Source organism: Mirounga angustirostris, unplaced genomic scaffold (genome assembly GCF_029215605.1).
Source record: "Mirounga angustirostris isolate CCGP_5_RB_7025 unplaced genomic scaffold, mMirAng1.0.hap1 SCAF_7, whole genome shotgun sequence".
NCBI classification, from domain to species: Eukaryota; Metazoa; Chordata; class Mammalia; order Carnivora; family Phocidae; genus Mirounga; species Mirounga angustirostris.
In genome coordinates, this window is record NW_026991715.1 from 1,639,222 (window position 1) to 1,711,310 (window position 72,089).

At 49.9% G+C, this 72,089-nt stretch overlaps 1 protein-coding gene across 1 annotated transcript; it reads right to left on the bottom strand.

Annotated features, from left to right (window-relative positions):
- Nucleotides 1–23,233: 23,233 nt before the first annotated feature.
- On the bottom strand, nt 23,234–57,430 carry LOC135365318 (TBC1 domain family member 22A-like). The gene is made up of 4 exons (XM_064595654.1): nt 57,326–57,430; nt 47,085–47,213; nt 43,493–43,555; nt 23,234–24,305 (listed from the first exon to the last, which is right to left on the bottom strand). The coding sequence occupies exons 1-4, from the start codon at nt 57,344–57,346 to the stop codon at nt 24,174–24,176; spliced, it is 345 nt and encodes a 114-aa protein (XP_064451724.1). The 5' UTR covers nt 57,347–57,430; the 3' UTR covers nt 23,234–24,173.
- Nucleotides 57,431–72,089: the final 14,659 nt, after the last annotated feature.

A 72,089-nucleotide genomic window follows, 5' to 3' on the forward strand; every position in this document is an offset into this window, starting at 1 on the left:
CTCCTGCAGGGCTCCCAGAACCACATCCAGAGCCCACATCCTCACGGGGAGAGCTCCTTGTACCATTACCCTTAGCTCCATCACCCGACCCCGATGCCCCGCCAGATTGTTTCATCCCCTCCCCCTATGTTCTTTCTCTCCAGTTCGTATTAACTGTTCTATTCTCTTTCCATGTCCTATATGCTGTTTATTATTTATTTTAAATAAAATTCATTGTTTTCAGTTGAACAAGTCCTGAGCATCAAGTACATTCCCAACGCTGGGCCACCACACCACAGAACATGGCTGTGGAATATCTGCTTCCCAAAAGGAGTCCCCGAACCACAAGGCCTCCCTGGAAACCCCTAAGCTGCTTCCTCTCTCTGTTCCTTTACCTGTTCAGGATGTTTCCTGTACGTGGAATCCCACAGTATGGGCCTCTGTGTCTGCCCCCCTATTTTCAAAGGGGACTCCTTCTTTTCTGTGTTGACTTGACATAGAATTTCCCTTATTGGATGTTGAAATCCCCGATGGATTACAGATGAGATGGAACCAGAGAGCCCCCTTTGGTAAATATGGACACAATCTCGGGGCGGAGACCCCTGTTCCTGCTGGGACACCTCAGCCTGACCCCAGACAGGAAAGGGCTGGTTCCTCCTGTGACCCACAGAGAAACCAGGGAAATGCAGAAAGCTGGAAGACACACCCCAAAGGGCCAAAGCATTGCTCACAACCCAAGGCCACAGAAAGGTTTCTCATGCCTCTGGTCCAAACCATGCTCCAAGTCACTGGTTTCCACAGGGACAGAGACGAAATGCATGCAAGTCCAAGTGGAGGGGGACAGGCATGGGGGGATTCAGAGATGCAGGAGCTCCCGGGGAAGGACTGTGGCAAAGGAAACCCTACGGAGGCAGCCCTGGTCACCCTCAGACTGGCAGGTGTCTAGTCTGGGGACCAGCAGCCCTGGTGAGAATGTGAGGAAACGGAGGTCCCTGGCAGAGAAGGGTGACGGGCACCCCTGTCTGGGAGAACAGTGAGCAGCACCCATCCCAGGCCACAGGTGCACCCATCACCTAGCGTGGGCAGCTCACTCCCTCCGTGTCGAAGGGAACACCGTGTCCATCAACCTCTCTTTGCAACAGAATCCATAAAGTGGAGTTTCTGGGTCAACACGTATACAGTGTGGAAGGTACAAGCCTCAACTTCCAACATCCCAGGTCTGCTTGTCCACCTTGAGCTTTGTTTGGGAAGCAGGGGTGGGGACCCCTGGGGCTGTGACCTGTGGGAGGGGTGGGGAGGGGGAGCTCTGAGTGGAGTGACCAAGGTACCCGGGGTGACCTGCCCAGCAGGGACCCTCCCGCCCCCAGCCCCTCTCCTGACCTCGTGCACGATGCCGAGGGTGTGACGGTGAAGGTGCTGGCCCTTGGCTGGCGAGTTCCTTAGCTGGTGCTGGAGCTGCTCAAGCTCCAAACCGGGCTCTGATCCCAGAGCTGGCGCGAGAGCCGAAGCTGCAGCTGCCCCAGTCTCGGGAGCTGCAGCACGCATCAGTGGAGGACCTGGCTCGAGCTCTGGGGCAGGTGCTGGAGCTGAATCCCCCTCCAGAGATGATCCAGACCCGGTTCCACACTTGGATATGGCTCTCGAACCCACGAACGGCTTTCCTCCCCTGCCCACTTCATGGATGACAAAACTCGGGACGGTGACGGGACCGGCTCCATGGGGGTAATGGCTACGGGGGGGATTCAGACCAAGGATCCTGCATCCCCTTCACCACGCGCCCCACGCGGCTCGGTCCTGAGCTGCCAGACGGGGACAAGGGCCTGACCCGCTGCTCCCGGCAGCTGCCCCCAGCTGAGCAGAGACAATTGCCGGGGACCTGAAGTCCCCGTTGCACCTCTGCTCCAGCCAGCCCCACGCGAGCAGGGACCGTGCTTCCTCACCGCTGGGTCCCCAACCCCCAGAACAGTGCCTGGGAGGTGGTAGCACTTCAAAGTTTAGTGAATCGGTGGGATTCCCCCAGCAGCACCGTGATGCGGCGGATGTTGTTACAGATGAGAGGTCTGGGCCACAGAGTCTTGTGTTCACGCTTTCTTCCACGCGTGCATCACCCACACCTGTGTCTGTTCGCTGGAACGCAGAGGGGACCCCCAGACACCCTCCCTGCCCTCGGAGCTCCCAGCCTAACCGGTGGGTCAGCATCTCACCCACGGTCAGCAAGTGGGCGATACAGAGCTAGAGCACCTCGAGCACGAGACCTTGCATGAGCCGTGGAGCAGCTAAGATCTCGAACCATCTGACGCACCAGAACGTGCCCCGGCACTGACTCGAGGCAGCCGTGGAAGCAGCTCGAGAGCCTGAGCCAGGGCCCCGAACACTAGAGCCCCTCCAGCTCCGACCCGCGGTCCCCCTCCAGAGGCAAAAGCAGCTCCGGGGTGAATTCCAGAGCAGAGCCACCTCCACACCAGTTCTGCCACCTGATCCGGCAGCACTGGGAGAGTGCGAGGTAGCCCGAGAACGAGAGCCAGGTCTCGAGGCAGCTCAGCGCTGCTGGGGGAGGCCGGTTTCCTCTGAGAAGGCACAGGGACGGGCTGTGGGGATCAGCACAGGGTGATCCCCCTGGCAGGGTGGTGATCTTCTCTCCTCCTGCTGCTTCGGCACCATCTCGAGATGGAGAATTGGCCGCTGCCCTGGGGCCGGTCACCGCTGCAGAGTCGACGCGTCTGCGGAAGCAGCTACAGACCCAGCCTGGAGTCCTGACCTCAGAGAGATATGCCTTCAGTACGCGGAGACAGGTGCAGATGCTAACTCTGCCCAGCAGCAGCTGGAGACCTTGATCAGCTGAATCTGCGTGTGCCTCCCTTTGCTGATGTGAAAAACGGGGATAACAGCATCGACTTCAAGGAGCAGTGATACAGTAACAAGGAATGCTCTTTACGAGTTCCTGGCAAGGGTCGCCTGGGTGGCTCAGTCAGTTAAGCGTCCAACTCGATTTCGGCTCAGGTCAAGGTCTCAGGGTCCTGGGATCGAGCCCAGTATCAGGCTCTGTGCTGAGCATGGAGTCTGCTGGAGATTCTCTCTCTCTCTCTCCTCCCACTCGCTCTCTCTAAAGAAATCGTTAAAAAGAAAACAGTTCCCGGCATACAAAGTAAGCACCAAGTAAAGGTGAGCCACCACCACGGCCACCACGGCCACTGCCACAGCCACCACGGCCACCACGGCCACCGCCGTGATCATCATCTGCACCACCTGTTTCTCCAGCTCCTCCCAAGAACTGCTGAACTGAACACCATAAACACCACGCCTCCGTCCTGGAATGTAACCACCTACGAGCAGAGCCCGCGGCCCACAAGTCTCGGTGTTCCAACACCGACTGCCACAAGGGCTTTTACGGAAGTCTATGGAATGGACTGAAACCGCCAGGAGACCAGCACTTTAAAAGCTGAAGTCATGGCCAGCCCACAGACTCTGAGGAGGCTTGGCTGCCAGAAATGTGAAGCTGGACAAGTGGCTTCTCCCCCCCACCCCCAGGCCATCCTGTGGCCTCTCTTAGGCACGAGGTGACAGAGATAATCGCCTCCACACAGACATAAACCTCTGTCCTAAAATCAACCCCTACTTTCAGTTTGAAGGATCTAGAAAATAAATCAAATTTTTGCATCCATCCGAGGATATGTTTTCCTTTTATAAAAAAAAAATAATGATGAAAAAGGAAGTACCTTAACTTTACAAAACCTGGGACCAATTCCTTCAAGTTGTAAGGTTAAAAAGCACTGAATGAAAAGGTTTATTAAACACAAATAAAACATGGAGCATGTAGACTTTAATACTAGCGGAGGAATTCAAATTTTAAAAGATTTTTAAGTGAATCCAATCAGCATCAAATAGCACATGAAAAGGTGCCTGGCAGCACCAGTCATCAGGGAAATACAAACCAAAGCCACAGGCTATGGCTGCGTGCCCACGAGCACGGCGGTAACAGAAAGACAGCGGCTACCACGTGTGGGTGAGGATGAGGGAGACCAGAGCCCTCCCACGCTGCTGGGGGGGAGCATGAGATGCTACAGCCCCTGTGGAAACCAGTCCCGCAGCTCCTCCAACAGGTAAACACTGGGCCTCCACGTGACCCAGCACCTGCGCTCTGAGGTGTACGCCCAAGAGAAACAAACACACGTGTCCACCCACACTCACGGCGGCATCACTCACAACAGCCAAAACGTGAACACAATCCAAATGTCCATCAGCCGATGAATGGACAGACAAAATGTGGTCCAACCATAGAATGAGATCCTCAGCCTTGAAAGCAATGGCATCCGGACACGCACGCTACAACATGGAAGAATCACAAGGACATTATGCTGAGTGGAAGAAGTCCGTCACAAAAGGCCACATACCACACGAATCCAGATATTGTATGAAAGGTCCAGAAGAGGCAAATCCACAGAGACAGAAAGTAGACTAGGAATTGCCAGGGGGTGTGGGGAGGAGGGCTGGGGAGTGAGCACAGATGGGCACAAGGGTTTTTTCTAAGAGGTGGAAATGTGTTGGAACTGGTGGTCATGGTCACACAACTCTGTGAATTCACTAAAAGCCATTGAATTATCTACCTTAAAAGAGAGGCAGGTGCTCAGGTAGGTAAGGAGGGGGGCAGACTGATCAATCAATCGCTTGATCAGACAGACTATCCCAGCAAGGGACAGGGAGAGCTGATTTCCTGTCCCCTTTTCAATCACAGTCCTACCCCGGTCCTGCCATGCAGTGGCCCACTCCACTGTTTCACTCTGCCATCCGTGACACACGACCACTTCAGGCCTCAGCTATAAGACAACTTTGTTCTCTGAGCCGATTTCTGCTCAAGGAGATACACTGCAAAGTTCTGTCATGTAGAGAAAAATCACAAAGCAGCTTCTGCCCACAGCTCACGGCTATGGGGCCGATGGCAGGACGCCCACCATCACCAGCTCCGATGAGCAGGCCACGGGGCTCATCACTCACACAAGGATGGGGGAGGCGGGGAGGCCGGGAGGCCAGCCCTCGCCAGAAGTGAGGCAGGCAGCTCCCCCCAGAGTACATCTCTCTCCTCGTAATTACATTAACTGCAATTAGCTCTGTCCTCCTTCATAATTCCTCTGCTCTGACACCTGATTCCCGAAGTCCTCTGGCTTGTGTTCAACCCCATCTTCCTGCAGGCGTTAGAACTCGTGCTTGCCTACCCCATGCTCCCAGAGGCACAAAGCCTCTCCAGCCCACGGTTCTGGATGAGCATGCCTCTGTGTGCACCCTGTGTCTATTTTCACCAACCAATGGACACCTAGTCTTCGTAGCAAAATGAATTTCTCCTGTGTTCAGCCCTGAAATAAACTTAGCAATGACAGATACTTCATTTCTTCCTCATAATTCAATCGCCCTTAAGGAAAAGTTTCATAAGTAATTAAATTGATTTTCCTTTCTGCTCGGGACACAGATCTATTTAGAACCACAAAGGAAGAGGAAGCATGACTTGTCAGGGCGGACGCCTTTGGGAGTCTGGCGGCCGAGCGCGGGAGGAGCAGCGCCTCCCGGAGACCAGCTCGCAGGAAGCCTCTGCGGACGGGGAGCTGAGCGCGCCCCATCCTTCTTCCTAATTGACATGGGCTATATACATTATACCCAGAAGGGTTTCCCTGGGCGCTTTCTGGATCCAAAAAGGCTCTTAAATATTAATGCGGTTTGAATCCTTCTTGAACACTATTCAATTCTTATTATTGAAGCAAAAACGCAGATGCACATTAGCAGCACAGCTAAGCAGCTGCAAGAGTGTGAGCGAGTGACCACTTCTAATTACCCACGAGAGAGTCCCTGAAACTCCCCGAGGAAACCAATTGTGACGGGGATGCATAGGGCCCTCAGAAGTCCATAAGACGTCTTTATAAAGAATGAGGAGAAAAACACCTCAGAACAAAGTTAAAACAAAACAGAGACGGCTCTATTGCTGGTAGTTAACGCGGACAGCATACAGAGCAGCCTGCCTTCCCCAGTGAAAAAGGAAAGCACAAAAGAACCCTGGCACTACTCACTCTCCCAGGCCTGGAGTCCAACCTGCTGCAAGGCCCCATGACCTTGACCAGGTCTCTCCAGTGAATGAGCCTGGTTCTCCCGGCTGGAATATGGCATCCTTTTCAGACCGAATACACATAGAACATTGGGCACAGTGCCCGACACACCAAGAGTAGGCATTCCTGCCGAAACAATCCCAAGGCCTCGTTTTTCTTGCAGGGAGTGGGGAGAAGAAGGATAAAGGCCGACCATCCAGGTCCAGGTTTTGCAAGTTAACTTACCACAACACCAATTTTTAAATTTGAATTATCAGCTGGCCACCTGCAGAGCACACACAGGCCCCAACCCCACAGAGCAAGGGGCGCATCTGCAAAGCCCGGCTCTGCCCCCCCACGGCCAACAACACCCACCCAGGCGCTCCAAAGCCGCTGGGGTCCCCAGCGCTGCCCCGAGTTCAGAAAGGTGACAGAAGCCCTCTCTGCCATTCACTGAGACACAAGAACCAGGGGTCATCACAGCCTTCCGGAGCCAGGCCACGAGAGAGGCAGTGCAGGCGTGCCCCCCCAGTCCATCTGACACTGACCTGCAGTGACTCCACACCCACATTTCCAGAAGGCTCTCAGACACCCCAGGGGACCACCTGCAGACTACAGACTAGATACTGCAAGAACCCACAGCATATCAGGGAAAATGACCATCATTTGTCATCTGAATCCCATACACACTTTATGTTTATGTATTTTTAAGCCATTTTACAAATAATTTACAGAATTAAGAAAAGAGGGAAGGTAAAAGACAACTTTGTTAGAAATTTTAACATGATTTTAAACATAGTTGACTTTTCCCCCATATTTTCCTAGTTTTGAAGATACAAAAGGCTCGAAATAGACAACAGCCCTTGCAAACAAATCATTGCTCACAGTGTCATGACTGAGGCCGGATCACACCCGTATTGTAAATGCTGGTGACAACTTACGGACTCCTGTAGTGTGTCGCTTGTTAGGACTGTGGTTCTCGCTCTACCAACACTGTCAAAATGCAGTCATGGTTCCAGGTTTCAAAGTCTTCTCTGATGCATCCTCACTTGTCATGACTTCTGGTTCTTGCACTTGCTTTGTTCAAATTCAATCAAATTCCCAGATTTCAAATTCATCTCCAAAAGGTTTCGGGTGATTATTACTTGTAGTTCGCCTTATTGTTTTCAAAATTCAATACTTTTTAAAAAAAATGCATTTATTTATTGGAGAGAGAGAGAGCAGGGGGAGGAATAGAAGGAGAGGGAGAAAGTCCCAAGCAGACTCTGCACCAAGCTCGGAGCCCAACACTGGGCTTGATCCCGTGATGCCAAGATCACGACTTGAGCCAAAACCAAGAGTCAGTCACCCAACCGACTGAGCCACCCAGGCGCTCCCAAAATTCAATACTTTTGAGTCTGTTGTGGGCTACAATTTTGTTGAAGAGAAGATAGTGATCTTCTCTGCTATGGAAACACAAAGAATTTTCACTTTTTGATTTATGGACACCAGTTAGAATGATGAGCCAGTGCTTTTCTCCATTTATACAACTTCCTCTTCACATCTTCCAGTCACCTCTTGAGCACACACCTGCTTTCAGCATTTGTCACCTCTATCCAAGTCTGACCCACAAACGTCAGTCATGGAAAATCAAAGAATACAGATCTTTTTGGCAAGAGAAGACAGTCCTCATAATTGCCACAAAATATTATGTGATGAGGTCCTTCCTGTTGAATGATGAACTGGACGAGAAAGCAGCTTTCCTTCATGTCCTGAGAATTCCACAGTTCACTCACTGATATTTGCACCTGAGATGCTGTCCACTGAACATCGACAGGACGTCTAGACGGCTGCTCTCTACCTCTCTGCACCCAACTTCCAATGCACCCAACAGTGGGCAAGGGTCTTCCTCTGCCATTCTCCTCTTCATCATTATGGGTGGAATATAAAAAATGCCAAATGGGGGCGCCTGGGTGGCTCAGTCGTTAAGCGTCTACCTTCGGCTCAGGTCATGATCCCAGGGTCCTGGGATCGAGCCCCGCATCGGGCTCCCTGCTCCGCGGGAAGCCTGCTTCTCCCTCTCCCACCCCCCCTTGCTTGTGTTCCCTCTCTCACTGTGTCTCTCTCTGTCAAATAAATAAATAAAATATTTTTAAAAAATAAAAATAAAAAAAAATAAAAGCTTAAAAAACAAAAGACTGCAGGGACACCTGCAGTCGGTTAAGCATCTGTCTGCCTTCCACTCAGGTCATGATCCCAGGGTCCTGGGACTGAGCCCCGCATCGGGCTCCCTGCTCCACGGGGAGTCTGCTTCTCCCTCTGCCTGCTGCCCCCTGCTTGTGCGTGCTCTCTCTCTCAAATAAATAAATATAATCTTAAAAAAAAAAAAAAAGACTACAAAAATGCCTCCAGATTTCTTTCACACGTTGTTGAAAGACAATGCAATTGTCTGGGAAACACAATAAGAAACGTGAAGGATCACATAAAAGGGATGGTTTATTTCACTACGACATGATTCTTCTGGATGACTCCATCTCTTATTCTTCCACCCTCTTCCTATTTGAGTCTTAGTTTTACCAGAGTTAAGGATAATCAATGAGTAATGATAACACAATTCCTAGGATGAAAAACCAGCAAAGTATTTTAAGATACAGACAAAAAAATAGATCATTAAGATCTGACACTGGGGTGTCTGGGTGGCTCAGTTGGTTAAGCGACTGCCTTCGGCTCAGGTCATGATCCTGGAGTCCCGGGATCGAGTTCCGCATTGGGCTCCCTGCTCGGCGGGGAGTCTGCTTCTCCCTCTTACCCTCTCCCCTCTCATGTGCTCTCTGTCTCTCTCATTCTCTCTGTCTCAAATAAATAAATAAAATCTTAAAAAAAAAAAAAGATCTGACACTGTATCTTCGATTTATAAAAAGGTCCAATGGACAATATAGTAGCTGCAAGACAAGAATGGATTTTACTCTATTTTTCAAAAGTAAGTAGATTTTCTCCCTGAGCTTTGAAGAACGGAATAAAAGTCATCAAATATCAAATCTTAAAAAAGTTTGAAATGTTCAAACAGTAAACTCAAAAACGAAAGTACTGAATTGGACCCTGAGGGTCTACAGAAGGTTAACAGCCTTCTTCAAAACTAAAGAACATGTCTGTAGCCTCAGGCCCGATCATGGGTCCGCCAGAGAACCCTACATTGCCCCCTCCCCCAAAAAACCCAAGGTTATGTTTGTGAGGTGTAAATATGAATCCTGAGAATAACACTCTTAACAGAATTTGACAAAACTTTATTTTTTTAAGATTTTTTATTTATTCATTTGAGAGAGACAGAGAGCACGAGCAAAGAGAGCACAGCAGGGGAAGCAGCAGGCAGAGGGAGAAGCAGGCTCCCCACTGAGCAGGGAGCCCAATGCGGGGCTCGATCCCAGGACCCTGGGATCATGACCTGAGCTGAAGGCAGACGCTTAACGGACTGAGCCACCCAGGCGCCCCATTGACAAAACTCTGAACAGTCCCTCAGTCGAGCCTAATTACTGAGGAGCAGAGCAGGTTAGACATTCTCGGGTCAGGTCAGTAAGTGCCAGGACTGACTTTCTGCTCCACAGGCCTGGTGTGTCCACACACGCGAGAGCTCTGTGAGCAAGGCCCCTCCTCACATTTTGTTCTTTATTCAGGGATCCATCACAGAGCCTGAGCGGCTACCTGAGAGCCCTTGTCCAAATCTGACAGAAAGATCCATAATTACCTCAAGCCTGTCTCATGCTCTGCTTGTCTCTGCCTGTCCGCAGACCTTGCTTGGTGATGGAGGTCATCAAAGGGGGACCTAAAAGACGCCCCGAGCCCGGGGGTGGGCGGCTGGGGGATAGGGGGCCAAGGCAGGGAGTGCTCGCACTGCTTGCATATCGGAGTTATTTCTGGAGGACTCCTAACTCCTGAGCGCTCCCAGCCAGGGAGGCCGTGCAGGACGCCCAGAGGGGAAGGCACACAGTGCCCAGTGGACCCCACCCAGCAGGACAGGACACACCTGCTGTGCCGTCCTGGGCACGCCATCCCCAGCCTGAGCCTCCCGTGCCCCCTGGCGGGCACGCCCACCTGACATCCAGGAAATAACTCTCCTCCCCTGCACCTCTGTTCGCCGCTCAGAGGGACACCATGACTATAATCATGCCTGACTCTAGTTTCTTTAGAAACTGGTCCTGGAAAGAGCGGCACATGCTAGGCCTGGCGCTGGATGCTAACAGCTCCAAGGCAGGAACAGGTGGTTGGCGGGCCTTCCACAGAACATCAGTCAGGAGGGAGGAAATGCAAGTAACAAAGGACAATGGCAGCTGCCAAGCCACCCATCTCCCAGTGTTCCCTCTCAAAACAACACCGAACACAAAGGGGAAAATAAAATTACAGTAAAACCACGGCCACATAGCTTGGAAAGTGAGACTGCCCGCCCTCAAAGGAATGGTCGTGAGCAGATATGCACCCCATCTCAGCATGCCGTCCCCCTCGCTCCCACCACCCACCCACACACTGAGGGAGAGCGAGCGGAGCCGGCCACTCCTCGCACAAGCTTCCGTGCCATGGACCTCTGAGCCTGAGGGCCAGCACCACTCAGGATCATCGGTGCGGAGAAACGGGCGGTCAGAACACGACGCCACACTGCAGTCTGCACCGGCCCACCTCCCGCTCTGCTCCAACAGGAGCACGCTGCTGGAAAGCACGAGTGCGGGGTGGTGGCCGTGGTGACGCGGGGCACCCGATGGCTGGCCTCGGGCAGCCCCGTCACCGCGCAGAGCCTCCCGGGCCCCGTGGTGACGTGGGTCCTCAGGGATGGCCTGGGTGATGGCTCTGAGCGCGCTGTCGTCCGATGCAGTGAACTCGCTATGGTGCACTTCTCTCCGTGAATCAAGCCTCACTCTGGCTGGCAGAGCACACGCGCCTCCAAGCTCACACACGGTTGTGTATGTGATCAGAAAAGAAACCTCCGAAGACCAGAATAAAGTATTCCTTCACAATTAATCAATCTGTAAGCAGGGATTTTTTCCCCAAGTTGCAGCACAGAATTGGAAATACAGAGAAAACAACAGATCACTGAAGATATCGTAAGGATCTCGTAACTGAATGCCATCAATTAAAAAAAACTCCCAGTGAAATTTCTATGGGTAAAATAAAAACGTAGGACATGCCAGAGCCACAAAGAGGGAAAAGCGCACCTCCAAATCGAGCTGCGTCAGGGCACTGGTGACCATACCCGCCCATGAGCTGGTCTGTCGCACGCACAGAGTGTCCCCTCCACGGCCGGCCCCCCGCGGGCACACCGTGCAGGGCGGTCTCACCAGCACTGTCCGCCATCCGCAGCTGCATGGGACCCAGGCCAGTGCCCCAGCCCGAGAAGCTGTCACACCTCGCCAACGGCTCATGTGACACACAGTACTGGAAGGACCTGTGTGCAAGAACCTGTGTGTGAATGACTTGGGAAACTGGTACAAAACTGGTAATAACTTGGTCTGAAAGTGGCCTTGGGACTTTCATGATCACCTTGGAAACACGTCGGGACACTGGAAGGCAAAGAGGACAGTCATTGATGCGTGTCACCTAAGAACTATTCTGTGAGTCTCCGACTCCAACAGAGCAGAATATAAAAAGGCAAGGAGAGCTACCGTCTATGGGAGGAAGGATGAGGTTCTTCAAATGTAAGTGGCGGAGCCTTCTGTGAGCCTACGCTGCCCTGCAAGGCTTTAATGCTCACGGGGATTCCTGACCCAGGCCCAGGAAACAGGGTCCGTGTGCAGAGTGCGGGGCCGGCTGTCCCTCCGGAGGGAGGACCTGTGGGCACGCGCATGCTTCACGGACCCAGGAGCAAACCTTCTTGAGAAGGAAGTCACCTGGAAGAGGCTGTTGGTCAAACATTGTGCTTCTGCAACATGGGCACATACAAGCTTGAGCACTGCAGTCCCCGGCTTCCCACCCCATTGCTGTTCTACTATACACACCTGCATGCACGCGCACATGCACGCACACACACACCCTGGTCTTTCCTGAGTTCCTAATTAGGCCAGCTGAATAAGATTCTTGCAGGCTGAAAACTCAAATGTCAATACTGCAGAGTGTATTAATTACTCCTGGCTCTCCAATTAATTCACCAAGTCACTTAACATCTTTGAGCTCTAGCCTGTGTCGAACAGGCTCACACGTAAATACTAAAGTATCTACCAACGAATGCAGCGCATGGGTAAGCACACAGACACAGACGCTGGTCCTGTCTCCAGCCAGCATACCAAGGACCCATTCGTAATTAAAGCCAGAGGGAGATGGCAATCTCTTACGTGGCTGGCAGGTGTAGGCCCTCAAGCATCTTCCCGGTAAATACCCCACAAATGTCATCAAGACTTAGAAATACTGACAAGCATGATGCAGAAACACCTCTTCTAAGAATGCGTGACAAGGAAATAATCCAAAATGCGATCAAGAATTTATTTACAGATACTGTAACAGTGAAAAAGCAGAAACCACACAGATGTTCATCAACAGAAAACCGCCAGGCTATGCCATCTCCTGTCACTGGAATGAGGGCCCTCGATGGTCTGAATGTCTCCATCCCCCTAAAATCCACACACTGAATCCTGACCCCCAGAGATGATGGTGTTAGGGGTTGGGGCCTTGGAGAGGTCCTTAGGAAGGAGCCCCCATGAGTGGGGTCAGTGTTTTACAAGGGCCCCACAAAGCTCCCTTGCTCCTTCACCACGGGGGCACACAGCGAGGAGAGAGGATGTCGGCTCACAAGCAGGGGAGAAGCCTCCACCACTCTGAGAGGTAAGTTTCTGTTGGTAGAAGCTACCCACTCTGCTGTTTTGTCGTTGACACACTGCTGGACTAAGATGGCCTCTACTTTCTTTTTAAAGAGCTTTACTGAGAATCAACTCACATGCCACATAACACAACCACTTAAAGTGGTTTATAGTCTATTCGCTAAATTGTGCAACCACCAGCACATCTAAGTTTAGGACGTTTTCCACCATGTGCCCATTAAAAGTCAATGCCCATGACCCCCATTCTGTCCCTAAGACACAAGAGACCACTAATCTACGTTCTGTCTCTACACATTTGCCTGCTGCAGATATTTCGTATCAGTGGAATCTGGCACCGTGTGGACGCTGTCTGGCATGGCTCACGTCGTGTGCGGTCCTCAGGCCCACCCGTGTGATACAGCGCGTCAGCGCCTCACTCTCTTCTCTTGCTCTGTGACGTCACACCGTCTGGGTGTACCACCCTTCACTACGGTGTGCATCAGCTGATGAACACCTGGGTTGGCTTTAATGAACGATGCTCCCACGAATGCTCACACAGTAACTGTGTCCAACTCTCGAGAAATGCCAGATTGTCTGCCGGAGTGGCCACACCAGTCTCACGTTCCCCTCAAAAACACAAGAGACTTCGAATTCCCCCGCACCCTTGCTAACATTTGCTACTGTTCCCCTTTTTGATTCTAGCTACCGTGGTGGGTATGAAATGGTGAACCTCGCTGTAGTTTCTTCATGTGCTTACTGGCCATTTATACACCTTCTCTGGAGAAATTTCTGTCCAAACACTTTGCTCATGTTTTAATTAGCTTGTCTTCTTACTGAGTTAGAAGAGCTCCTTATGTTATTATGGATTTAAGTCTCTTATCAGATACACGATTTGCTAACATTTTCTCCCATTCTGAAGATGTCTTTTCACTTCCTTTGAGACTATTGCTTACAGAACAAAAGTTTTAATTTTGATGTTATCCATCCAAACTACCTACATCCCTCTTTTGTCACCTTCACTTTTGGTGTCATACCTAAGAAGACATGGCCTAGCCCAAGGTCGTAAAGATCTACTCCTATGTCTTCTCATAGCGTTAGCTCTTCCACTGAGGTCTATGATTCATTTTATTTTTGTGTATGGAGAGACCCAGGGACGTTCTTTTTTCTTTCTTTCTTTTTTTTTTTTTTTTGCAAGTTGAGACTTAGTTGTCCCAGCACCATTTGTTCAAAAACACCATTTTCCCAATTTAATTGTCTTGACATCCTTGTCAAAATCAACTGACCATAAACATGAAGATTTATTTCTAGACTCTCAATTCTTTTCCATTAACCTACATGTCTGTCCATATGCCAGGATGATATTTGCTTGATTGTTGTAGTTTTGTAGTAAGTTCTGATATCAGGAAGTTTGAGTCCTACAACTTGGTCCTTGTTCAAGATTGTTTTGACTATTCTGGGTCCCTTAAATTTCCATATGAATTTAAAGATAAACTTGTCATTCTATGCTAAAAAGTCACTATGGCTTTGACAGGGTTGCAGTGAATCTTTACATCAATTTGGGGAGGGCCACCATCTTAACACTATAAAGTGTTCCAATCCACGAACGTGGGATCCATTTACTGAAATCTTTAGTATCTTTCAACAATGTTTTACAGTTTTCAAAATATAAATCTTATACCTTTTCACTAAATTAACACCTAATTTTATTCAATTTGATGTTAATGTAAATGAAATTGTTTTCATATTTTCATTTTTGGATTTCACGTTGCAAGTGTATAGGCATATAACTGATTTTTTAAAGATTTTATTTATTGGGGGGGCATGAGCAGGGGAGAGGAGCACAGGGAGAGGGAGAAGCAGACTCTGCACTGAGCGCAGAGCCCAAAGCGGGCTCACACTCGGGACCCTGAGATCATGACCTGAGCCGAAACCAAGAGTCAGACACTTAACCAACTGAGCCACCCAGGTGCCCCTATAACTGCTTTTTATATCTCGATCTTGTATCCTATACTCTTCCTGAACTCATTTAGCAGCTTTCATAGTTTTTTAGTGGGTTCCTTTGGATTTCCTATATACAAGATCTTTCATCTGCAAAGAGAGACAACTTTTACCTCTTCATTTCCATTCTGGATGCCTCTTGCTTCAATTTCTTGCTTAACTGCACTGACTAGAACCAGTACAATGTTGAAGAGTAGAGAATGTAGATACCCTTGTCCTGCCCCTGATCTTAAGGGGAGAGCTTTCAGTCTTTCCCAATGACTATGGTGTTAATTGTGGGTTTTTCATGGATGATCTTTAGCAGGAAATTCTTCTATTCCTAATTTGGTGAGTGTTTTAATCATGAAAATGTGCAAAATTTTGTCAAATGCTTTTTCTGTCTCAGTTGAGGTCATTATGTGGGTTTTGTCCCTTACTCTGTTAACAGGTGTATTGCACTGATTGATTTTTATATGTTGGACCAACCTTGCATTCCTGGGATAAATCCCATTTGTCATGATGCATAACCCTTTTACTATATTGGTACATTCTGTTTGTCAATGTTTTATTGAGGATTGTTACATCTATCTCTATAAGGGATATTGGTCTGTGGTTTTCTTTCCTTGTGATGTCTTTGTCTCATTCTGATAACAGGAAAATATGAGCCTTATGGGATGAACTGAAAAGTGTTCCTTCTCTTCTATTTTTGGAAGTTTGTGAAAGGGTGGTATTAATTCTTTATTAAATATTTGGTGGAATTCACCACTGAAGTCATCTGGTCTTAGACTTCTCTTTGTAGTTTTTTTAAATTAGTAATTCAGCCTCATATATATTGCTCTTATATACTAATACCAATAAACATGGTCACACACACATTGAGACAGAGAGAGAAACAGACTTATTTTAAGGAATAGGCTCACATAATTACGGGGACTGGCAAGTCTGACATTTGCAGGACAGACCAGTGGGCTAGAAATTCAGACACATTCTGTGCCTTAAGAAGAATTTCTTCTTCTTCAGGAAATTTCAGTCTTTGCTCTTAGCCCTTCGACTGACTGGATTAGCCAACCCACATCAAGCAAGATAATTTGCTTTAGTCAAAGACTACTGATTTAAACGTTAATCACCCCTAAAGTATACCATCACAGCAGTGTCCATGCTGGTGTTTAACCAAACAAGGGGCACCACTGCCTCGTCAAGTTGGTACAAAATTACCGTCATAGTCAGTTTGGGTAATCTGTGTCTTTCTAGGAATATCCCCATTACATCTACATTACCTGATTTAGAGAGCTGTTCATAGTGTTCCCTTAATGCTGTTTATTTCTAAACCCACTCATGATTTTAGTGATGTGAGTCTTCTCTTCTTCCAGGTTAATCTAGGCTACGGTTTGTCTACTTTGCTGATATTTCTGAAGAACCGGCTTTGGTTCTGTTGGTTTTCCCTATTGTTTTTCTATTCTCTATTTCATTTATTTCTATTATAGTCTTTATTTCCCTCCTGCTGTTTGTTTTGGCTTCAGTATACTCTTCCTTTTGTGGTTTCTAAAAACCAAAGAGTTAAGTTAATGATTTGATGTTCTTTCTACACTGTCATTGAAGACCACAGATTCTCTTGGAGTCCGACATAGATGTATCCCCTAAGTTTTGGTATGTTGTGTTTTCTTTTCCATTCATCTCAAAGTTACTTCTTAATCTTCCTTATGATTTCTTCTCTGACTCACTGCTTATCTCTACACATTTGCCAATTTCTTCACATTTCCTGCTATAACTGATACCTAACTAAATGTCCTTGAGGTCAGAGAGCACTCTTTGTATGACTCCCATCCTTTCAAATGTACCGAGGCTCACTTTATGGCCTGGCACGTGGTCTGGAGACTGTTCCACATGCACTTGGGAAGGGTGTGTGTCCCACTGCTGCTGGGTGCAGTGCTCCGGAGACGAGTTAGCTCAGCTGCCGTTCAGTCGCTAGTCTTCTTTCTAGTTGCTTGCTGACCTTCTGTCCAGTTTCTCACCCATCATTGAAAGTCGCATGTCACTACTTATTAAAAAGACATTTCAAAAAATGTTTTAGGACTTCAGAAAATGCTTAGATATTTAAAAAAAGTAATATTAGAATGTGCTTGCATAACATAATTGCTACCATGTAAAAAAAAGTACATTGACACGAAGGCCAGAGGAAATTAACAAAACATGCAAGTGACACAGCTTCTGGGCCGTGGACCCATACTGTCACGGAGTTTTCTAACTTTTAACAAGAAGGCCATTACTTGGATTATCAACATGTTTGTAAATAGAAAATATGACTCCGTATGAGTCACAGGCCCTGCAAGGACGTGGCACCTCACTGTCACTGCTGGGGCTGCAAAACCAGCAGCCCTCCTGGCTCTGGCTCTGACGCCCTGATTCCCAGGGCCCTCTGCCCCCCTCGGTCCCCACAGGAACCAGAACATCCACAGGAAACTCCCTGTTCTCACGCTCTCTGGGAACAACGAAGCCATGACGAACACACACGGAAGCCATGCAGAAGACGCACCCAGCAGCCGCTCTGGTTCACGTGACCCGTGGAGAAAACAAAGCGCAATGAGAAAGACTTCAGTGCAAACAAGGGAAGTGAGGGCGACAATTTCTGAAACGAATTCATCATTGGCAGCAGCTCTTCTTTCCCCACTGTGACCGGAGCCCAATTTATACTCCAAGAGTGGAGACAGGCAAAAGAATGACCAAACCTGCTCACCGTCGGTGAATCGCAAATCCCCCGCATGATTTCCCCCACGCGGCCTGACTGGTTGTGGGGGCTGACCTCCTGCGTCAATCGGGCATTAATTACAGCCCCACAAACCCCAGTCTGTGCCAAGTGCAAATGTGTGCTGACCGTCTTCTCTGGGCAAAAGTAACGTACTGAAAAACAACCTGTACTTTTGAGATTCTGACTTACATACAGGAACATAAAAATACATATTCGTAATTTTCTTAAGTGAGTACATTGTTTATTCCAGTTCCTTTCCATATTTGCTGTCAAAAGTAATTTCCTTTAAGAAAAAATGACACACAGAATCAAGTAGATTGGAGCTTAACACAGGCTGATAATGAGAACCAATGGACAAACACCCCTTGCCATCCCAACCATTCTTCCCACAGGCCCAACCCACACACAGTCAGCCTGAGGTGTCCGTCCAAAGTGCCCCACCAGAACTGTTTCTGAATTTAATAGCACAGATGATAGGGGCTGGGGGATGCTGCTCTGTTTTTCACCCTGCTGAAAATGTTTAAAACTAAAATATAATTCTCTGCTTAAATTGTGCAATGCAAGGTGAGGGAATGGTTCTTAATTCTAAATCAAATTTAACACTGTTAAAAGGAATATGACAGTTGCCACTTGAAAAATACAGTCTTTACTTTAAAATTACAACATGCCTGGAGGGAAAAAGCCTAAAAAAAAAATCCAACAACAGTAGAAGGGTTTCATGAAATATGCTATATTATCTCAATGGAATATTATGTGCAGGAGGTAGAAATCATCTTTACAAAGATTTCTTAATGATACAGGGGAAAGCTTGCTATAAGGTTAAATGGGAAAAGAGCACAAAACAGAATTTTATACACAATATGCCCTTGGCTAAGTAATTACAACGCACAAAGAAAAGACAGAGGAACTATACCCAAACAGCTGGTACCCTGGAGGGCTGACGTGGGCCTGGCCCCATCCTGCACCTGCCTGCCGGGACACACACAGGACAGGAACCAGAGTGATTAGTAATGAGCAACTGACAGGGGCCTGACACAGAGGACAGGTGGAAAAACGCAGCTCAGGCTCAAGGCTAGATGAGCCCTCCCTACCCCCGTGCAGATCTAGATGCTGGGACCCACCTGCGGACCTGAGCCTAGGAAGGAAGAAACCAGGGCCAAGGTGGCTTCCCAGCCAACAGCCCAGAAAAGAGGCCCAGGCACTTGGAGGCCTGGCCGTGGGCAGCAGGAGGCCAGAGGAGGGCTCACCATGGGAAAGCACTGGAACAGGTGACACCGTGACTCCACCCGAGGCACAGAAACGGGGCCCGGGCAGATGCGAGACTCCCCCGAGCCAAGCAGCCACCCCTTGGGTGGGAAGCGTGAGTGCAGGGATGGAGAGAGGGGAGCTCCTTCCCCAGCGTTCCCTGCATGGCTGCAAAGAGACATAAACCCAGGCTCCCCTTGTCAATGGTAGGGCTGTCAAAGTCAAGGACTCTGGCTCCCCGCCACGCTGCCTCAGCTTCCCAGCTTCGCTATACTGAGCAGGCACTTCTACTCACACACTGAAAAGCATGTTTTCTAACTGCACGACACACACAAAAACCCTGCAGGGATCTGGCTCAGTATGGGCCCGTAGGGACGGGGTGAAACCGAGTCACGGGACCCAGAGGTCAGAAGGGACACCTGTAACTTCCACCTCATTTGAAAAATACCAAGCGGTAGCAAGTGTTGGCAAGATGTGGGCCCACGGGAACCCTCCCACGCTGCGGCGGGAACGTCCAACGGCAGCTGCCATGTGACCGCTGGGTCCACAGACGCCCAGAGATGAAAGCACGTGCGTGTCACGCTTCGCACATGGGGTCACTGCTGCAGCATTGATAATAACCAAAAAGTAGACAGAACCCAAACGTCCATCAGGAGATATGTGGATGACTAGAACGTGCTGTATCCATGTAACCAGAGGTCATCTGACCACAAGAAGGACTGAAGTGCCAACACCTGCTACCTGGACGGACCTTGAACGTGCAGAAGACGCACCTAGCAGCCGCTCACACACGGGCTCGAAGCTCTTCACACAGTAACTCCCGCGGGCCTCACGGCAACCAAGGCAATGGTGCCATGCCCTCCGATTCCCACGTCGACAAAGGCCATGCACAGCTGGTAAGGGGCAGAGCCTGGGTCTGAACCCCGGCGGCCAGGCCCCAGCGCTGAACGTTACCACGGGGCCCGATGACTCACCCCCAGCAGCAGCACAGGCCTGGACTGCTGACATCCAGATGCCAACGGAGGAGCGAGCCATAAACCTCCACCGTCAGGTCCCCGTAGACCCCTAACACACTGGTGACCGCAGGACTCTGGATAAGCACATTCAGAGCCACGCCTCTCAGCTGCCACCCCCAGGGCTACAATTCTCATCGCAAACCCCAGTGCAAACCTCTCCCCCAGCTCCAGATCAACATGTCCGAACCCAGAATGGTCATCTCACCTCCTAAACCAGCTGCCTGTCCAGGACAATGGCACCACATCCACCTTGGACCCTAGGAACATGCCAGACTTCTCCTTCTCCTCACCCTCCGCTCCCATCAGCCTCCTTCCCCTCTACGTCAACCCCTTCACCACCTCGCCGGCCAGGCTTTCTCTCCAGTGCCGGGCCCTGCCTTCACCTGCCTCTGGGCCTGCTCCCATCAGCCCACGATGTCTCTCTGTGCACACGGTCCTTGTTTTTGCTGGGACAGCACGGGTCCTCTCTCAACCTTGTTCTAGACCTGCCTTCCTCAGGGGCCTGAACTAAGTCCAAAGTAGCAGCTACATTGCTGCTTCCTCTAACTTCCAAAAGGTAAAATTCAAGCACCTGTCACATACCTGTTTCGAGAGGAAGGTGACATATCTACCAGGTGTGCTGGCTAGGCAGTCCTGCACACTCTGCCTGGCCTCTGGGTCAAGGATGCACTCTGCATGATCAAGCACCAAGGCGTGGCTCGGATCGAGAACGGGCACATTCACACATCGGCAAACCTAGCGTCTATGCACCTAAAGCTTCTTATCCCTAAGGCTTCAGCCCCTTAAATTCCCAAACCTTCCCGGCATCGGGCACTCTTCCACGGCGGAATTTTCTGAGCATGTCATCTATTCCCGTTATAGAACTCCACTCATGGGGACTCCCCAGGCTTCAGTGCGCCCTAAATGACTGTACTTACCAGCCTCCACGCCTGGACGGGCTCTGCACACTGCCACCCCACCTCTGAGATCACAGGAAGTCTCCTGACCTCCTCCCCCACCCCTCCTGAGGATGACAGCCTCCAGAGCCCACCTAAGACTGTGGGCCCATTCAGAGGGCAGTCAAGGATCTGTGCCACGTTTACGTAGGCAAGTGGTGGCTGGCATGTGCTGTGCGTGCACACACGCGTGTGCCTGTGAGCATAGACGTGCGTGTGCTAAACCTGCATCGGGGGACGCTGTGACCTTTGAAAGTGGGACCAAACGGCCTTTCCCCAGCAGTGTGAGGTGCTCCGCGAGGAGACCTGAGCCAGTGGCACACGACTCTGACCCATCCCAGCGCTGTGTTAACAGCCCTGGGAGACCGTCAGGGCCACTGGACCAGCTCCATGCTGCTCCATTTCCAGGCTACTCCTGTTCTCCCCTTGTTCCTGGCTTCCCCGTGTTCTCTGACCATTTCTTCATGCCCTGCAAGTTGCTTCCACCACTCATCATCCTGGCCAGCCTCCCCATGAAGATGAACCAACCCTCTGCAAAGGAAGCAGTGAATCTACTTGATGAGCCAAAGTCCTCCGAATCAGACCCTGTTTGTCAACCCCAGATACATCAGCCACTGTTCACTTCCCATCTCCGTCTTTTTCAAGTCACAAAACATGGCATTAAAAGGCCGCTATGTGGCAGGACCTGCAAAGTCAGGACCCCTGCTGCTCAGAAGTGGCTGCCCCTGCCTGGGACATCACAGTCGTTGGAGCTGATGCCGGATTCCCCTCCTCCCTCATGAACCAGCAGGAGCACGGCAGGCCTGGAGCCGGGGACCCGCAACAAACCCTCCACGGGCAAAGCCCGGCTCCCGATCAGGCCCGGCAGCTCTGCCCACCGCAGCCTGAGGGCGCCTGGAGGGATCTCACACCAGGAGGGGCTTCTTCTCCCCTCAATTAATGGGGACTGTTTCCCAGAGTTCAGCTTAGAAGAAAGGAAAACCAAAACAACACACGCGTGCCCTGAGGACAGAGTCATGGGCATCTTTTGGGAGGGAGGGCACACGCGGGCTGACCCCTGTGCCATTGGGCACCACGAGCGTCTGAACAGTCATGTGGGAACAGAATGCAGACCCCAAAGTCCTGCAGGACACTCAGGGATCCAAACCACACAATCCTATGACCAGGTTTCACCCTCTGAAAGAAAAAACTGTATCTGCAAGATCTTCAATAAGCAAAGCATCTAAGGTTTACCCGCTTAAAAACCCAGCCAACCAGAACACCTTCAGCCTAGTGGCTGGCAGCACGCGTGCCCCGTGCCCGTGAGCTTCTGCACAGCGCCCGGGCTTCCCCGCGCCCAGCAGACTTGTCCCAGAGCTGCCGCGGGGACTCATCCTATGGGCACCGCCCTCCCTCGTCACCAGGCCCAGCATCACAGCAGGTCTTCCAGCCCGTCCACTGCACTCCCACGCTCCCTCCACACGACGCCCCTGCTCATCCCACAAGGCACAGCTGGAGCGCCACAGACTCGTCTGAGCCCTAGGCCTGGGTTTGCTTTCCTGCACCCCATGCACCTCAAGATAACACGAATGTCTGTTTTCATTAAACTTCTTCGTTACTGGTTTAAAACCTGTCTTCCTGCTGTAACCACAAGCTCAACGGGGCAGGAACCATACTCGCTTTGCTCGCCTGTGTCCCTACCACCCTGCCGAGGACCAGGAGATGCCCTCTCGACACAGGCTGACTTGAACTGACGAGGTCTCCACACGCTGGTGCTCTGCCCAAGACCAGCACCCCGGCGCCCGCCCATGAAGGTCTTCGTGAATGACACTACCGCACAGGAGTCTGGCGGGTCGGGCTCCAGGACACTTCAAAAGACCTGAGGCTTTCTAAAGCAAGGAGAGGTGGACCAGGACCGACACACGAACACTCCCAAGTGCGGATGGCAAGAGGTGAAAGAACTCACACCCACCAAGCATACCTGAAAGCCAGGACCAAAAGGTAAAACATGTCCACTTAAAGACACAGCCAACTGCCAGAAATAAATGGTGCGTTTCATACAAATGTCCCCAAACCACCCCGTACATCCACTCGATGCACATGCGCGTCCTGGTGCATGTGCACACGTGTGTGCAGGGGGTGTCACAGGAAGGCAGGACAGAGCACAAATCCTAGCTCCTCTGGTTCTTCTCTCTTCTAGACAATGACCACCACAGTCCATCTCGCTGACGATTCAGGCAAACCCAGTTAAGGATGGCTTGGGTCTTATGGCATGAGTTGGTGGTAAAGTAGTTGAGACAAACTTACTTACCACATTAATTAAATGGTCTATTTAACATGGAATATCAATTCTCTAATCACATCTCAGCTGAACTTCTTCTTTCAATTAACAACCCCGAAGCCTACTGACAGGCCCTACTGTGCTAGGATCATTAAGAACATTTTCATTATCTGTCAAGGCGGGAGGAAGAAGCAGAAAGGCAAGCGCTCTCGGAGCAGGCTTCTCCCCTACATGAGAGCCGATTAGAGACGGAGCCGTGGTGGTCCTCATTAGTTGCTTAGCAATGAAAGCCCTCCTATGAAATCAGCAACGCAAACAAAGTGTGAGAGGTTGCAATAAAACGCACTGAACGAGCATGTTCTCGTCCTCAGAGAGTAATCTGTTCCAGCCAAACCTCCTCCCTCGGATCACAACCATGATGAGAAGCTGAAGCGGCTAAAGACACAATCTCATAAAAACAAACAAATATCAAGTCGGGAAGGCTCACGTGAAGACAAATTAAAATTGGTTTTTAATAAAAATGCACGCAAACGGCAAATCCCTCCTTTGGTTATTTATTTTTTATCCACCGATAAATTAAAAAAGTAGATCCCACATTTATATTTTCAGAATTTTTCTAAAGCTTAACATATGTTCATAACAGGTACAGTTATGTTACAGTTGACTGCTATACCATAAATGGAGAAAAAAATACACAGCACTCAAAGAGAGACCGCACTGCCCAACCTAAATCTCCGTTAAACCAATTACTTTGCATGTAATTAACATTCCCATAAAATGAACCGCTACTAACATCAAAGGTAGAAAGGAGACAACGTGCTGCAGAATGCAATCAAAGCTCAGGTTTTAGCTTGTCAGCAGAACATTCGACTAACGTTCTGTCACCTTGACCCGACCCATTCAAATCCACCCCGTGAAAGCCAGCCATCAGAACAAAACCATGCTCCTCGTGTATGGTTAAAAAGAAGACAGTAAGAGTAAAAACTGCATCTTAATGTCTTCTTCAGTAGTTAAACACGTGGATTTACAGACTTTTTTTAAAGCTGGCGTCAATGAGGAAACTATACTCTCTATTTTCAGTTGTCATTACAACATTTAACTTAATGGCACATCTCAACATTGGTGCAATGATGCATAGTAACTTGGCAAGGCCACCAAAGTTCACGTTTAATGTCTGCAGGGAAAAAAAACATCATGATATGGTCTTACCTATGTGTTCGCACATGAAGACTACAAAGAAAAGATTGACAAGGTCATTAATCCCCTGAACATATCCACTGGCAGGGTGACGTATCGCCCATATAAACAATATCCTTTCAAAAATCTGCAAGAAAATTGAACAGGTGGTGAAGCAAAAGTAAACACATCAGAAACTTTAAAATGTACGCATTCTTTCCCTCAAAATACATATATACAAGCAACATTTTTCACTGTCTCTAACATTAAAAGTAAAAATGTAAACAAAGTATTAATTGCTACTTAATTTTTTATAAAATCCCCATGATCTTAATTTCTTACTGACTTAAAAGCAGTTGCAGTGTCTCACGGAGCCCCGGGCTCAGCCCTGCCACACGAGCTGGCTCCCACAGGAGACACTGTCCGCCCCCGCCCCAAGCCCCGCGGGCAGAGATTGCACACGGCTGCCCAGGACGTGGTCAGGTGGTACAGCAGCACCTGGCGTCTGGGTGAGTGCTCCCTCCGTGTGGAGGGACGGGAGAGCAGAGGACCGGGCAGGCGGGCGGGCAGGTGCACCCAAGGATGGATGGGTGAATGGAGAGAAGGAAGGAAGCATGGTGCGGGGATGGGGGCTGTGGTCAGGGGAGGGGGTACATGGAAAGATGCTCTGAATTTCCCTCATATGGTAAACAGACTGTTTTAAATGAGGCAGAAGTGACATATGACATTATATTAGTTTCAGGTGTACAATATTTGAAGAGTGACTCAACATTGGTATATATTACAAAATGATCTTTTGTAATATATGTAAGTCTAATTAACACCCGTCACCATACAGTTACAAATTTCTTCTCTCGTGATGAGGACTTTGAACATCTCTTAGCAACTGTGAGACATGCAACACAGTATTATTAAACAGTTAGCACACCGTCCATTACATCCCTGACTTACTTTACATTGACACCCCCGCCCATTGCACCCACAACCACCCCCACCTCTCCCAGCCACCAATCTGTTCTCTGTATCCATGCGCTTGGTTTGTTTAATCAGTGCACAGTTATCATCACCCAAGAGCACCTGCTCCAGCATCTTCCCATCACATACATTCCCACCAGCCGTTCCATCACCCAGGCCATGGACACAGGGGTAGCTTAGCCTCCTCTCTCTCCTTGCAAGACCCTCACTGCTGACCCAGGCCTCATGCTAAGAAGGCACACGGGGCAGGCTCAATGAGCAAATGCCCAAACAGCGCGTGAATTGCCTCATTTCCAAAGAAGTCAAGCCTGTAGGGCTAACTGCGCTTGTACCCGAGGAGGTCAACCCCTTTCTGCACTGCCCTCACTCCCAAATATCACCGAGCTTGTGGTCTGCATCCCCAAATCAGCACCAACACAGCTCTACAGCAGGGGCCCTGGGGCCTAGATGGGGAAGTCTCTTAACCCAGGGCCCACGGGCAACAAGGGGCACCACCAGCCCTAGAATCCAGGCCCCCATCCACTGTGCTTGCTCCCAACAAAGAAAGTAGCCAGCACATAAGCCGGGGCACCTGCGCACAGAGCCTGTCCCAACAGGGCAGCTGCTAAGGACCTGCTGCTGAACGAGTCGTGCGTTCATGCACATACGTTCATACCTGTGTCTCATTTTACAACCACTTTCCAGCAAGAACTAGCAAGAATATTCAAACAAGAGCAAAAGACCAAAACCACTCAATACGTGGCATCATTTGCCATTTCTCTTGTGCAAACACGACGTGGCTGACACCGTGCCGCCACACTAGGCGCCCTCACCCTGGTGACACTGGAAGCAGCACTCGACCCGTCACTGCAGTGGCACGGTGGTCAGACGGGCACGCAGGGCCCATGCAGGGGAGGACCCCTCTCGCAGACCCTAGCCACCACCCCCCCGCCTCCGGGCAGCCACGCAGCAGTCACGGCCCTGCCCGGCCACCTGGGCACAAGGAAAGCCCGGGACAGTGTCCCAACCCTGTCCTCGCCGTGGACAGGGTAGGGACAGGCTGAGCAAGCGAGGGCACAGTCAGTGCCGAGACCGCACCAGGGACAGAGAATGGGCAGGATCAGGCTGCACGAGGACAAGCGGGGGCAGTGCCCAGCAGGACAAACTTGTGACAGTTCACCACAGAGCAGTGCAGAGCCGTGAAAGTCAGCTAAGCATCTCCTCATGAATAAGACCCCGAAGTATATGTTCAGCTCACTGGCCGTTTTCTACCCCACACTGGAAAGTTCTAGCAAAGACAACCAGGAAGATGGGGAATTCCCGTGCATGCACGCTCAGTCACGACATGGCCAGGAACAGTGGAGCCTGAATAGCGGAGGTGCATCCCCACCGTCGGGTCAGGCAGGCCCCCAACCGGAGACCCACAGGTAAGACAATGGGGCCAAGCGAGGTGAAAAGTACCCGCTCTGGCCCATGCCTCCCTGGTGGAGTGTGGCTCCTTCAATTCCCAGCACGGCCTTCATCCCCTGCACAAGGCGATGCTCGATGGCCCCAAGAGCACCCAGGATGGGATCAGGCCACTCCTTCGGCCATTCTTCGCATGGCCCTTGTCCCCTCTACAGGGCTACCCTCAAGACATGGCAGCGGGGCACCCAGAGATGGGGTCAGCCTACTCTGAAAGAAGCTCCCGGGCTGGGCACCCGAGCAGGGCACCACAACAGAGAACCACATGGTGCAGGGCACTGTCTGTGGCACCCTCCAGGTGACCCAAGGCAGGGAGCAAGGGCCTCTGTAGTCGCCACACGACAGCCAGGCCTGAGGAGGGCTGGGAACAAAGGACAGCGTCAGCCCCCCAGCACGTGGGTGGAAAGGCTCCACAGTGGTACACACTGCATTCCGGAGGCCACTGAGAGCAAAGGAGAGATGGAGGAGTGCCTTGAGGACAGGAAGGCGTCACTGGGGACAGCCCTGGATGCCACGGTGCAGTACGTGGGCGTCAGTAGGCAACCTAACCCCAGGAATGACAACACTAGTGTGATCACGTAGTTGCTAACATCGATTCAATGCTACTGTCCTGACCACCTTCACTAGCTCATCCTCCTCTACACGTGGAGGCAGGTATGATTACTACCCCTTTCAGACGAGGTGGCGGACAGACCCCGGATGGCTCTGTGCCTCCCCCCACCTCCTGGTGTACACGCTCTTGTGTGGCCCCTTCCCCTTGAGTGTGAACAGCCCTGCACCCTGCTTTGCACAGGGGATGGGATGTGCAAGATTATGTCACAGAGGACGACAACTCCTCCTGGGAGATGCTCTCCCTGCTGACTTCAAGGACACAGGCTCCCACACTGTGAGCTGCATAAGGAAAGGGCCGTGTGCCCAGGACCTGAGGGCAGCTGAGAAGCAGCAAGGAACCCGGGCCACAGCTCCACAGCCTACCAGCAACCGAATCCTGCCAGCAGCCATGTGGTCCTGGAAGCGGCCCTTCCCCAGTCAAGCCTCAGATGCGTCTGCAGCCCAGACCACACCTGATTGCCACTTGGGGAGATCCTAAGACATGCCCAGACTCCTGACCCACTGAAACTGCGGGACAACAAATAGGAGTAAGTGTGTGTTGTTTGAAGTGCTAGGTTTGTGGTGATGTCGTTACACGGGAACAGGTAACTCATACAGATGAGAAAGCTCAGACAGCCACAGGGTAAGCAATTCACCCAGAGCAGCAGAGCCAGGAGTCCACGCTGGTATCTGACTAAACGGGGGTCTTGTGAGGCCTACAAAATGCCACCACCGATCTGCATTAGTACATATGCTTTCATATGCAAATCAAAAACGAGAGACCACCAAAAAATTATAACTATATGGTAAGAAAGAAACAGCAAGTCAATGAGCTCCTGCTGAGCAAACTACATCTAAACTTGGTTTCCACCTGTCTGAGGCCTAGCAGGGACCTGGTCATCAGAGGGGCCTGGTGTGTACACATGCATGTACACAGACACGTGAGATGTGTGCACAGGTGTGAGGTGCGTGTGCACACAGATGTGTGGTACCTGTGTGTGGGCAGGTGTGTGGGGCACGTGCGTGTGCACTGGAGGAAAAGCCAGAGCTCAGGGCACCGAAATCTCCTTTCCTGCTTTGCAATCTCACTATCCTGGGGGAGTGGTCATGTCAGCAATGGACCCCTCCCAACCCTGTCACTAAGCCCCAGACTTTCAGAGCACTTGGCTATCTCGCTCTCTCTCTCTCTCTCTCTCTTTCTCACACACACACACACACACACACACACACACCCTAACCCCACTCACAAGCAGGAATGCAGATTTTCGCTTGGCAACCCTGGCATAGAAGAAAAGCTGTTGCAGATGACTGAGCCGGCTCCGCACGGCAGGGAATGTGGAGGGGACATGAGTGTTCTCAGTACAACCAGGGCCTGGGCAGGCAACTGGAGTGGCCTGCTCGCGATTCCTGGGCCCAGAGACCACAGAAGGTCTAAGAAACCAGCGGGGGAGACCTGCTGGCCATGTCCCAAAGCTTCCCTCGCGGAGAGGCCAGAGCAAGCTGTCCTGAGATGGACTAGGCTCCACAGGACATTACCTGGGGAAACTGAGGAAAGCACTCAGGGGCAAACGCGTCTGGTGAACACGGCTGAGCAAGGAGGCAGGAGGAGGCAGCTGAGCCTTCTCAGTCTCAGACCGCTCACGTGCTTCCAAAGCCTTCTGTAAGGGAGCCAACAACCTAGCAATCGCCTACTGCCCCTTTCACCTGGGCCCCCGTGCAGGGCTTCCAGAAGCAGGGGCTGGCCCTCACGCTCACAGCTTGCAGAGTGCCCTGTATCTGTACTACTTTGGGAAAACTTCCAGAATTCAGATTTCCCATTAATTAAAGAAAAGCTATCAGTCAGGTAGTTCAAATTATTTATAATTAACTCTACTTGATCTCTCTTGATAACCTGAAAATTATACTATTAAGGCTTTAATCCCAGTAACATGTAAATAAAGAGATAAGTAGTTCAAGCAAAAACAAAAATGGTTCTTTTTTTTTAAAAGATTGTATTTATTTATTTGAGAGAGAGAGCATGCACAAGAAGGGGGAGGGGCAGAGGGAGAGGCAGACTCCCCGCTAAGCAGAGAGCCCGATGCAGGGCTCCATCCCAGGACCCCAGGATCATGACCTGAGTGAAGCAGACGCTTAACCGAGCCACCCAGGCACCCCAAAAATGGCTTTTAACAAGACAGGCAGGCTAAAATGCCGAAGAGCACGGCCTGCCGTGGAGGTTTGTGACAACGGACGCAAATCCTGGCCCTGCCACAAAAGAGACACATGTCTGCGGGTCATCACCCCGGAGGTCCAGCCTCGAGGCCACGGACAGCAGGGGCTCCCTCACATCTTCACCCCCGCAGCAGCCTCCAAAACAGCCAGCTCCAACCCCTGCTCTCGACTCCACTGCCACCAGCTGGTGACCGTCATCTCGTGTCTGGTCCCCCTGCTAACACCCCGGACCGCACGCCCCCCAGAGAGGCAGCAGAGCTCCCAGTACACATCAAGTCACACCGTGGTCGCCAGAGGGTAAATGCAAACTCCTGGCCCCGACTCCAAGGTGCCTGGCCTACCACTCCCTTCCCCACCTTGTCACCTCCGCTGGGTCCTCTCTCACCAAACCAGTAACTTCTCTCCCCACCTCAAGGCACCTGCACGTGTTCTTTCCCCCTGCAACGCCCGGGCACCCCTGATCTGCAGCATTAGGTCAGAGTTCCAGAGCCGCCTCCTGAGAGCCAACTTCCTGTACTGCCCGAGCCGGGCCAGCAGCCCCTCTTCCGAGGCCGCAGCTCCAACCACTCCCACGTTGAGCCCCCTGAGGAAGGGTCCTCCTGCATCCCGCTCACTCCGTGCTCTCAGGCCTGGCACGTAACGGGCCCAGAGGAAAACCGTGGAACTCTTTGCTGGATGGAGGTGTGAATGATCCGGGTCCTCCACCCTTCGTTTTGAGGCCCCTCTTGCCTCTGCTCTCCAAGGTCTGTGCCATTGGTGAGCACCTGGACCTCCCCGTTCCGGCGAGACCTCAGACAACACCTGGGAGCCGGACCGGCAGTTCCGTTCTGTTTCTCCATCAAGTGGTGCTCCAGACCCAGCTCTCAGATGCCAGGCAGTGGGGACGTCAGGGCCCCCAACCTGTTGGAGAGGTGAAACGGACTGGAGGGCAGGGGGACTCAGCTGCACTGAGGGGAGGCGGTGGGAGAGCACGTGGCCCAGGGAGACTTGAAGAGGAGGCGACAGGCAAACAGCGCAGTGAAGGCTGACGCGGAGTTCTTCAGGAGGCAGGAGGAGTAGAGCACAGAGGGGGATGCGGCCAGGAGGCAAGGGGACAACGCAGGGCTCGGGATGCCCCTGGGCTGAGTCAGAGCCATCACGCTTCGCAGGATGACCCGGTCCCGTATGCGGGGGGTTCATGTTCATCATCGGAAGACTCTCCTATCTCCAAGCCACAAGCCAAGGCCCGGGCATGGGGAGAGTGTGCCACGTGAGCGCAAGGCAAAGCACCCACGTCCACCCATCAGCTCCGTTCTCCACAGGAGAAGCGTCCGAGCATCCTCCTCGGGGAACGCACGCCCCCCGGCCCGCCCCGACTCCTGACAGCGACACCCAGCCACCCCACAGTTCTGGGGGCGCGCCCACGTCCACGCCAGCTGAACCACTCATGCAGTCACTCTGCGGCTCATAGGCCCTTTCCCCTGACATCTGTTCTGGGTGAGCACTCAGCTCTCCCTGTCATTACAGAGCTGCCCCCAGAGCCCCTCACATCTCCCCGCATATTATTTCCCTCTAACGACAGCCATTAATTTAGAAAATAAGAAATAAAACACCAGGATTTAGGTTTCTTTGGCAGGAAAGGGGGAAGAGAAGGTAAGTAACTGGCCTCTCTTCATCCTGTCAGACTGTCCTGCCACGCCAGCGACACACCAGGAAGCCACGGGGGGCCCCACCCCCAACCAAAGCATCTCCAGGCCCCAGGCCTGCACACCTAGCCCCTGCAGGCACCCTAGTCCTACGCGCCCGATTCGGCCGAGCGGCACGGCCAGACGCCGCACCCAGCACACACGGCAGCAGAGATCTATCTGAGGGGGCAGGCGGAAGCCTACCTTTTACGGGGTGACAGACAGTTCAGCCTTGTCTAGACTCCCTGGAGGAAAAACTTGCCATTAATTGCAATAATGCAGAAAACATTTCCATGTAGGGAGAATGCCTGGTGACACCGGGAGCTCATAAATCCAGCACATGGAGGAGAACAAAGTCCTGAGCTGCCTGCCCACTGAGGAGGGTGTCACGTGCAGGGTAGCCAGGCAAAGGGGCCTGGGGCGGAGGGGGCCAGCAGGAACCGCAGGGCAGCAAGCATCCCAACAGCCCCTCCTGAGGGCCCCAAGGTTCACTCGTGCCGCTGGCCACCCCCTTCCAGCTTCCGTCCCTGCTCCCTTCTAGGGGCTGGAATAGGACAGCTGGCCCAGACCTAAATCTAACCCGCCCACTCGAGGCTGCACCGGGACGACCATGGGCCGGGCTGCGAAGCTGACTGGCAGGACTAGGCCCAGAGCAGAAACTACACATGCCGTTGGCAGGCTGAGGGCTGCTTTCTCTTTGTTTTTTTTTCTCATCACTGACTGATTTATCCTGTATCTTTTGCCTTAAATCACTTCATCTGACTTTGCTTCTGTTTGAAGTCACAACTACCACAGGTCTGAGTCCGAGTCACTCAACACCGTCCAGAACTCCCTGCCCGAACCACCTGAGATGGTCCCGTGGGGCCCCAGGGTCCCCACGGCCTCCCTCTGGCAGCTCCCGTCTCACGGACCCTCAGCCCCATTCCTAACAAGGTCTGTGAAGACCTGAGCGACAGTGCGCCCCACCTTAGATCCCGCCCCCGCCACACGCACGACCGCAAGCACATTAGGATGGGACCTCTGAGGGCCCATTTGACTGCCATCATAATGAGCTCTCCACAGAGGAAACGTCGCTGAGAGCAAGCCATGAGGAAATAGGACCCCGTTCCCAACACGGCGGGACGCGTGCTGCGGGGCTTCTAAGCTGCATCTGACGCCCGCTCTTGTTCACAGCATGCTCGAGCGATGTCCAAGCTTCTGCGCTCAGGCCCGCAAGAGACATCACCAAGAGACACGACCAAGCAGGGCTTTCCTATCACCTTTTCTAAGCAGGTGTTTTCAAAGTCAACAACATGACCCTTTAAGGGGTTCGAGTTCAGCACCAGTTCCCTTGAATTTACACCCAGTGATGGGCCGGGGGGCAGACTGGGAGCAGGCATTCGCTCTTGCTGGCTTCTCCACCCCCAGGGCCCGCTGCTCCCTGACACAGTCTCATCTAAAAACGAAATCCGAGAAGAGTCTTCTGAAGGACATTCACCGAGGTCAGCCCACACTGATGGCACAACCCCAAGGACAGGTGGCTCCTGCACGTGCTCTCGCGCCCTACTGAGGAAGGTGCCGGGAGAACAGCGTGCTCCAGCCACTGCCAGACTTTTCACTGACCAGGCCCAATTCTGCAGAGTTCTCTCGGGGCCGGGCTCAGAAAGTGACAGAGGCCAGAGCCAGCGGGTCACCAAAATCAAGCATCCAAAGCCAGAGGGGCCAAGCCAGGAATCAGGAGGAGAGACCCAGCCAGCGGCCTGGGGGGCGTGGGGCCCTGGGCCTGCACCTGCCCAGCCCTTGCCCCCAGGGCCGGCACTGAAGGCCACAGGACAGCGCCGCTGAGCTGCCCGCCACGTGCCAAAGGCAGCTGAGCTTGGGGCTAGAAGCCACCGTCCAGCATCTGCAGCACTTCCTGCATCAGAGGCACCACCAGGACACCCTAGGCCTGTGCCGCCTGCCTGCGGGGCACAAGGGGGGGCGGGGGGGCGGGGCCGGCCAGCCCGGGAGTCAGGACTTTCTTCCTACAAGGTTGCTGGAGGACCAGGTCAGGAAACAGAGGCTCCCCAGAACTGGGACACGGGGGACATCAGCAATTCAGCGTTACCCTCCACATTCAAGTGTCCCCCCAAAGCACCCTGATCGGGGCTGTGTTCTCCAGCTCTGCGCACGGCCAGAACAAGGCTGGCAACACACACACACACACACACACAGACTTTCTGGACGAAGCGACAGGACCCCCTCCCCTTCCTGCAGGCCTGTCTGTGGCCACCCTTCGGCAGCACTGTGCTGAGGTGTGCTGAGGACAGAGACCACGCCCGGGCCTGGGAGTCCACTCGGACTTCTTCAGGGGCTCGCAGCCCCCAGCACGTCATCTGCCAGAGGTCCAGGGGGTTCAGTGACCGCAGCGGGACAGGTGCAAGCAAGGCTGCTCACACGGGGCGGCTGGAGGGAGAGGCGTGCGGAGCCAGGGGAGAGAGCTGTCACGGCGCGCTAACTCAAGATTAAGTAATGTGCTGTCAGTTTAAGTAGCACTATCATCTGCCAAGGGACAATAAAGACAGGATGCGCCGCGTGTAAGGACAAGTTTAGTGAAGACACAGGATGATGGGAAATGGCTCAAACAATGAATACAAATTGGGTCTTACTAGCCGTTAAAGTTCTGTTAACATTCCTGATGTGCTTGTCTAAAGAGTCGGAATTCATTAAAAGTAGTTCAAACTTGAAACTCTTCCCAAAGTATCTTTTCTACGAACCAGCTTACACTCAGGAACAGTAATAAAAGAGTTGTTACTATCTGTCACCACCGGGGCTGAAAAAATGCAAACGTGGCAGGCATTCCCAGCTCATTCGCTCGCCAGACATCAGACGCCTGAGAACCAAGAAAGGTTTCTCCTAAAAAACCTCAAAGGACATCCCTGCACAGAAGGCTCCCGGGAGGGCTCGAGAGGTCCCCATCTTCACTCTGCAAACATGCCATGCCCTCATGGGTCCCCAAGGCAGGACCCGGCCAGCACCGCGGGGCGCTCCGGTTGCTGAACCACTCTGTGGTCTAAAACACGAAAGACACTAAACCCAAGAAGGCCACTGTGCCCATGAGGACTTACAAAAATCTGATTTCAGAAATCTGAAAACACTCTACCATATGCATGACCCACACACAGCACACAAAGCTCCATGGAGATCATTTCTGTGCAAGGAACAACATCATCCACAGTTCTGCTGGGAGGACTGGGGGGCTCGCATCCCTGGAAACCCAGGAGCAATGTGGCCCAGAAAGAAGTTACCACAGCACAAGCTTTTGCAACTTGATCCAAGGAACACCAGCCCCATATGAATTCTAACACCTGATGAATGACACCAAGTAAGAGCCCGTAACAGATCTAACATGTGCACTAAAAGGCAGCCACCTATCACACAGAATAGCCACCGGACATACCAAGACGGCCCCTGATGATTTGTCACGATGTTAATTAATAACGTAGAGCTCTCTTAAAGCAAGCAATGAGGCCGAGTGTGGTGTGGGAATTACCTGACACTCACCTCCTTCAAACATGACAACTTACGCCCCACGTTCTGCGCTCGAGACAAGTGTTTAATAGGTTAGCAAAGGCACAGATGTCTCACTACACTCAAAACACTTTCAAACAGAACAGCGCAGTGTCACTATTACCAGACCAAAGATTCAACACAACAACCACAGCTACACGTCCAAGCGTTGTGAAGAAACGGGCTGGTCAGAAAAAAGCATTTTTCAAATTCAGGAGCGACCAGACTTCCCTTCTGGCGGTGCGGCTCGCCAGATGGCCGCTGACCTGCTCCCGCCAGGCCCTGGAACAATCCACCCCCAACAACCAGACTTACCTCCAGAAGATACAGTCCCTCAATCCACCACGTTAAGAGAATAAGGGCGCAAAAATATTCTCGTATCAGATGACGGGGGAAGGACTTGTTAGACCTCAACAACCATTTATGACTTCAACACCACGAGCAAGGCAGCACCCCTCACATGACAAACAGCATCTGTAAGGCTTAGAGTAACTACCCTAAGTCAGTGTAATGTGAACAGGCCTCCCGTTACGATCAGGACCGACACCAGGATGCCTGCTTCCCCCACTGTCCTCAGCATTGTGGCAGGAGTTTTCGCCAGCAAAACAAAACAAATAGAAAAGAAAAAGGAACTGCCATTATCCACAAGTAATATGATTACCTTCTCTAAAACCTCAACCACATCCACACACAAAACATGAGAACTGATGAAAGAAGTTAGTAAAATGTGCCAGATAGAAGATTCACTGACAAAAGTCAACAACCTTTCTAGAGAGTATCCAAAGAAGGCAAGAAAGAAAACATTGTTTAAAAATAAAAGATCCAGGGCACCTGGGTGGCTCAGTCATTAAGCGTCTGCCTTTGGCTCAGGTCATGATCCCAGGGTCCCAATGCGGGCATCGAGCTCCCTGCTCCGCGGGAAGCCTGCTTCTCCCTCTCACGCTCTCCCTGCTTGTGTTCCCTCTCTCGCTGTGTCTCTCTCTGTCAAATAAATAAATAAAATCTTTAAAAATAAATAAATAAAAATAAAAGATCCAGAGAACTAAAGAAATGCAAAAACAAAATGTGAATTCTCTCCAACTGATGGGCAGATTCAATGTGATTTCTAGGATTTTCATGAAACTAACGAGCTGATTTTACATTTTCACGAATGGCCCAGAATGAGGCACGGGCAGCCTGGCCTGCAGGACGGCAAAACCACAGAAGCAAGAAGAGGAAGCCAGCAGAGGGACAAACGGACAGATAGACCAGCAGAATGGATGACAACCCACACGGAGCCCACATACGTATGGAATCCTGATTTAAGACCGAGCCGATCCATGGGTGGGGGCACAACTGCTTATCCACGTGGGGAACGTGTTCAGAAATCAGACTGCCACATCAAACTCCACGCACATAAAGTCCATTCCAAACAGATTATGGCTCTAAACCTAAAGGACAGAACTTTAAAACTCTTGGAAGAAAGATTCAGACTTCTTTGAAATCATGAGGTTAAACAGAATGTCTTAAGATGCAAAAAGGCGGGGCACCTGCGTGGCACAGTCGGTTAAGTGTCCGCCTCCCAGTTTAGGCTCAGCTCATGATCTCAGGGTTGTGAGATCAAGCCCTGTGTCAGGACCCATGCTCAGCACAGAGTTAGCTTGAGTTTCTCTCTCCCTCTCCCTCTTCCTCCCCCCAAATGCGCGCATGTACGCTCTCTCTCTCACTCAAATAAATAAATCTTTAAAAAATAAAAACAGATGGGGCACCTGGGTGGCTCAGATGGTTAAGCGTCTGCCTTCAGCTCAGGTCATGATCCCAGAGTCCTGGGATCAAGTCCCGCATCAGGCTCTCTGCTCCTTGGGAGCCTGTTTCTCCCTCTGCCTCTCTCTCTGTCTCTCATAAATAAATAAATAAAATCTTAAAAAAAAAAAGAGGAAAAATTTTAAATAAATAAATAAAAAATAAAAACAGATGCAAAAAGGCATAATCATAAAGGTGAAGACCAGGGAACTGGCTACAGTAAATTGAATGTCTACTCACCATCAGGGTGAAGAACAACCCACTACCGGAAGGGAGATGCATGTATCCATATGCATCCAAAACAGAATTAGCACCCTCAACAGATTGGCAACTCCTTTAAATCAACAGAACAAGCTAACAAACACCACAAGAGAAATATAGAACAAAAGCATTTCACAAGAGAAGAAACACAAATGGCCAAGAAACCTATGAAAAAATACTTGACTTCATGTGCACTTAAGGGAGTGAAAGTCAAAAGCCCAGCAGGCCACCCCTTCATGTCCACAGCCAGGGCAGGGGGCTCGGCCTGACAATTCCAAGTGCAGGTGAGGGACGGCGCTGGGCACTCTCCCCAAGACCTCCACCCAGTGTCAGCTGTGCACACTGTGCCAGCCCCCAGGACCCCTCCCCGTACACACCCCAGAGGCACTCTCTACGCGCACACTGGGCTCACACAGGAACATGCACAGAGACGTCCTGAGAAAACACACAGGAGTGAAAATGGCCAGACTGCCCAAGCGGCGTGAGACCGGAGGGATCAACACACACACCAAGCAGCAGAGAACTATGCGGCACCGAAAAATGAACGCCACCCACAGGCACCAACACATAACCCTGAAAACCAAATGCTGTGACATAAAGAGCAACCACAGATATATTTAGAATGATCCCATTACAAAATAGAAACTAAAAAGGGTAAAAATATATATATGCATATAAACACATGATAAAACCAGACAGCAAAGCAAGAGAATGGTCAACCAAAATTCAAGAGAATGGTCACCTGCTGGGAGACAGGGAGGTGTTTGGGGAGGGCCAGAGAGGGGCCTTCACAGACACTAGCTCTTGCTCTTTCTTCAGCTAACAGTGGGCATCTGTAAGTTAATGCTTACTCGTGTCTTTGAATTTGAACATATATGTTATAGAAATCCTTCTGCTCTGATATGTTTTGCCATAAAAACAGAGACAGAAAAGGAAAGATCTATGGATCAGAGTCCTAATATATATACCAGGAGAGTTTAGCGAACTGATTATATAACAAAAAAGTACTTCAGGGCCTCTCACAAACGCATCCCCACCTCTGTGGAGGGAATGGCTCGATTATGACCCAAAGGAAGAGATGAGGAGGAAGAAGCCGCAGAAAGGGGAGCACTGAACACGCCCAACACCTGCAGGACCCTCCAGCATCACCTCTCCTGTGGGAGGACCTGCAGAATACCCACATGGGAGGAGTGTGTGATTTAATGTGGCATCATTCAGCCACCGTGCCACACGCCAGGCACCACCGCAGGGACCGCAGGAGGAAGGGGTCCCGGGCCCCGTTCTCACAGTCTGACGAGACCGACCAGGAGCTCAGCCACGGCCAGAATCCTGGCAGACAGCTCACAGATTCGCTGAGTTGACCCAACAGACCCCTGCCAGGCAGCCGGGATGGAAGACACCAACGTGCAGGCTGCTGCGCCTCCGAGCGAGGTCGCATGGGTCAGAGACTCTGAATGGGCTGCAGCAGGAAACACGGGCACTGCCGGGCCCACCGTGGCAGGAGCAGGTGGGGCTGACCTGGCCGGCTCAGGCCTGGGTCTAGGGGTCAGCCACGCAGAGCAGGCTGCTGAGGAGTCCTCCATGGGCAAATGCCAGGAACCCACTTGGATGTGGCCCCAGATCGTTGGTGGCCAACCCCAGAGCCTCCAGAAGCGGTCTTCCTCCGGCTACTACCGGCCCGGCCGTGGGCAGGGGGCAGAGCCCACGCGTCTCCATACAAGAGCACAGGAAGTGCATGGCCTCGGGCAGGAGCCCACTCTGAACGTCCCCTGTGCTCCGCTTCTATGTGCCTCCTAGAAAATGTCCATCCTTCAGGGCCATGGAAAACTCATCACCCTCATTCTAAAAACTGCACATAAATAATGTGGCTTAAAAAGCCTGCATGTTTCATTATCCTCTGTGTCTGTTTAAATGTAATGAGACATCACTTCTGCATGGCTAATTGGAAAAAGCATCTCATTTCCCTAATTTGTGAAACTGCTCTAAGAAGCAGATAACCAGAGGGCAGAAAATGTAATAACCATGGAGGCAAAGTCACTCAGTAGATGATGAACTCAGGAGAAAAGGCCCAGCAGCGATATTTGAATATGGTTCTTGTAATAAACTCACTGCACCCACCATAGTAGCCACAGGGCCACTGGTCCGAATTCATATTTTTTTAATGTAACAAATCTAGTTTGTTCAATACTGAGCAAAAGATTTAAAAAAAAAAAAATCAAAAAAACAGGGAGCCAGAAAGTTATGAATTTTACTTTCAGACAACAACATTGGATAAAAACATTATCAATTTCAGCAAAATCTCCTAAATCCCATGAGGTTCCAGGAGATGCTCCAGGAACCCAGGACATAGCCAGGGCCCAGCCCGGCCCTCAGGAGCGGACAAACAGGAAGAGGGAGTCGTGTCATAAACAAAAAGTCTCACACAATCCCACAGGAAGTGCTGCGAGAGGGTCATCAGGGACTGCGCCTCTGACAAGACCACCTTCCAGTAAGATCTGAAGGCCCAGAGGGAACCAGACACTCACTCGTCACAGGTGAGAGAAATAGGCATCTGGTCAGCTGTTCATCGACAACTAGCTGTGAACAGCGGCTCCGGGACACACGCTGCCTCAGGCCCTGGAGCTGAAGGTCTGCTGTCCTCCTGGGACCCATTCAACCTGGGGGAGGGGCGGTAACCTCCTGACAAAGGCCACGGGCTCCCGCTGAGCCTCTGCTTCCCGGCTGGGAGCGCCTGGGCGATGGCCATCCGGCCCTACGCCATCCACTCTGCTCATTTCAAGACCTTCCTATCAGCAGTTAAACAAGTCCCAAGGCCTCCAAATCTAGCTGAGCTTCCATAAAATAGGGATTTCCAGGGTGAGCTAGCCCCAAGCAAAAGGTCTGAAAAGCAATTCAACAGTGAGCAAAAATGGAACAGACACATCATCAAAGATCTACACATGGCAAATCAGCATCTGTAAAAATGCTCAACATCATGAGTCATCAGGGAACTGCAAATTATAACCCCATAGATACATTACACACCCGCTCAAAACTGGCGAGAATTAAAAAGGCTGGCAATACCGAGTACTGACAAGGATACGGAGCAAGACTCTCACGCCCTGCCGGTGCGAGTGCAGACTGGGACAGCCACTGTGGAAACTAGGTTGTCAGTTTCTCATGAAGCAGATGCACATTCACGTCCCATACAAGCACCCTTCTGCCATGTACTCAGCACAGAGGGGACACAGGGGCCTTCGCTAGCACTCTACAAGGTTTACAGCAAATCTGCGATGACCCCACTTGGGAAGAGCCCGAGTACTCATCGAGTACTGGCCAATGGGTAACCACACTGAGGTATACACCCAGACAACAGAGTCCCACTTAGCAGTGACATGTGACAATGCGAACGAGTGTCTGAGCACCAAGAGAGGCCACTCAGGCAAGGCTGCAATTCGTGTGATTCCATTTGTAGGACAATCTTAAAAAGTAAACCTCGAGAGACTGAAAGTGGATGAGTACTTCACAGGGGCATGGGGTGGGGAAGGGAGGCTGACAGCAAAGGGAACTTTTCAGGGTGATGGAAATGTTCTAGATCACGATTCAGGTGGTTGTCATATTGCTACATACAGGTATCAAACCAATCTAATTGCACACTTCAAAGAGGTGAATTTTATTTTATGTCCGCTAGACCTCAGTGAAGCCACAGGAGGAAGAGGACGGGGGGAGGTGGAGAAGGACCACCAAAGCAGAACCAGACCTCGCCTGCTGAGTGAATCAGGGAACGTGGGGACGGATGGGGGGAAATGCCGAAACCCTTCTTCCTGAGCAGTCAGAAGCCCCAGCCTTCGGGGAGGCACACGGACCAGCTACAATCGGAGTGACATTTTCCCGGTTCCATACACCAAGGACAAGCCATGACTCCGTTCTGGCCGCGGGATGTGAGAAGCACTGCGAGCAACTTCTACAAAACAGGTGGAAAGGGAGGGGCACGACCCTCTGTGCGTGTTGTCCTTCATGCTGCTCAAAGACAAACGTGATGCAGAGAGCTAGACAGAGCGGCCAGCGGGGACCATGAGGGGGAGGCCAAGCACAGAGGAGCAGCCACCCCACGGCCAGGAAGCCTGTGCCTGAGACAGGAACACCCTTCTGTGTGGTCAGGCCACCAACTGACTGTTGCAGAAACCCCTGAGCCAAGCCTCCATAACGTCAGAAACTAGAACCGGGTCTGCCTACCGCCGATCACAAGGCCATACTTTTCCTAAAGCCCCTTGCTTATCACCTCACTCCCTGCACACCCAGAGCTGGGCCCAAATGGCCATCTCCTGCATGTGGCAGCCTGCCTGAGCCCCACGTCCTCCCGGGGAGCCCAGCAGCCCCTTGGGTAGCACTGCCCTGCTGAGCGGGGGCCTAGGCAGGGTCTGCAGCTCCAGGGGACGCACACGAGCCCAGAGCAAGAAACTGTTTAACAGAGAGACCGGCTGCCAGGGAAGAGGCGCCTCAAAACAATGGGACCAAGGTCCCAGGACGTCAGAGACAAGTAGACCAATCAACACCAACTGCGGCTGTGAGCTCAGCTCTGCAAGGAAGGTGTCAAGTGTTGGGAAAAATATAAAAATGAAATAAACCAAAGGTCTATGGCTGACTGCACCTTCCATTAAATAAGTAAAAAAGAGATAACAATATCTTATCTCTTGTTTCCCAGATACAGTAAGTACAACTGCTGAAGAAGACAATCAAAAAGAAGTGTCTCAAAATGAATACTTCTGTGGAAGACTAATTTTCTCCTTTTGTGTTCTATAATCTAGAAGTATTTTTGCTTTCGTCATCCAGGATTTTTTTTTTTTAAAGATTTTATTTATTTATTTGAGAGAGAGAATGAGATAGGGCATGAGAGGGGGGAGGGTCAGAGGGAGAAGCAGACTCCCTGCTGAGCAGGGAGCCCGATGCGGGACTCGATCCCGGGACTCCAGGATCACGACCTGAGCCGAAGGCAGTCGCTTAACCAACTGAGCCACCCAGGCGCCCTCGTCATCCAGGATTTTTGTTCAACAAACTTACCAAACATACAAGAGACAGCAAAGTTTAAAAGTGCATTTAGGGGAGCAATCAAGATGCAAAGAAAATACTTCAAACGGTAAAAAAAAAAATCCATTTTAAAGAGATACTGTTTATAATAGCAACAAAAAATATGATAATTAAGAATGAATCTAATAAAACACACACAAGACCTTTTATGGAGCACATTCTAAAACTACACTGAAACGGCCTAGAACATGGAGAATCCACACGTTGGTGACAAGGGAGACTGGGATTCATGAAGATGTCCATCCTCCCAAACTGGTCTCCAGACTCTGTGCAGCTCCCACCACACGACCAGCAGACAGTAAACACCAACGGGGCACAGAGAAGCTGGGGCCATCTGACCGTGAGGCTCAGGTGGGCGTGTGAGGGCCTGAGGCCTCCCAGCGAAGGGGGGGCTGGGGCTCCGCCCGCGGGGCCACTCAGGACACAGCTGGACTCACTCGCCGGTGTGGTGTTGAGGGAAGACACCTTGAATCCTGGGCCAAAACAGAGACCACGGAAACACGTGTACAAGTGTGAGGACGAACACCAGAAGGGAGGCTGCGAACACGGGCAGACGAGGTGGAGGCCACGCACGAGGCCGGGCCTGGCAGGTCCCTTCATGGGCAAGTTCCCTGGAGTCCTACCTCACATCATGCACAGCAGGCACTGACAGATGCACGGAACATCTGAAGAGATGGAGAAGCTCGACCACATGGAAACAAGGAACTTCTGGTCCCCAAAAGCCGCCAAGAAGGACGTGAGAAGCAGCCACGGCATGGAAGAGGACGCGTGTGACCCGCGAAATGACAAAGATTTAGAATCCTTAACATACAAAGACCAGCAGCCGATAAAAAATTAGATCAGCAACCCAAAAGAAAAATGGGCAAAAGACAGAAACAAGCATCTCACAGAGGAGGGAAGACAGGAACCCATAAATCCAGGAAGAGGTGCTCGCTGCCACCTGGAACAAGAGACACGCAGACGAAGGCCACCACAAGAATGCCCGCCAGAGGGATACGAAGTGGGAAGTCCTGGCAGGGATGTGGAGCACGGCACTCACACTCCGCAAGCGAGCTCTCGAGGAGCACAGCCCACCTGGGAGCAGCGGACACCATCCTGCGGGTTCAGGAGGCTCACACCCCAGCACACAACTAGTTCACGTCTACAGCAGTGCCCCAGAGAAACTCCTGCCCATGGGCACCTGCGAGAAAGCGCCTGAAGGTCCCGAGCACAGAACATGAGACCCCACCCAAAAATCCGGCAACGGGAAAAGGGCCGCAGAGAGCGCGCGATATTTAAATGATGGATTGTTACACAACTGGACACAAGATTGGATGAATCTGAGAACATAACACGGAAGAAAACCACAAGCTGCAGATGGACAAGGCTACTGGAGGAAGGATGCGGCCCCCACTGCTTCCTGGAGAGGGACTGACCACAACACCACACGACATGCGCTGAGGTCGTGGGGAATCACAGAGTCAGGAGGTCGGTCATGTCCTGGGGGCCCTTTGAGAGCAGTGTGAGAACTGGGAGCAGCTCCAACACAATGGGTCCAACGTGAGTGGGGTTCCCGGTCCTCAGTGGGGATGGACACGAGGGTACGCTCTATCTGCACACGCCCGTATCCTTTATATGCCTCAATATTACACACAAAATATTTTAAGAACAATCTGCGATTCTTGTCCGGGACTATGTTCACAAGGGCTACCCCCAAACCTGTGGTGGGTAAGCACCCCAACTGCACCAACCATCTCACTAGTTCCGTGGGAACCCGCCACCGCGACGGAGGAAACACCCTCCCCACAGGCATTTCCAGATCCCCGGCTCTTACCTCTGTCACTTTGGGTTGAAGTATTAATGCTTCTGGACTCATTCGAGGGATGTCTATATGGATCTGGAGATGCAGGAGAAAGATGTATTACTTTACAAGATGACAAATGTCATTATAAGCATGTGCTTAAAATAGCAACCCTGAACAACAGCAATGAATTTACTCTGGACTCTAAGCTGCTCCCACTCTGAAAACACGAATTCCTTACGTCACCGAGTTCGGCTCCAGAGGAGTTGGCCAGTTCTACCTGAATGGGGCTCCCTAAGTCCCAGCGTGAAGGCTTGCCTGACACTTCCTGACCAAACAGTTGCTGCTGCGTGATTAGGAAGAGAGCGGCCCTCAGCTCTTCAGCAACATAATCCATAGCAATTAGTAAACATCGATTTCCAGGCTCGGACACGGGGAGCACTTCAGGGGCATCGATAGTGTACAAGTTCTCGGCGGTGACAGCTTCTTCGTGGCACCCAGGCCACATTCTTCACTTCACAGAGTCCGTGGGGATCCAGGGCACTTCTCAAAGGAAGCACTTGAAAACCTCTGCTGGTGTTAGCTGATCCCTACTTGGCCCCCGACTGACCTGAGTCATCACGAAGGCCCCCACTCTGCACAGGAAAACACCTGCCATTCAAGCAGCAACCGAGTAAGAGCGTTCAGGCCTTGAGCCGGCATCACAGGCTGGCTCCCAATATCCCACACGAATATCTCCCACTGGCCAACACGGTCACCATCCCCATCACCCAGGGAAAGGTCTGCTGAAGGAAGACGTGCACATTTTAATGCCAAGAGGGAGTCTACGATTCAGGTCCATCCCCCTGTCTTCGTACGTGACCTCAAGGATCCTACTATCCACAGGACCAGGACAGTGTCCTCACTCTGCCTTATTAGCGCTGCAGCCTTGGCTACAGCACTCAGGCCCTGCGGCTCGGCGTCCTTGTCTAGAAGGTGCCTGCCATACCTCAAAGGGTGACTGGTGAAGAGAGCACAAGGTGGATCGACAGCCTAGGGACCCCCGCCAACCACACCGTTCTGCAGCGTGGGGGCTGCTTCCCCACTGACGGGCTCCTGCCTGGGGCTCTTCCCTCAGGGGAGAACCCGGAAACCAGCAGCCCCTCAGCAGCACCCAGCCAGGGGAGAGAACCGGGAGGGAGTTGGGGGCCAGTGGACTCAGCATTCGGGGAGCACAGTCCATGGGCAGCAATGAAGGACAATGGGAAGGCAAATGAGAGGTAAGGAGCCAGACAAGAGCAACACAGGAAACGATGAGCCCCAAGCCCTCTGAGCAACCCGGGGAAGATTGAGGAAGCGGAGACATGCGTGCGACCCGATGTGCGAAGGAGGCCTGCGGGCAGCGGGGCTGGGAGGGAGGGGTGAACCATCCAGCCTAGGGGGCCCGAGGATTCCAGCCCGACGCACCCCCTGCACCAGGGCATCCTCGAGGGCCACCCTGAGAACACTGCCCTCATGCCATCGTACTCAGGCACACATCTGCCCCCCGTTACACAAGAGCTGCCCATCATGTGCTTTCTGAGTGGCCAGGACAGCAGACACCGTAACTCCGCCCACCGTGGTCTGTGCCAACAGGAGGAGGAGGTCCAACCTGAGAGGGGGCGCTGCACAAGGCTGGGCACAAGGGGCTCTGTGGACCCCTCCAGGCCACCTGCTCCCCACGTACAGGGCTGAGATGTAGGGGAGGCCCAGACGGCTGCAGAACTCCTCCCTCCTAGGGAGGACACACCGGATGAATCTCGAATCTGACCGACTCGGTGTGCTCTGGGCATGACGTCTTCCACCAGACACTAAGCACACGGACAGAGGACACAGAGGGGTGTAAAAGCAGGCCGCGGCCCCGCGCTCCTGCCACCTCCTGGCAGTGCGGGAGGGCGGGGCACCCACCAGGAGCAGGCAGCAGGGAGACAGCAGGTGCCCGAGCCCCAGACCAGCCCAGGCTCTGCCTGGACAGAACAGCGTGTCGGAGACAGGAGCCGCAAAGACAGGACGGGGTCCACCTCCAGCAGGCGGGTCTGCAAAGCCAGCAAGCCAACCAAACTGCCACAGGCTGCGTTGTTCTCAGCTATATTAATGTAGACACATTCTGGGAGTTTGCAATAATATGGAAGCTTTTTATTACCCATCATAGTAACTGAATAAAGATGCATGTAACCCATTTTTTATTAACTTTCCCTTATGAAATTCATAATAGAACACAGCTTGGTAACTCTTATAGATAGATGCTGGTATCATCCTTTGGAAGTCTTTCTCTTGAATGAAAATCATGAGGAACATATTCAAAACAATGCCAAATTGGCCCATTCCCTAAAATTAGTGAAGTGTAAAGAAAAACCTGGTAACCTAATATTTCCCTAACCAAATCTAAATGCAACCTCTCTCAAATCAGTTTCTCGTGCCCTCGGAGCCACTCAGGCGAGGCTGAGTATGAGCCAGAGGCAGAGGGCCCCGAGGCAGAGGGGCCCCGCCCCAGGAGGCAACAGAAGTGAGTTCCTGCCCTCTTCTGGGTCCTCACTCTCAAGCATGACAATCCTCCACGCTCCACTGTACCCCATCCATGAGGAAGATATTCCCCCAGAATCCATTAACCTTGAAGAACCTCCGGTTATCAGTCAGAGGGAAGACCTGTCTTTGGAGCTTTCTAACAGATCTATACCGAAATGACAGAGAGATGTGGACAGCCCACATTTGAGGCAGAAAAATTCGGCAAGGCTCCTTCACCTCGAAGAAGGATTTCCAAAAGGAAATATTCAGTACTGACAAGTCTCAGGAAAGTCAGAAGTTGATTTCAGAAACAGGAGGCAGGGCTACCAGTTAAGAACGACCTTTTTATTTAAATGCAGCACAAAAATAAGAGAATGAATGAATGCAGCACAAACCATTCTGAATTCTCACATATTACAAAGACAGTGAGAACTACAAAGCCCTCAAAAAGCTATTCTAATAGCAAATTCTGAATGTATTGTGAACTGTAAATCAATTTTAAGTACTTTTCCCATTATAGACACCGTCTGTCAATGGACTGTTCAAGAAGCCGTAATGATACCCATTTTGAATTAAAGTGAACAGCACAAACGATCAAGTGGCCACACGTGTTGCTATGGACTGAGCTGTGTGCCCCCAAATCCAGCTGACGAGCACAGCTCTTGTCCATCCAAATCCCGTCCCCCAGTGCCCCAGGGGGCCCTGCGCCCACGAAGCCCACAGAGACTCTCCTCTGATCGACCCAGCAGCAAATGCCTGCTCCCGAGCTTTCAGGTCAGACAGCAGCTCACTGAGCCAAAAGGTGTCCCCCGCTCCTGAGCCAGGTCTCCTGGTCCTGGCAAGGGATCTTAGGCTTCCGTTTTGTAAATCCAATTAAAAAAACCCTTTTCACTTTCATAGAAGGAGCCGGAGATAAGCATACTATCATTATGGCTACAACAATACTATTATTAGAAGCATACTGTTATTTATTCTCAAGTTTATTTATTAGAAAACACTACTCTGTCACGCAGTTTGGGACATGCTAGAGAGAACACTCCCTCCTACCAATCATCACCAAGTTAAAGTTCTTCACATAACATGAAACGGGAGAGGAGCTCACCTGCCTGTAGGTGTCCTGGTGAACATCATCATTCCGAGAGTTGTAATAGTGCTCAATAAAAGCAAAATATTCTTTCTGTTTTCTCTGGAGAGTGGCTGGTCTTCGGTCCACATTGGCAGGAAGGTAACCCTGTGTGAGAAAAAGAACAAAAACAAAAAGTGTATGTGGTTAATGCTAGATTCACCATTCTGAAATGGGATTCTGAAACTGGATGCGGGGGAGCATAACGAGTTGTGAAAACAGAAACAGACATCAAGGAAATCAACTGGCTGGCCTCTGAGGCTCAGACACACCACAAGGGACTCACGGCCACAGGGTGGGAGTAAGACCGGAGCCTCTGGCAGGCTGGTCCTTTGCGCTCTTCCAGAGCAGGACTGAGAGGAGCCCCCAGCTCTCTAAATGCCTCGTGTGCCTCAGAGGATTCAGAAGTCTGCAGGTCTGACAACAATAGAACGTACGTGTGCGTGTGCATGCTCACATGTACACACAACAGAGGCCTGTACGCGTACGTGTGCACGTAATACGCATACACGCACACATGTACAGACTGTCGCCTAGGCAAATGTCCCCCTCTCTGCAGAGACCGCTGGGCGCCTGGCAGTGCAGCCCCAGTGCATAAAGTGAACTCAAACCCAGAAGGGCTGGGCAGCTCCGGGTGGTCATGAAGAGCCCAGACTCAGGGCCACACTGCTTGGTGTTTTACATGCTTTTTATTTCTTTGTTTCTCCTTTTAAATCAACACTGACATATCCCATATAAAATGTGCCCCTTCTAAGTCAACAGTTCCGTGACCCTGGATGGGGGTACACAGCTGTGTAACCGCTACCCCAGTGAAGTGGCAGAGCATTTCTATCACCCCAAAACCCTCCCTGTGCCCACAGCAGTCCCTCCCCACACTCGCAACCGGAGAGCCTGGAGAGGCGCTCACCCCCTCACCAGGGAGCACTGAGGCCTGGCCTAGAACTTCACGGAACCATTTGGGGACCCACACTTGGTTTTCACTCAGCCTCACGGTCTTTGTGATTCATCTGAATTGAAGTGTGAGCCAGCAGTTACTTCCTTGGCTTAGGGAGCAGTATTCCATGGTACGGATGGGGCACTTTGCCGGGCCATGCCCTGGCTGCTGACCATCGGGGCTGGTGCTAGTTTGGGGCTATTATGAATAAAGCTTGTTATAAATATTCTTGTACGAGGGTTTTATGGCTATGCACTTTGATTTCTCATGGTTCCACACCTAGGGATGGACTTGCTGGCTCACTGTGCAGGTGCATGTTTCGCTTCCTAAGAAACTGCCAGACCTTCCCCAGAGTGATCGTACGGTTTCACATTCCAACTAGCAGCGTATGAGAATCTCAAATGCTCCACACCTTCCCTGACACTTAGTATTGTCCTTCAGATATTAGCCATCCTGGGGGTACTTGGCTGGGTCAGTCTGGGGAGCATGCATCTCTTGATCTCGGGGTTGTCGGTTCAAGCCCCATGTTGGGTGTAGAGATTACTTTAAAAAATAAAATAAAATCTTTATAGACAAATACCATATGATTTCAGTTATATGTGGAATATGTTTCCAACAGGAAACAAAACAGATGAACACATGGGAAGGGGGAAAAAAGAGGGAAGCAAACCATAAGAGACACTTAACAGGGGCACCTGGGTGGCTCAGTCAGTGAAGCATCTGCCTTCAGCTCAGGTCATGATCCCGGAGTCCTGGGATCGAGCCCCGCATCGGGCTCCCTGCCCAGCGGGAAGCCTGCTTCTCTCTCTCCCACTCCCCCTGCTTGTGTTCCTGCTCTCACTCTCTCTCTGTCAAATAAATAAATAAAATCTTTAAAACATAAAAATAAATAAATAAATAAATAAGATCTCTTTAAAAAAAAATCTTCAAAAAACAATCAGCCATTCTACTGAGTGGCTCTAAATGAATGAGGAACATCTCACGCACCCATCTGCCACTGCTTCTCTTCTTTGGTGAAGTGTCTGTTCAAATCTTTTGCCCATTTTTTAAATCCAGTTGTTTGTCCTTCTAGTGAGTTTTATGGTTCTCTATTCTAGACAGAATTTTTGTATCTAGATACATAATATACATATTACGATTATATTCTCCTACTAATCTGTGGCCTTTTTGTCTCAAATAGCAGGAGTTTTCAATTTCCATGATATCCAACTTGTAAAGTTTTTCTTTTATTTTTAGTGCTTCTTCTGTTCTATATAAAAAAGAGTCTTTCCTTGTTTCTTCCCTAGATGTTTTAAAGCTTGACCTGGCTACCTCCTGCTCATCCCTCAAGCGTCTCTTTGATGATAACTCTTCTTCAGGAGGCTCAGCCTGACACCAGAAGCAGGCTGGCCACGCCAAGCTCCAGCAGTACCTGGCAAGAGACTCCGTCAGAACCAGCCCCTCAGTGTGCTAGCCACGTGGCAGTCAAATTTTTATTAAGTGAATTTATGTATGAGCAAGAAAGTGAATGGCTGAACAAATATATCCTATATGTTACCTTCTGCCTTTTAAAATTCCCCCACATCCGGGGCGCCTGGGTGGCTCAGTTGGTTGAGCACCTGACTCTTGATTTCGGCTCAGTTCATGATCTCAAGGTCCTGGGATCGAGTCCCTCGTCGGGCTCTGCACTCAGCAGGGAGCCTGCTTGAGATTCTCTCTCTCTCCCTCTGCCCCTCCTGCTTGTGTACACATGCTCGTGCTCTCTCTCTCTAATAAGTAAATAAGTCTTTTAATAATAATACCAATAAAAGAGGATGTGCAGAGACTGGAGCTGTGGCAGCCACCCTGCGACCACGCGGGAGAACCACGGGCTGCAGGTGCACCGTGAAGAGCCGAGGGGAAGGAGCACTGAGCTCGGAGGGTCGCCAGCCTTGACGATGAGGTGGGCCTGAATCCAGCCACAGCTTTTCTGTTGTGTGAGTGCCTCTGTTCCCTTTCTTTTCGGAAGGTGTTTCCATGAGCATCTATTCTGTTATCAATTACACTCTCGCACACATTTGCTTTAACTCATTTGGGTCATACGAGTTAAGCTTCTTCTTAATAAACACGTATTGAAACAGAATGTGTGTGTGCATACACTCACCCAAAATGTGTGCGGAATTACCACGAACTGACCGCATCTCAAGGTCCCTCGGGAGCCTCCTAATCACTGTCCTTCACCTCCTTCCTAGAGCTAGATCCCTAACTGCTAACACTGGGGTAAATTGTGCCTATTTCTGAACTTTACATAAATGGAATCATTTTTTCTGTCTGGCTGCTTAAACATTACATTTGAAAAAGTCGTTCATTCTTGTAACATGTTAAGAGTCACTGATTTTCATCGTCGCGTGTTCCCACGTACAAAATCCATCCTGTGGACAGACATTTGGGTTGCCACCACCCTCTGTTATAAACACTCCTGTTCCTGTCCTTTGTGGCACGTGGTATGCATCTCGTCAGGTATGTACCGACGAGGGGGACCCCTGGCTGCACCTCCCTTTCACAGACCCCCTGCAGAATTTTCCAGAGTGAAAGCAGTCACAAGCACCCACTGTTCCACATCCTGGCTAACACTTGGTGCTGTCCATCTTCACCTCAGCCATCCCAGTGGGCCTGCGAGGTCTCTGTTAGACGGTGGCTTTAATCTGCATTTCCCAGAAGACTGACAGGTGCCGCTGCATGTCCTCAGCTGCTCAATGCGTGTACAAGCGTGGCCCCATTTCCGTGAGGTCACCCCCGCCTTGACCGTGCTCAACTGTACGTGTCTATTCTATCGTCTGCATGTGAGTCCTCTGTGAGCGTCTCCTCCTCCCCCCTTGCCTTGCCTTTTCTCCCCATTAATGATGTCTTTTGATGAAGACAAGTTCCTAACTTTAATAGAGCCCCTTTTATTAATCTTTTATGATTAGTCTTTCTCATTCCTTTGTAAGAAAATTTCATTTATCCAACATCCCGTGCCTACACATTTCACTTCAAAGCCACGCCCAGCTCCCCACCGTGGTGAAGCAGTGTTGTGTGGGGCCAGCACCCCCACGATCCGGCCTCTGCAGCCAGCACCATCCAGAGTACGCCGGGGCATCGCCCCACACAGCCCTGCCCCTGCTGGGGGGCCGACCACTCCCGGGGCTGTGAGCCCTGACGCGGCTTCATCACGTCGGAGACGCCTTCACAGACCACCGGTTCGGGAACCACCAGGATCCACCACAACCATCTGACCTCACTGCCAACTTCCAGTCCCCGTCATCTCCTGGAAAAAGACAAGTACTGGTCCTGAGGTTGCCACAGCCGCAGGCTGAGCAAGCAGGCTGCTCGCGGGCACTTGGCTACACACGGCACCGCCTTGAATCCTCGGTGGACATGCGGTTGTTCTTGCATTTGCAGAAGAGGAAAAGCCTCGGGGTTTCCTTTCGAGCCCAGGGTTATGGGGCCGGGGGGCACACTGCAGCCGGCCCTCTTCAGGGGCACCTGGCTCAAGTCACAGAAACTCAGGGAACAAGTCCCCGCCCTATGGAGTCATCTACACACACACACCCTGTTCACTGAGCTCTGCATGTGTCCCGGGCTCCCAGGCCCTCGCACCCTCGCACCTTGGGCTCAGCACCCTGCGCGCAGCCTCACACTGAGCTCTGGAAGCTGCCAAGGCTTGTAATCATGCCCCTGCCCAGAGGCGGACGCCCTCCCCACTCTGCCGCCAGCCCCTCTGGCTCCCCGGTTCAGGACCTCTCTCTGAACGCCCGTTCCTGGGCCGGGACTCCCGCCTGCACACAGGGCTCAGCAGGCGGGTGGGCACCAGCAGGCGGAGCGGGGCAGCTGACACGGAGCCGCCTGAGCCCCCAGGCCACGGAGGCCGAGCGGCCCGAGACCTCGGCAGCAGGGCTGGCCTCTGATCTCCTCCAGCCTGCGCACAAGGGCCGCGGCGGCCTTCCCACAAGCACACTGTCTTCTGAGCGCCTCTCCCGCCCCCGCGGCATCGGAGCAGACAAACTACTTGTTGCCATGGCTTGTGTGCATCATCCCTGGAGCTCAGCTCCCGGCACTGCAACCCGCGGGGACAGGCCCTGCAATCAATTCACGTCTCTTCCAAGCATGCACCAGCCTGGAGCGCACACTCCCCAAGACACCTGCACTCCCTCCTCCGAGTCATCACTCTGACCTCAGCATCTCCCCCCCACTCCAGGTGCTTCTCAGAGCCGGTCAGATGCGGAGACTTGGCTCACCCTGCCTCCGCCCACTAGACCTGGAGCTCCGAGCTCCAGCAGGGCAGGAGGTCTTGCCCTGTGCTCAGGCTATCTCCGCCCCCACAAGCCCCCCACGTTCATTGTCCCGCGGGGCACACCACGGATACTCAGTGCAGACTTGCCAAACGAATGAATGATGCTGTGCTGTGCAGCAGGACCACCATACCCCAGAGGGCCCCAGCCCTGGGGGCCCAGGGAGGAAGAGGTCTGAGCTACTGCGCAACAAGTATCAGCACGCGGTTCTGGGCCGGCTTTGGACTGGTTTGGAGTCAGCCCTGGTGTTGGAGAACACAGTGCTGCAGGGGGAGAAGCAGAGCAGACGCCCCGAGAAAGGTCACACGCCTGCGTCGAGCGCACCGGGCAGCGTGTCCAGGCTGCCGCTCGGCAAGGCCAGAGCACGTGGCAGGTGAGAAGCAGGGACGTGTGTGCAGCGGCCGGTGGGGGGCCCTGTGGGCCAGGCCAGAGCTGGCCTTCCATCCAGGGCAGTGGGGCAACGAGGGGTATGAGCCAGGGAACGGTGTGGGCGGCCTTCCATCCGTCACACGCGGTAACACCACAGGCGTCTTAGTGACCGTGAACGAGGACTCACACCTTCTCCCCACTCCCAGATTTTAACTTCACTTATTAAAAGAGAAATTCTAAAAGGCCAGGATGTCATAACAGGAACAGAGGCAATAAAAAGCACCCCCCCACACACTCCTGATACTCCCATCCCTAAAGGAAAACACATGTGCAAGTTGGGGCCTTCAGATAATTAAGCCAGACTGGAAATTATGCAAACGAAACATATTCAAGTATGCAATGAATTTTAAATGACAGAACTACAGAAAACTTAATTGCCGTATTAGCATGCTATAAAAACACTAATCATAAATGTAAAACAATAATACCTGCATATACTTATATCAAAATTGTCCCCATGACATACGCATCCAGTGGCTCCCTCCTGCGGGTTCATGTGCGATCCTACCTTGACACGCCATGAGAAAAAAGGGTGATGCCAACACCTCACTGATCATTCTTAACCATTCTGCTCACCAGAACAAATGTTACGTGTTTAATTATTGTTCAATGTTTCTGAAGTAGTTATTAAAAAATGAGCCAAAAATATAATTTTCTACACTGCTCATTTTTAAAAAGTTACTGCCGTGCTCACAGGGAATTTAAATGTTAAATCGCATTAATGGTGGTTTAACGATATGTTCTGGACTAGAGTATATGTTATTCCTCTGTAAATGACAGGAGCCAAGTTTCCCATCTTTCTTCATTAAAGGAGCATTTCCTACTCATCCATTAAGAATAGTGCTCTTCAAAAGACCACCGGGATCACATTAATGACAAATCGAGAACAGATTGGGGGAAAAAGCCATTAGTTTGCCAGGTCTTGAAGTAGATTCATATTCAAGTGCAGCTTCAGTTGTCTTTTTCAACTGGACAAATGACAGATTCTCCTCGGTCCTGGGTTCAGGGTCCAGAAGCGAAGAGCTGGGCCCAGCCACCCCACCCCACCCTCTCGGCTGAGCCTCTGGGACAGCACGCTGTCGGTCAAGCCCAGGCACCCGGGCCCAGCTATACTGCCTTCAGTGGGTCCTCTCTCCCAGCTGGTCCGTGCGTGCCCTGCCCTGTCCCACGTGGAACCCACACATCCTAGAGCAGCTGCCTCCACCCTGGGCACACGTGAGAATCCCCGGGGACCCCAGAGATTGGCAGTTCCCCAGCTCCCCGGTACCACTAACGTGCACCCAAGAGGTCAAGAAGGCAGCCCAAAGCCCAAAGCCACCGCATCATTGCTGCCCCCACCCCTGCCCAGCCTGGGGCAGGCTGCAATTGGTACAAACCCTGATGCCTCAGTTTACCCCAAGGCTCCAACTGGCTTTGTGGGCCCAGACACCAAGATCTACAAAAGCTTCCCAGGAGAGTGGAACATGAAGCCTCGGATTCAGAGTGACTGAGAGGTGGCCTAAACTTGGGGGACCCTTCTCCTGCCTATGACCCTGAAGTGCCTGCCGGGTTTTCTCCCCACCATCTTCCAAGACTCTTTTGTGACCTAGCACTTGCAAAGGGCAGACGCGTGGGAAACACCACATCAGAAATGAGTGACTGGCATCCTTCACGGTGCTCCCCAAATCTTCCATTACAGTAAGGAGGAGAGAAGGAGAGACTCCTAAGGTAGCTCCTGGGTCAGCGTTTAGGGGATAGGAAATGATGGTCCCCACCATTCTGACCTCCTTCCCCCAGTCCATGCCCACGTTTGACTAGCACCCCTCAACCTGGTGGGTTCCCTGCCCCTGGATGCCCAGAGCTCATCCTTCCCCCCCGGGCATACAGGATGTGCATGGGCCTGTCTCCCGGGGCTGTCTGGGGACACTTGAAGGCTGGGATGACATCACTGCTCGCCAGCACGGGCCCAGAACATGGCAAAGGCATGATGAGCACACGTGCCCTGAATGATGAGTGAGCACGGCGCCAAAGAACCACCCAGTTTCCTCCTCCAGCAGCCTGAGTCCCACCCACCTGCCCCTGCAGCCTCCAGGCCCTCGTCCCCGCCCAGTTTTCCCTGTCTTGGCTGCCCGCCTCCTCCTCCTGACAGGCCCCTAGAGCAGCACAGCACATTCTCCCTGCTGGTGCCAGACCCTGGTCGCCATTCCGGCCTATCTGTTCTTGCAACCCTGCCTTCAGAGATCACCATTTCTGCAGGAATCCCATGCATGTGCACAGCGTGGCACACAGCAAGCACTCAATAGATGCTGTGAAACAAGCAAAAAGGTACAGGTAGAGACACAGGGTGAGCAGTGCCCTGGGGCCCAGACTTCTGAGAGAGTGGGCTCCTTCCCATGGTGAGACCCCAGTCTGTCCTGAGGCAGAGAGAGGAAGGCAGGGACCCCCTCTCTTTCTGCAGGCCGCATGAGGGACAGCGACTTGGTTCTTCTCCCTTCTTATCTCCCAGTGCCAAACACAGAGCCAGAGACACAGAAAGTGCTGCAGAAATACTGATCAAATAAATGAAGGCACCAACCAAAAGACCGTTCAAGAGGCTCCCGGCTTTCCCACTCCAGAAACAGCCTCCTCACCCCTCACGGAAGTCCTTCACATCGTGGCCTGCTCCTGGTCCCCAGCCACCCCCTCCCTAATCCAAGCAGTCTGCCTGCCATTCCTAGGGAGCCAGCTCACCTTGGCTCCTGCTCGTCCAAACCAAGCTGCATCCCATAGGCCGTACGCCCTCCCCGTCTCCCCGACCCAAGGACACTGACACATCCTTCAAGATGCTCCAGAAACACCCCACCTTCACCAAGAAGCCTGGCCTGCCATCCACAGGAGTCTGCACTGCCCTGGAACCGCCCCTCCCTTTCTTGGTGCCCCCACCCTCTGCCACTTTGGAAAGACAGGCTTTGCTCACTGACCCCAACACTTTTTTTTAACTCACCCGTCAACCCAAGCCTGAAGAGGTCCAGAACTGCCAAGTTCATCTCTGTCCTTCCCAGTGCCCAGCCTCCCACCTTGCAGCACCTGCAGACCCTGGGAAAGGGAATGCCAGCCTGGCACACGTGGCCCTGCTCTGTGGCTGCCCGTCCTTCCTGCCTGCGTCCCCCACATCCCACTGTGTGTGATCCCAGAATGTGCTGCAGCCCTGACCTGACCCAGCCCCTCCTAACAGGGGGGACTAGGATCTGCTTCATCTCTGTCTCCGGGCAAGTGGTCCCTGCAGTCAGTTAACGGGTTACACAAATACATGTATCTGAGATGCCCGGATATTCTTTCCCTTGTACTCCCAACATTCCCGGTTACAGACTCTACCCACCTACACCCTCCCTCCCATTCAAACCAACAAAGTGGAGCATCTATCTCCTCCCCCTTCTGCTCCATGCCCACTGAATCCCAGGTCGCACGCCTGCCCAGCCAGCCACTGGGCATCACACACAGGGTAGCTCAGCTACAATGCACCCAAACCGAGAACCAAAGGAAAGGAATGGGACAAAATCATTCTTGAAGGCTTTCTACCCAGAAGCAGCACAACCTTAATAAATACAAAATCGCACTATAAAGTCTTAAACATATTATCCTCAAAACTTCCTACAGTTCAATCTAAAAAGCTTGTAACCTATTGTATAGGACATTTGGAAAAGTAGACACAAATGCTTAAAATAACAGACACAAAACAGAAACATAAGCAATTGTAGCAGGTCTAATTTTAATTGCAAGAGAATATTTAATCGATAAATATTCACTGCTGAGAGCGGCATCTGCATTTAGGATTACGAGGTACTAAGCTGCAAATTTATTAAGACTCATTAGCAAGAAGAGTCTTTTAAATACTGAATGTCAGACCCAATTTAGAGTAAACACTTAGAGTTCCCTACTGATTTAGCTCCAAAGATAATTTAAAAAGGGAAAGAGAAGAAAGCTGTCTATAAATGACTCCAAAGTTTTCAGCAGGGCCAAGCTCACTTCAGATATTGACCAGAGTGAAGCACCAGAGAGAGTGCTAATGGCCACTCCACCCCGCCGACCTCATCTTCTCCAGCAGTCTCCACAGTTGGGCAGTTTAGAACCAGGGCTGAGGCACCAGAACCCCACCCTCCATCCAAGAAACACAGATACTTTTAGAATCACTTTCTCCCCCTTACATCACTAGTAAAGTACATAAAAAATAAAAAAAAATGGTCAAACGTATTTCGCTGTGATGGATTCCTAAGAATTGAAATAGTCTTCCATGATGGATCCTTTCTCTATCACAGGTTTGAAAATATTACAAAGATTTCTAGAATAATAAACCCACAGGAAAAGAATACAGCTGTCATAAATAATTACTCATCCTCATTTTCTGCCAGCCTTGTCAAACCAAGCTTGAAATGAAGCAAAAGATGGAAAATGTCACCTTAGCTCAGGCCAAGGCCCAGATCACTGCCACAAAGACAGGGCGCGTGCCTGGCCACGGCTGATGGGCCACACTCCGGGCCACACTCCAGGCCACACTCGGGGCCAGACTCTGGGCCAGGCCGCGCTGGTGACCAGGCCCCCCCGAGACTTACTGAGAGCAGCTTCCAGGTCATTGGACGAACCGGCTTAGGGATTCCGGACCAGCTCAACTTCTGTAATTCCTCTGTTGACAACAAAGAGACAAAGAAAACAGGGTTTACAAACAGCGAACTCCCCACAGGGCTTTGACCTATTTCGTCAGTGTTCCTGGAGGGGAGGGGGGCTCCATAAATGAAACCAGAGTGAACCTAAGTGAGAAAGATTTCAGAGACTGATTGTTCTCAATATACGAGAGACTCTGAGTGACCTCCACTCCGGCAGAGCTAAGTGTCTACATTTAAGCCACACAGAGTGCACGTTTACTAAATGCATGGCAAGTGTCCCCAGAGCCACCCTGGGACAGGTGGGGCACCACACACCTTCCTCCCTGGAGCAGGAGAGGCCTCCTCCACACGCCCCCTCCTTCCCTCCCTCAGTCCCACCAACACCTGCCCCCACTTCCGCCACACCCCCCCCCCCTGGTGCTCCCTTCTTTCCTGCATCCTATCTCCCTCTCACCATTCACTGCTTACGAATATGAGGTGCTTTGCTCAGGACTGCTTCTGACAGAGATCATGTCACAGAGATAAACTTGTGTTCACAGAGCACTGCTCAAGGGGGTAGCCACGTTATTCAAGGTAGACTACTACAATCGCTGCTGCATCCACGAATACCCACGGGTGGGGAGGTCACAGAGCGCAGGGGCAGCCAGGGGCATAGGAGCCCGGAACCAGCGGGTGTGGAGCTGCCGAGGGCAGGAGAGGGCACGGCAGGGACTGAGGGGGCGGCCCCCGAGGTCCGTCGGACCTTCTGTGTCTCCCCGTGTCACAGCCACATGCCCCGAACGGCGAGAGAACACGTTTCAATTTGCAGGTGTATCAACACTCAGTCAATCCCACTGAAACTGAAGTAATTATTTCTTTAAGTTAGGAATCCACCATCAGGCTCTTCTCCTAACAGCTAGGAGCTCATGATTAATATTAGGAATAAAAGAAACAATTAAAGAGGCTCTGGTAATATAATCAACAAAATACAAAGTCCTGACATCTAATCTTTTTCCAATTACTACAGTCTAAGTAAAATAAGTACAGAATAATTGGGTGACGGTACCAGCAATAACTTGCACTTTACAGCAGAATCTCAGAAAATACCGAATCTTCCCCCGCACCCCGAGGATATTATGAAAAGCAGGAACCTAATATGCAAACACCAATAATGTAATGTTTACCGTCATGTTCCCAGGGCCTCTCCTCCTGCACAAGGCTGGTTTTCTGATGATGGTTTATATGAAGAAAGCTGAGCGAAATCTCCGTTGTTAGCATTCTCCAAACCTGTCTCCTCATGGAAGAAACTCACAAACACGGTGCCTTGTGTACGTGTGGGACAGAGTTCTGAGTCTGCGTCACGTTAGCATTAACCAGTTCTTTCATGGGTACTATCTGCTCCTCACGGCAGGCCGAGTCCATCAGGGCTGTCCCCACCGTGTCAATGAGGAGCAGGCTCAGCGAGGCCAGGTGACCCAGGAACTAAGTGACCTTTGCATCTCAGAATGTTTCCACTCTGTTAACTCCCATTACTAAAAGGGCTTCCCGTAACACAGACAAATCTCATTCATGAATATGGACAAAAGGTCCAAAACAAAATCCTCGCAGATCAAACACAACCAGACGTTCAAAGACTGGTACACACGATTTACTCCAGGAATAAGAGAACTCCAAGTCAGGACATCTTCTAGTTTTATCAAAGCGTTCAACCGGGTTGATGGGAAAGCCATAGGACCATTCTGTTGGATGTCCAGTGTAGACTTTCACCCCGGGCCTGTTTGCCCCTCCACCTCTCTAGCAGAATCCCGGTTGTACAAAGTGACAACCCCCACCCCACCTCCCGGCAGCCCCGGTAATGAGGGGAGTCAGCCCGGGGGAAGTTGGAACTGATTGGCTGTGCGAAGCTGAGCCCCGCCCTCACCGGGGAGGGACTCCACAATGAGCCTGGGACGCTGTCTGAGCCACAGAAGAGAGCAAATGAGCTGGGGGCTGCTGAGGAGAAAACCCCTCCCTGCTCTTCAGAAGTCTTTTGGGGGCAACAATCTCTTGCTTCCTCTGCAGGCTGTTAGGGTCAGAGGGGAGGCTGGGGCTGCACCTAACCAGTACCCAACCAGCCTGAGGAGGAAGCCAACAAGACAGGCAGCAATGAGGGCTGAGTTCAGGGCAGATACAAGAATGTTCAAACATCAACAGCTTTTCCCCACTAGCAACAAAACAAATCGGAAATGTTATAGACATAAGCTTTACAAAAAACAGACACAACCATGGAAAGCAAACTGTGAAGGTTTTACTTAAAGACATGAAGACGCAGAGGAAAAAAACAAACTCACTGGCACTAAGGTGCACCTGCTCTGGTGAGGGCAGAGGGACCACACAAGGGAACGGCACACACAGCCCTGTGCTCAGAGAACTCAGAGCAAATGCGGAATGACAACTGGACTCAGAAGAAGGGATAAGGAAGGGAAAGGCAACCGTGGGAAGGAAATTCTGCCTAGTTGGTAAGGTTTCCTTGAGGAAATGACAACTGAGAAAAGACCCACAGATGAGGAGAAATTACTGAAGGAAGAGGGGCTGGAAAGGGAATATTCTCAAGTCCAGGGAACACCTGACATAAAGCCCTGGCCCGGTGTGAAGAGGGATCAGAGGGGCCAGTGGTCACAAGGAGACACTTGATGGGCTGCTTCTGAAGCTCAGTGTAGAAGGGACAGTGGCTCGGAGGGTGGCAGCGAAAAGAAGAGCCATGACCAAACATGGACCAGGGGATCTAGTCTCAACATTACGATGCTGTCAACTGCCACTTAAAAATTCTTTGAGTTCAACGCAAACCCAATAAAACCCCAGTGGGATATACTGTTGTGTTCTGAAACCTGATAAGTTGAAACTAAGCTCATATGAAAGAGCAAATGCATAAGAACAGCCAGTAAAATTTCCAAAATGAATAGTGTGAGAGGACTTGCATTTCCAGATAAGCAAATGTGTAAGAGAGTGACAATACTTAAGACCCTGGGGTTCTAGGAACAAGACTAAAGCAAGGAGATCAATGTTACAGATGAATGGTTCACATCAAGCCTGTACTTACAATTACCACAGCATTTCAAATCAAGGGGCCATCAGCCAGTGGTGTCCAAACAATATGGCATCTATTTTCAGAAAAGGAAATCAGACCATGTATCTTACCACAAAAACATATTTCCAAATGATTAAAGATCCAAAGACCTAAGTGGAGTGTGCGTATGTATGTGTGCAGGAAAGATAAAAAATACTACAAGAAAATACAGAGGAATATTTTGCTATTTTCAGATGGGAGAAAGGCCTTCCAGGCAAGTCACAAATCTGAGAACTATAAATAAGGTTAATGAACTATATAAAAGTTTGAAATTACTATGGTGAAAGCCACCATAATGTTAAAATAAAAAATGACACACTTGGGGAGCTTGGGTGGCTCAGTCAGTTAAGTGTCTGCCTTCAGCTCAGGTCACGATCTCAGGGTCTGGGTATCGAGTCCCTTATCAAGCTCCCTGCTCAGCGGGGAGTCTGCTTCTCCCTCTCCTTCTGCCCCCACCTTGTGCACTCACTCTCTCTCTCTCTCCCCCAAATAAATAAAATCTTTTTAAAATGACAGACTTGAAAAATACATGCAACATACAATAGAAAAAGATTAACATCACTAATATATAAAGAACACATACAAAAGGAAGAATGATCAATCTGTACAAAAATGGAAAATTCACAGAAGAGGAAATAGAATGGCTAATAAATGTACAAAAATAGGCGCCTACTCTCAATAGTGATTAAAGAACTACACCATTAGAACAATAAATCTGTCATAAATTAGATAAAATTTTAAATGACTAATACCCAGTACTGATGAGACTTTGGATGAAAAGCCACTCTTACACTCTGGTCAGAGTGCATATGAACAGAACTTTTTCTTGGTCGAATTCTTTTTTTTTTTTTCTTTTTTTAAGTAGGCTCCATACCCAGCATGAAGCCCAATACAGGGCTCAAACTCATGACCATGAGATTAGGACCTAAGCTGAAACCAAGAGTTGGATGCTTAACCGACCGAGCCACCGAGGTGCCCCTTTGTTGGTCAAATTGTAAAGGTATATAACATTCGAGAGGCAACTTCACTTGAAGAAATCTGTTCCACTGGGACATTTGCAAGGCGTTACCCACAGGGTGTTCACTTAAGCCTTGTCATAACAAAAACTAGAATCAATCAGAGTATCCATTAATAGGGAAATGATTAAAACACCATTACATCCACACACTGGACTATAACACCACCATGGAAAAGAATGGATGCCTTTCTGGGTAAATACGCAATAAGTCTGTGAAGACAAACAAGAGAAAGCAGAGTGCAGATGCACTGAGTATTTCTTTCTTTTTTTTTTTAAGATTTTATTTATGAGAGAGATGGCAGGTGGCAGGTGCACAGGGGAGCAGAGCAGAGGGAGAGGGACAAGCAGACTCCATGCTGAGCACTGAGCCCAACACGGGGCTCAATCTCAGGACCCTGAGATCATGACCTGAGTGGAAATCAAGAATGGAATGCTCAACCAACTGAGCCACCCTGGCACTCCACACTGAGTATTTCTGTAAGTGTACATTGGAACCTGGAAGCACAGCCAGCCTTGGGGGAGGGATTCAGAGAATGGTTCAAGGGCAGCGGAAGAAATACTTTTGATTATGTACCCTACTGTGTTCCTACAGAGCTACAGAGTTCCTGTGACGTCTCCAACCTTACCTCCAACTTTTCAAAATCTACCCAACTTTCCCAGCCCAGCTCAACCTCTGCCAGATCTATGAAGCCTTCCTGACAACTCCGGGCCTCACCCAATTCCCTCTTCTGCGAGCACCAGGAACACTTAGGGCCAGCCCACCTGAAAGCCCACCTTCAGTGCCATGTATGAGCATCGATCTCATCTTCCAGAAGTGGTTTATGAGTTCCTACAGGACAGATGCCAAGATTCTGCTTCTTTTGTGTTCTGAGGCAGAGACTTGCATAGCCTGGCAGTAAGTGCTGGAGAGAAGAACGTCCAATTCTTTCCTCTACCCCTTTAGATGTGGGTTTTTTTTTGGGGGGGTCATATTTTTTAACTGACATACAATTTATAGGCAATAAAAGAATTTAGCTCCGCTAACCAAGATGTAGAAGATTTCTATCACCCTTCTCTCTCTTTTTTTAAAGATTTTATTTATTTATTTGAGAGAGAGAGAATGAGAGAGAGCACATCAGAGGGGTTAGGGTCAGAGGGAGAAGCAGACTCCCCGCCGAGCGGGGAGCCCGACGCGGGACCCGATCCAGGGACTCCAGGACCATGACCTGAGCTGAAGGCAGTCGCCCAACCCACTGAGCCACCCAGGCGCCCTCTATCACCCTTTTCTGTAATTCTTTGCCCCCACTCCAAGGTAACTCCTTTCTGATATCGCCACAGATTATCCCTGCCTGATCTTAAAATTCATATAAATAGTACATACAGAATGAATTTGCTTGTATTCTGCTTCTTTTGCTCATAATATGTCAGTCATACTGTTGCACAAGCGGTTTATTCTTTACAAGCAGAAATACTAATCTACACTTGACTATATCACAATTTGCTTATATAGTCATAGCTAGCTGGGTTATTCACAAGCTTTCATTACTATGATAAAGCAGCTATCACCACTCCTACGGTCTTGTGTTTTGTGGGTCTATGTTTTCATTTCTACGAAGCAAACATGAAGGACTAGAATTGCTGGGTCATATGATAGATACATATTTACCTGTATAAAAAACTGCCACATGGTCCTGCAAAATGGTTGTACCACTTTACACTTCCCACCAGTAATGTATAAAAGCTTCAACTGCTCCACATCCTGGTCAAAAGTCAGTGCTGTCAGTCTTTAATTTTAGCCATTCCAGTAAGTATTAAAGGCATCTCGTTATAACTGTAATCACCAATTCTGTGATGACTAATGATGTTGAGCATTAAACAGATTTTCATGCGCTTTCAAGCCATTTCTATATCTTCTATGATGCTTATCTTGAAATCTTTTATCCATCTTTTTATTAAGTTGTTCATAATCTTATGTGTTTCTAATGATACTTATTTCTTCTGATTCTAGATCATATTTCCCTATCTCATTGCATGCCTCATTTGTTTTTTTTTATTGAATTCCAGATGTGCCAGTTATCAATTTATTGTCTCTGTGATCATGGAACTGGGTCTTGTAAATACTTCTCCTTGACCCGCTGGCATGATGTCATTCTTTTCAGTACAGAGTGAAGGAGGGACACTGAAGGAGAAAGGGGTTTTCTCCCCCAAGTTCTCATACGCCTCATTCACCAGGCTCCGGCCCACAGCTCCTGCAGTAAGTGTGGGTGCTGGGTCTTCTTCAGCACTCACCTCCTCTGGAGCATGCTTTCTCCGGCATTAGGCCCCTGCAGAGTGCTCATGTCATAAGCACACAGGTTTTCTCCCACATTCAGCTGCTGGAGAGAGTGACTTCCCAGTTCCCAGTTCCTGCAGCAAGCGAAGGCCAGCAACACCCAGCAGACACACCTCTGCGAGCTCTGGGGATGAGTCAACTGACTACTTCCTGGGGATGCTTTCCCCCACCTCATGAATTGTCACCCTGCTCATGAACAGGCCAGCACTCCACCAAGGACTTGATGGGACCCCTCCGCAGGTATATGGGCTCTATCTCTGTGGAAGGAACACTCTGCTCTCCAGCACTGTGCACCATACAGTCTGTCTCAGTTTCTGTCCCACCCCCACCCCCGCCCCCCCATGCTGCAGCCTGAAAACTGCTTCCAAGCATAAACGGGAAGTAAATGTTAAGTTCCCCTTGTGCATTTCCCTTCTCCCAAGGATCACAGTTCTGCACAGTCTGTAACACAATGCCTGAAAACAGCTGTTTCACATACATGGTCCAAGTTCCTATTTATTCACAACAGAAGAGCAATTCCTTTGGCAACTAATACTTCATGGCTGAAGCAAAAGTCAACTAACATATTTTTAAAGAATTTCTTGTCTATATTCATCAGGGATATTGGTCTCTAGCTTCTTTTCCTCACAATGCCTTTGTAAGGTTTTCGTATTAGGGTTATGGGGCCTTAATAAAATGAGCTGAGAAGGGTTTTCCTCCTCTCTTCTCTGAGATAGCTTTTGGAGAATTGGTATTATTTCTTCCTTAAATGTTTGATAGAATTTGCTAGAAAAACCATCTGACCCTGATACTCTCCTTATGTGAAGGCATTTTTTTTTAAGATTTATTTATTTATTTGAGAGAGTGAGGGCAAGCAGGGGGAGGGGCAGGGAGAGAGGGAGGGAAATCCTCAAGCAGACTCCCCACTGAGTGCAGAGCCTAATGTGGGGCTCAATCTCAGAACCCTGAGATCATGACCTGAGCCGAAATCAAGATTCAGATGCTGAATCAACTGAGGCACCCAGGCGCCCCTAGAGGTTATTTTATTACAAATTTTTTTTTAGGGGGCACCTGGGTTAAGCATCGGGCTCGTGATTTTGGCTCAGGCCATGATCTCAGGGTTCTGAGATCGAGCCCCACGTCTGGCTCTGCACTCAGTGGGGAGTCTGCTCGAGATTCTCTTCCTCTGCCCCTCCCCTCCTCTCACACATATACACGCATCTCTCTCTCTCTCCAAAAATAAGTAAATCTTAAATTTTTTTTTTAATTGACATAGAGATATTAAGGTTTTCCCTTTCTTCTGGTATCACTTTTATTAGGTCATGGGTTTCAAGGAATATGTCCATTTCGTGTCAGTTCTTGAATTTATTGCATAAAGTTGCAAATAATGTGCCCTTATTATCTTCTTAATATCTGCAGGGTCTGATGTTCCCTCTTTCACTTCTGATACTGCAATTTGTGTCTTCTCTTCCTTCTATTGATCAAATCTAACTAGAAGTTTTTACTGATCTTTGCAAAAAACTACCTTCAGATTTTGTTGATTCTTCCTCTTGTTTATCCATTTTCCAATTTATTGATTTCCACCCTTGTTTTATTTCCCTCCTTTTACTTGGTTTTATTTAATTTCCTCCTCTTTTCCTAGTCTCTTAAAGAGGAAGCTTTGATTATTGATTCGAGGCCTTTATTCCTTTCTAAAATAGGCATTTAAACACATAAATTTCCCTCCAAGCACTGTTTCACCAGCAGCACAGATTTTCATATATGTTGTCATTATCATTCAATTCAACATAGATTCTCACTTTCCTTGTGATTTCCTTGATCCGTGAGTTATTTTGAAGTATGCTAAGAAATTTCCAAATATTTGACGATTTCCTGGGTATCTATATCTTATTGCTACACTGATTTCTAAATTAAAGCATTTGGTGAGGTGAATATAGTGTTGTTTCAGTCCTTCAATATTTATTATGACTTGTTTTGGCAGAGCATATGGTCTATCTGGTGAATGTGCCACATGTCCTTGAAGAGAATGTGCTTTCTTCGGTTGGTCTATGTCCACATGTGGTGGTGGATAAATCAACTAGATCCAGTTGGTTGACAGTGGTATCTTTCACATCTTCACTGATTCATATCTTCCACATCTTTGCTGATGTTTTAATTTACCTATTCTATCAATTACCCAGGGAGGGGTGCTAAATTTCTGCCTGTGATAATGAATTTGTCTCTTCCTCTCTTCATTTCTGTCAATTTTTGCTTCATGTATTATGAAGCTGTATTATTAAGTACTCATACATTTAGGAAAGATGTATCTACTTAATGAATTGAACCTTTTATCATTATGAAACATCCCTCTTTGTCTCTAATAAAACTCTCTTTCTAGATGTTTATTTTTTCTTATTATTATAAGCAAATTAGTTTTCTTATGATTAGTACTTGCATGACATATCTTTTTCCACCTTTTTATTTCAACTGCCTGAGTCTTCCTGTTTAAAGCTTGCGTTTGGCTTTCCTTTTAGCTTTCTATCCCTGTATTTCTTGGAATCAGATTGTAAAATCACTAGAAATGCAAGATAAACTTAAATAAGCTGAAAGCGAATGAGAAATAAAGAGCATGTCTTCCTTCCACAACAGTGAATTTGTTTTCTGAAAATTAAAATTTTGTAATGTTTTGATGAAAACACCAATACCACAATCCCATGTTCATCTCTTCTATAAGGTTTTACTTCTCAATAAAATTCCCACTCGGAAAACTGCCACAGTAGACCCCCTCCCGGTCCCCACCTCCCCCCACCCCCCATCCCCCGCCCCCCGCCCAGGACCAAAAGAAGCAGAGAGGTAGCAGAGACGTACAGAAGGACAAACACTGGTTGTGAACTCAGTGGACCCAGGTTCAGGGGCCAGCAAGAACCTGTGTGGCCTCAGACAGTCCCCTTAATCTCCTGAGCTTCAATTTCTTCCTCTGAACATGAACAAATTAAAAACACCAGCCTCACTTAAGTCACAGAATTTTCCCCAGGAACAGAGACAATACATGGGAAAGCATTTGTAAGCGGGAACACACTCCACAAATGCGAGAAGATGATTCTGCTATGCGTACTGATGTAATTATTCAGCACACTACATGAACCCAAACCATGAAGCAATTGGGAATCATTCGTCCTAATTGGATGTAAAATATCACATTTGAGACTGAACCAGAAATCTGTCACAAAATGGTGTATGCAAAGAACTCATAATTATAAGCACCTTTTTCAGAAAAGCCAGGAATAACAGAAAAGTCATCCCATAATTTAAGCTATTTTTTCCTAACACTCAGCTCTTTGTAACTGGTTTGAATTCTGATTTTTGAAAATCTTTTATAGCAATAAATTCTGGGAGAAACACTGAATAAAAATAAGAAATGCATGTACATTGCAATCATTTAAGCTTAAATGCCAATCTAATCTAAAAGCTGAGCACTCACCAGCAAAAGGGTCTGCAAAGCAAGCACATTTCTTGTTCCTAAAAGCCACAGTCCAGGAGAGTCTCATAAACCAGCCCACTTGACCAACATTTATGAGCACCCACTTTGTGTAAGATGTCTCTGGGGCCAAAGCCACTTAAACACTGGCCCTACTTGGAGTCCGTGATACACATTTACTTACCCAGTGAACATCGACCAATGCTTACCACTGACCAGGAGCTAAGCCAGGCTTGGTGGGTCAATCAGACCCAGCTCCTACCCTCCAGGGGCTCAAGGGCAAGTAGAGAGGAAGAAATCAACAACGCCAGTGTGAAGGGTGCTACATGACAAAGCTCTGCAGGTGACGTGGGTTACCAAAGGGGAGATGGCCTCTCCTCCAAAGAAGGGAGACATGAGGAAAGATTCCCAGTGAGCTGCTAGGGGCGCCTGGGTGGCTCCAATGGTTAAGCGTCTGCCTTCGGCTCAGGTCATGATCCCAGGGTCCCAGTGAGCGGCTGCTTGAGAGGCACCTTGGAGCCAAGTTAAGACCTAGTAGATTTACGTCTGCCCGCACCCCAGACCTTACCAACCATGACAGTAAAAGAATAAGGTTATAAACAAGGACAAGGGCACAAAAGAAGAGACAGAGTAGAAAAGAAGCGGCAACAAGACTCGGAAAGACAGAAGACTCAGAAAGCAGTCGCCTCGGAAAGCAGGCGAGGGTGGGAGCTCACCAGAATGGGGGAAGCTAAGCCCACCACCAGCAGAGGGGAGGCCAAGCAGAATGGGGGCGGGGAGCGAACCATGGCCCAGAATCCCCCGGAAGACCTTGGGGGGGCCTGCTTCCTGGCCACAGGAGGCGCTCAGAGCCCCCGCCCAGGCAGGAATCCTGGCCTCACCCCCCAGATTAACAACTTTGGGACAAAAGAAACAGTTCACCACGGGTCCTCACAGCTCCATCGCGAACCTGAGTCACAGAACAATAAATGCCAATTTCCCAGAAACGGTGACATCAACTACCCTGATTGGGAGGGAAGGAGGAGAGGCTAACCCCTTGTACTTGCAGAGAGAAAGGCAATGCATATGGCTCAACTGTACGACTCTGCAGAATTTGCACAGTATTGAAAAAGTACCCTTCTGCGTACTTTTATCAAGATGTAAAGTGTACCCGCACTCCTGAGAGTTCTGAAAAAGACAGGGGGAGGGGCCCCCTGGGCTCTCTGGCCATTTCCTTTGCTCAGAGACCTGAGACCCTGCAAGCCACCGGCAAGAAAACACATGGCCACATCACCTGTGTTCCAGACTCTGGCGGCACCCCTTTGTTGCAAAACCCCCCAAAGATAAATGCTTTAAAAGGACTGAAAAACTAAAACAAAGATGCTCTTTATTCTAGAAACGGCACTATGTTTAACAGTTAAGTCCATTTAAATGAGATAAAACACATTTCTAAAAATAAAGCGTATTACTTGCTTTCAAATTTCCCTTCACAAAACAGAGCTGCTTGGGCTAGCAAGGCCTCCCCCAGAGGAGTGACAAACTTACATCCACCTTCCCTGTCTGTACCACGCTCCACACCCCCATCTACTGCCGCACAAGACACTCCTACAATTTATAAGATAGGCAAATAATGCATTTCCTGTTCACAGGTGCTCCAGCACATTCCCTTGGCAAAACAGGATTCCTCCCTCATGTGATTTCAGAACAAATTTCCAGGAAGCATTTTATTCACTAGAAGACACTGGCCAAGTCAGAACCAGAAAGGAACACGGTATAGCAGTGTGCGTATTTATATCAAAAAGGATTCTGGTAATCTCCCTTATTTTCTTGTCATTTGTTTATGGTTTGCTTGGTCCTGCTAGTTTTAACCCAGCTGTGTGTATAACAAGTAGAATTCTTTTTTTCGTTTCTTCTACTTTCTCTTGTTTTTATAACTTACCTCAGTGAACACACCCAATTTATCCACAATGGGGAAAACAAACCCTACCAAGGCAGAAGTCACTCTGTCCGCAGTGCCAGGAAAATAACTCTCCCCTCCTCTATGGTACGTGCCCTGCTTCTCCTTGGCCCTCCCACCTGCAAAGTTTAAGGCCACCTGCCCAGCCACACTGGCCCTTGAAGGCAGACCCACTCCACAACTCAGCACGTCCTCACTATCAACTGCTCTCCTGCATGGGAGATTTCTCTTCCCGCAAATCAGCAGGGGAAGCATCTGGGATGGCTCGAGGCATTCCTACAAGGATGCCAACAACACGCTTGCCCATGACTGCTTCACCGCAAATGTGTACCAAGGGACCCGGGCCCAGCGGGGCTAAACCAGGGATGCACATGGCTTGCAGCAGAGCTGGGGTGCAGTGGGGGGCAGCTGCGGCAGGAACAGCCTGCTAGCCTACAGCCAGCTTCCCTGCAGACCCTTACCTCCAGCCTGATCCTCATGGCAACCAGCGAGAAGAAATGGATATTCAATGTTAAGAGTCTTGGATATCAATAAAAAGATATAACCCAATTAAAAACAGGCCAAAATGTTTAATAGATATTTCTTCAAAGGATATATACTAATAGCCAGTAAGCATATGAAAAGGTGCTCAACATTTGACAAAATACAGCATCCTTTCTTGATAAAAATCCTCAACAAAGTAGGTGTAGAGGGAACATATCTGAACATCATAAAGGCCATATGCAAAAGACCCACAGCTAATTATCATCCTCAATGGGGAAAAATGGAGAGCCTTTCCCTATGGTCAGGAACAAGATAGGTATGTCCACTCCCACCATTACTATTCAACATAGTACTGGCAGTCCTGGCCTCAGCAATCAGACAACAGAAAGAAATAAAAGGCATCCAAATCGACAAGGAAGACGTCAAACTTTCACTATTCACAGATGACGCGATACTCTATGTAGAAAACTCAGAAGACTCCACCAAAAAATAATTAGGACTGATACACGAATTCAGCAAAGTTGCAAGATATAAAATCAATGTGCAGAAATCTGTTGCATTTCTATACACCAACAATGAGCCAGCAGAAGGAGAAATCAAGGACTTGATCCCATTTACAATTGTACCAAAAACCATAAGATAACCTAGGAATAAACCTAACCGAAGAGGTAAAAGGTCTGTACTCTGAAAACTATAGGACACTTATGAAAGAAACTGAAAAGGACACAAAGAAATTGAAAAAAAAAAAATTCCATGGTTCAGGGATTGGAAGAACAAATAATGTTAAAATGTCTATACTACCCAAAGCAATCTACACATTTAATGCAATCTCTATCAAAATACCACCAGCATTTTTCACTAAGCTAGAACAAAAACAATCCCAAAATGTGTATGGAGCCACAAAAGACCCCAAATAGCAAAAGCAATCCTGAAAAAGAAAAGCAAAGCTGGAGGCATCACGATTCCAGACTTCAAGCTATATTACAAAGCAACAGTCATCAAGACAGTATGGTACTGGCACAAAAAGAGACACACAGCTCAATTGAACACAATAGGGAACCTAGAAATGGACCCATTAAGATGTCAACTAATCTTTGACAAAGCAGGAAAAAATAGCCAATGGAAAAAGAGACAGTCTCTTCAATAAATGGTATAGGGAATACTGAACAGCCACATGCAGAAGAATGAAACTGGACCACTTTCTTATACCATACACAAAAATAAATTCAAGATGGATGAAAGACCTAAATGTGAGACAGTAAATCATCAAAATCCTAGAGGAGACACAGGCAGCAACCTCTCTGACCTCGGCGGTTAACAATTTACTACACACGTCGCCCGAGGTAAGAGAAACAAAAGCAAAAATCAACTACTGGCACTTCATCAAAATAAAAAGCTCTGAACAGCAAAGGAAACAATCAACAAACTAAAAGGCAACCTACAGAATGGGAGAAGATATTTGCAAACAACGTATCTGATAAAGGGTTAGTATCCAAAATCTATAAAGAATTTATCAAACTCAACACCCCCAAAAAGCAAATAACCCAGTTTAGAAATGGGCAGAAGACATGAATAGACATTTTTTCAAAGAAGACATTCAGATGGCTAACAGATACATGAAAAAATGTTCAACATCACTCATCATCAGGGAAATACAAATCAAAACCACAATGAGATACCACCTCACACCTGTCAGAATGGCTAAAATCAACAACACAAGAAACAACAGATGTTGGTGAGGATGTGGAGAAAGGTGCAAGAAACCCTCTTGCACTGTTGGTGGGAATGCAAACTGGTGCAGCCACTGTGGAGAACAGTACGGAGGTCCCTTGGAAAGTTAAAAATAGAGCTACCCTACAACCCAGCAATTGCACTACTAGGTATTTACCCAAAGGATATAAAAATATGGATTCAAGAGGCACCTGCACACCGATGTTTACAGCAGCATCAACCACAGTCAAACTGTGTAAAGAGCCCAATGTCCATTAACGGATGAATGGATAAAGAAGATGTAGTGAGTGTATGTACACACACACACACACACACACACAATGGAGTATTACTCAGCCATCAAAAAGAATGAAATTTTGCCATTTACAATGACGTGGATGGAGCTAGAATGCATTACGCTAAGCAAGGTCAGTCAGAGAAAGACAATTATCATATGATTTCATTCATATGTGGAATTTAAGAACGGAAACAGATGAACGCGGGGAGGAAAAAATAAAAGAGAGGGAAGCAAACCATTAAAGACTTAACTAAAGGGAGGGTTGATGGAGGGTGGGTGGGGGATGGGCTAGATGGGTGATGGGCATTAAGGAGGGCACTTGTGATGAGCACTGGGTAGTATACGTAAGTGATGAATCACTGCATTCTACACCTAAAATCAATACTACACTGTATATTAACTAACTAGAATTTTCTAAAAATTGGGGAAAAAAAGA

Bases quoted from the DNA above. Each gene is read 5' to 3' on its own strand.
- LOC135365318 (XM_064595654.1), bottom strand. From the start codon at position 57,346: ATGACCTGGAAGCTGCTCTCA. The intron at 47,214-57,325 runs GTAAGTCTCGGG...TTTCTCACACAG, and splicing joins TGACCTGGAAGCTGCTCTCA to GGTTACCTTCCTGCCAATGT. The intron at 43,556-47,084 runs GTGAGCTCCTCT...CTGCATCTCCAG, and splicing joins ACCAGGACACCTACAGGCAG to ATCCATATAGACATCCCTCG.